The sequence below is a fragment of the Loxodonta africana genome, chromosome 19, assembly GCF_030014295.1.
Source record: "Loxodonta africana isolate mLoxAfr1 chromosome 19, mLoxAfr1.hap2, whole genome shotgun sequence".
In the NCBI taxonomy this organism is placed as follows: domain Eukaryota; kingdom Metazoa; phylum Chordata; class Mammalia; order Proboscidea; family Elephantidae; genus Loxodonta; species Loxodonta africana.
In genome coordinates, this window is record NC_087360.1 from 10,093,543 (window position 1) to 10,165,329 (window position 71,787).

At 41.0% G+C, this 71,787-nt stretch overlaps 2 protein-coding genes across 2 annotated transcripts; both read left to right on the forward strand.

The window, feature by feature from the left end:
* The first annotated feature begins 640 nt into the window (after positions 1–640).
* On the forward strand, positions 641–49,985 carry MAPKAPK5 (MAPK activated protein kinase 5). Its single transcript, XM_064272221.1, has 15 exons — positions 641–784; positions 10,519–10,592; positions 11,091–11,166; positions 11,864–11,961; positions 13,345–13,453; positions 14,910–14,999; positions 15,760–15,855; positions 21,974–22,054; positions 24,532–24,719; positions 28,486–28,606; positions 29,923–30,053; positions 30,325–30,440; positions 31,496–31,600; positions 33,569–47,689; positions 48,271–49,985. Exons 1-14 carry the CDS (start codon positions 749–751, stop codon positions 33,661–33,663), a joined length of 1,416 nt encoding a protein of 471 aa, XP_064128291.1. The 5' UTR covers positions 641–748; the 3' UTR covers positions 33,664–47,689; positions 48,271–49,985.
* Positions 49,986–50,110: 125 nt separating this feature from the next.
* Positions 50,111–58,285, forward strand: LOC100673325 (disintegrin and metalloproteinase domain-containing protein 1a-like). The gene has a single exon (XM_003420358.3). The coding sequence runs from the start codon at positions 52,544–52,546 to the stop codon at positions 55,091–55,093; it is 2,550 nt and encodes an 849-aa protein (XP_003420406.2). The 5' UTR covers positions 50,111–52,543; the 3' UTR covers positions 55,094–58,285.
* The last annotated feature ends 13,502 nt before the right edge of the window (positions 58,286–71,787 follow it).

A 71,787-nucleotide genomic window follows, 5' to 3' on the forward strand; every position in this document is an offset into this window, starting at 1 on the left:
CGCGACGCCCAAGCTGCGGAGGGCCCCGGGGCCTGTCCTGGGTGCGGCGCGCCGCGGGGAGACCCTGGCAGGCGCCTGCAAATCAGTTGCGTGGCCTGGGGGCGACTCGGAAACCCCAGCGGACGGCGGCGAGGGGCGGGTGGAGCCGTTGGGGCACCGAGCCCGGCGGCAGGAGGGGCGGCCCAGAGCTCAGGTGGGGCGCAACGCGGGCGGCCGGGCGGCCGGCGGGGCTGCCCGGCGCGGGTGTCCCGGCGATGTGTGGCGCTGAAGCGGCGGCGGGAGCAGCAGCGGCGGCGGCGGCGGGCTCGGCTTCGGCTTCGCGGCGGTGCCGGCGGCGGAGGCGGAGGCGCAGGCTCCTCCTGAGGACCTGGCGAACCCGGGCCTAAGAGGCGGCCCCGCCAGGCCCCTGCACACCGCCCCGGGCCGGGGCCCTCCCCGCCTCGCCCTGCCCCGGGAGCCTGCCTCCCCCGCCGGGGATGAGGCCGAGAGGCGGCCGCGCGGGACCCAGCACAAAGGCTTTTCCCCAGGGGCCGCCTCCTCCGCCACTGCTGCCGCCGCCAGCCTAGAGCCGCCCGCCGAGGCCGAGCCGGCGCCGGGGTCCTCGTCCCCGCCGGTCCCCGGGGGCGGCTACTGCCTGTCTTCCAGAAGCCCAGGGCCCCGAGCGCCAAGCCCATTGCTCCCTCGGCTGCGGTGGGAGCGGGGATCTGCGCAGCCTCCGCGGCTCCCGACTGTGGGGGGCCCGCGGAGTATGTCGGAGGAGAGCGAGATGGAGAAAGCCATCAAGGTAAGGGGGTAGTGCCCCCACCTCCCCGCTTTGTCCCTGTGGCATTCCAATCGCTTCAGCCTCAGAAAGCGGAGAGAACTTGGCGTGAGAGGTTCCAGCGACTTCCAGGTTTCGGCCTTCCCTGGATTACGTGAACCGCGTTTTACAGCCCAGGGGCCAAGGGCTTGAGTGTATGTGTGGGGGGGGCGGGGGCGGGGGGGTGGGATGTCCGATTCCTTCCAACCTGGTTAAAGTGGTGACGTGACTTGAGCTCAGGTAGAACATTGATATGGGTAGAACGCTGAGGACCCACTGAAGAGGCACTTTGCACGTTTTGGTCCCTAAACTCTCAATCCCTCCCAAAGCGCTACCAGCATTTGCTTGTGGATGGGTCTCTGCTGCGAAGCATTTAGAGAGTTTGACTTAACTCATTTCTCTGGATTTCTTTGAAACCAACCTCTTGGAAATCTGAAGTTTCAGAAGGAGGTGGTTCGCCTTCTCACAAAGCCTGTCGTGTGGCATGTTCTCACTCTGCCGTGTGTTCCCTCCCGCCTCTTTTCTTCTTCTATCAGTAGGGAGTATTGAGTTTTTTTTTTTTTTTTTTACGAATACCTAAGTTTCCTGTGACTTTTTTTAAGTTTCCTGTGATTTACTATTCTGTTAATCAAAAGAAAAACAAATGTGTTGTTCTAAAATGTTCAAATAAAATGACAAGTTTTCTAAAACCTGTCTACTTTTTTTTTTGAACAAGCAAATTTTGTTCACTGAGTCAGTTATCGATTGTCTTGAGGGTTAACTAGCTGGGAAATGAGAGTCTTAGGTAAATTGAACACTGAAGCTTAAAGTTTGATATGAATTATTTGCTTATTTTACTTGAACCTGACAGTGTTAAGTCAACTCAGTGCATTTAAGAACTTAATTTTCCCTTCAGGGACAAACATGCGTTGGCAATGTGGAATTATTATTCTCCTGAAGACACGGTCACTATTACCAGTAACCATTTAAGAACTTAACAATTGTAACGATATTTTGGGGTGATAAGTTTATAGAGGAGTCCCAGGTGGTGTAGGTGGTAAATGTGCTCGGGTGCTAACCACAACATTGGCAGTTCAAGTCCCCCCAGAGTTGCCTTGGAAGAAAGGCCTGGTGATCTCTGGAAAATAAGCCATTAAAAACCCTATGGAGCACAGTTCTACATGGGGTCACCATGAGTCAGAGTCAACTCAGTGGTAATTGGTATAAAGTTTATAGCAGTCATCAGTTTCCTGTCACCTGTTTAAAGGAAGCATCAAACTATAACTTACACATTAAAGAAGATCAAATTTTGAATAATAGAAATAAAAGTTCAAAAAGAGTGCTTTGATGTATTCATTTTTTCTTTTAGATGGGATTTATTGATACAGGGTCTTGACTTGCTGCCTGAAGTTATATGAATTAAAGCATATGTGGCAAACTTTTAAATTGAACAAGTATTTACTGTCTGCTTTGTGCCAGGTGCTCTCTTAGGCACTAGTGGTACAACCAGACTCCAGATGTCCCTGCTGTCATGGAGCTTATATTCTAGATAGGGGAGTTAGGTAATAAACATATGTCAGGTGGTTATAATTAAGTATAAAAAGCTGGGGAGTGCTATTTTAGGTAGGGTAGTCCGGGAAGGCCTCTCTGAGTAGATGACATTTGTGTAGAGCTCTGAAAGAAAAGAGGCAGCAAGCCCCCAATATCTGGGGGAAGAATATTTCAGGCACGGAGAACTGCAAGTACAAAGTCCCTGAACGAAGTAGGATTAGGGTTTGTGTGTTGCAGGAATAGTAAGGTAGCTGGAATGCAATGGGTCAGCAAAAAGGGATAGTAGGTGATGCTATAGAGTGGTAACAGGAAGCTAGGGCATGTAGGGCCTTGTAGGACATTGTAAGAACTTTTGGCTTTTACCCAGTGTAATAGGGGGACCATGGAAAGGTTTTGCACAAAAGAGGGACATATGCTGGTGAGCAAGTATACAAATGGGCAGACAATGTTACTTAGTGGTTACAAGGCTAGATTTCCCAGGTAGACATGGATAGAATATATCTGACACCCAGTACTTGCTAGGCTGTCCTCCTTTGGAAGCCACCCAAAAGCATAACCTCAAATAAGACTTTTGTTCTATGGCATCGTGCTTCATTGTTTTGCTTTATTGAGGCTATTCATCAAACGGGGAACATTGAGTCCTGTAGAGTTGAGCTGGAAAAACTGTTCTCCAGGACTCCAGCTACAGCACTTGAACAATTCAGCTACCTGACTACCTGAGGGAAACCCTGGTGGAGTAGTGGTTAAGTGCTGTGGCTGCTAACCAAAAGGTCAGCAATCCAGATCACCAGGCGCTCCTTGAAAACTCTATGGGGCAGTTCTACTCTGTCCCATAGGGTCTATAAGACTACCTGTAAGTGGACTGATTGGACTTTCAGATCTTGTCCTATTACTATTAAAAACAGAATGAAACCAAGAAGCACATGATCATCTCTGTGGATGCAGACAAAGCATTTGATAAAATCCAAAGCCCTTTCTTGATGAAAACCTGTAAGATTGGAAAAGATGGGAAATTACTCAATATGATTTAGAGCATATATGAAAAGTCAATATTATACTTAATGTAGAAAGACTGAGAGCTTTCCCCTTGAAATCAGGAACAAGACAATGGTGCCTGCTCTTACCACTTCTATTCAATATTATGTTAGAAGTTCTAGCCAGAGCAATAAGACAAGAAAAAGAAATAAAAGGTATCCAGATTGGAAAAGAAGAAGTAAAATTATTTACAGATGATATGATCCTATATATAGAAAATCTCAAAGAGTCCACAAGAAAAGTTTTAGAGCTAATACAGGAATTTGGCAAAATTGCAGGGTATAAGGTCAACAAACAAAAATCAGATGGGTTTCTATACACCAGCAATGAGAGATCTGAAAGGGAAATTAGGTAAACAATTCCATTTACTACAGCATCTAAGAGAACAAAATACCTAGAAATAAATCAAACCAGGGATGTGAATGGAAACTATAAAACACTGCTGAAAGAGATTAAATAAGCCTTAATTAAATGGAAAGGTGTTCCATGTTCATGGATTGGAAGGCAATATTGTTAAGATGTCAGTACTACCCAAAATGATATATAGATTCAATGCAATCCCTATGAAATCCCAATAGCCTTCTTTACAGAAATAGAACAAATTCTCAACTTTATATGGAATGGCTAAATAGCTAAAAAGTTGTGTGATATATTTACAACAATGACAGAAAAGAAAAAAAAAAAACCAGCTGCTGAAGCTTCTGATGTACAGCCAAACACCTGATAGGATTTGGTTCTTTGGAAGTTTAGGGTCATACTTTCTTGGGATATCCCAGTTAATTGGCCTAACAATGTGTTTAGAGCTTCTGTTCTGCCTCCTTTTTTGTTGCATAGTGTCTGGGGTCTTAAAAGCTTGGAAGTGGCCATCCAAGGCACAATAATTGGTATCTGTTTTTTTATTCACCTGGTGCAACAGAGGAAGGAGAGTTAGGAATAGGAGGAGGATATGGTATGTGGAGCTAATTGGCTCTACGAACAGCTGCCTCCTTTGTCATGAGACCAGAAGATTTGGATGGTGCCAGCTACCATTACTGAACATTTTGATCAAAGATTCCATAGCAGAATTCTGATCAAAAGCGGGGGTGGGGGGGGGAATGGAAAACAGGATTTCAAATTCTCATGGACTCCAGACTTCCTGGAGCCATGAAGGTTGGATGAACCCCTGAAACTACTGCCCTGAGATGATCTTTAAATCTTAAACCAAAAATATCCCCTGATGTCTTCTTAAAACCAAACAATAGCTTAGCTTAACTAGTAAAAAATGTCTGCCTTGAGCATTATGCTCCTTTAAGAACTATATGGGATCTAATTGGTAACAGCAACTCAAAAGATTAGATAGGAACCTAAGGGGGGAGTGACTTTATGTTAATGGGGGACGAACAACTCAGAAAAGGAGGATGAGAATGGTTGCACAGCTTGAAGAGTGTAATCAGTGTCCCTCAATTGTATATGTAGAAACTGTTGAGTTGGTGTACGTTTTGCTGTGTATATTCTCAATGACAACGACAAAGTAAAGTTATTCTAAAAATTAAAAGTAAAAAAAGTCAAGTGGCTACACCTTAAGGCTCTGTTCCCATCTCAGCATCGACTTCCATGAGCTCCATGATTTTACTACCTCCAAAGCACTTAGCTAAAACTGGGGAATGAGCACCTTGGAATTAGTGACTGTTTTTGCTTATTTGTCTTCTGTTCTTAATATTTGATGAACTTAGTGAAAATTGATTTTCTAGCCATATTTTTTGAAAAAAAATTTTTTTGAACTAATTTTACTGATTTCTCTAGGGTTTATAATATGTATCTTTAACACAATCTGCTTTGGGTTAATACTAACTTAAGTAAAATAGCACCTTTGCTCCAGTATAACTTTATTTCCTTCTTCCTCCTTCCTCCTCTGTTGGTCTCATTGTCATGTATATTACATCTGTGTATTCTATAAACCCAGCAGCACAGTGTTACAATTGTTGCTTTAAAACAATCTTATATAAATTAATGAAATTGAGAAGAACATTCTTTTATACGTACCCACATATTCACGTATTCCGGTTCTCTTTATTCCTTCCCGTGGTTCTATCTGGTGACATTGCTTTTCTCCCTGAAGAACTTTCTTTTAGTATTTCTTATAGGACAGGTCTACTAGCAATATATTATTTTGGTGTTTGCTTATCTGATAATGCCTTTATTTCACTTTAATTTTTGAAAGATAGTTTTGTTGACAAAATTTTTGAGTTTTTTCTTTCTATACTTTCACTATGTCATTCAGCAGTCTTCTGGCCTCCATTGTTTCTGATGAGAAGTGAGTTATTTATTGTGTTGCTGTTCTCTGTAGGTAATGTCATTTTTTTCCCTTGCTTCTTATAAGATTTCCTCTTGATGTTTGTCATTCAGTATTTTGACTATGATATGCTTAGGGGTGTTCCCTTTGAGTCTATCCTATTTAGGGTTTCTTGATTTCCTTGGGTCTGTAGATTACTGTTTCATTAAGTTTAGGAAGTTTTTAGACATTTCTGCAAATATTTTTTAGCCCCCTCTCCCTTTCTCTTTTTTTTCTGAGTCTCCTACTAGACATGTTTTGGAATGCTTGACATTGTTCCACAGGTCTCACTTTTTCTTCATTCTTATTTTCTTTTTCTTGTTTTTGATTATTTCTGTTGATCTTCAAGTTCACTAATTCTTCTGTCTCTTGAAATCTGCTACTGAGCCCCTCTAGTGAATTTTTCATGTCGATCATTGTACTTTTCAAGTCTAGAACTTCCATGGGTTCCTTTTAATTGTTTCTGTTTCTCTATTTAAAGTCCCTATTTTTTGACTCAATGTCACAATAGTGTCCTTTATTTTTTGAACATATTTAAAATAGTTGCTTTTAAGTCTTTGCTAAATGTAGCATCTCAACCAAGTCATAATCAGTTGCTCTTGCTTTTTTCTTGAGGTTAAGTCACACTTTCATGTTTCTTTGCATGTCTAGTAATTTTTGGTTGAAAAGTGGACATTTCAAATAATACATTTTAGCAACTCTGATTCTGATTTATCCCCTCTGTTGGTTGTTATATTTAGTAAATTGCTTAGAGTTAAGCTGGTATCTGTTTTTCCTGTGGTGTGCAGAGCTCAGTTCTAAAATTCATATTTTCATTTTTTCACCCTGGCTTCTGGTAGGTGGCCCCTATGTCTGCATAACTTAGTTGCCAGCCAGTGATTTGGGCAGAGCTTCTCAAATACTTAAAGCTCCTGAAGGTTTTACCTTCTGTTGATCAATTTCTGTGGGGTTTGGAGAAAGCCTTTTAAACTGTAGCCAGCTCTAAAGCCTCCTTTTGCATTCAATTTTCATTGCCTTTCTTAAGTCTCCCCGTGTGTGTAGTTTCCCAGTCAGATAGGAATGTCTGGGAGCTTATCTCAGCCCTTCTTTGATTCTCAGTTCCAGGATTTTCATATTAAATTGTGGGGATTCTACATGCTTTAACAAGAAACTGCAGCCCTGGGGCTAGCAGAAGTATTTATTCCCACCTGTACTCTTCACTTTTCCTTGTCACAGCTGTGAGTTATCTTTCTCACCCCAAAGTGAGCACACCCCCAGGGCAGCAAAATTGCTGATTTTCATAGCCAGCCTGTGCTGGTAAAACTAGCGTTGTCACCAACAGGGTGAGCCTTGGGTAGCATTACAGATTGAATTATGTCCTCCAAAAATATGAATTGTAAATCCCGGCCTCTATGCTTGTGGATTATAATCCCATTTGGGAATGGGTTGTCTTCGTTAATGATCAGGATTAGTACAGGGTGTATCTGGAGTCAGTCTCTTTTGAGATATAAAATAGATTAAACAAGCGAGCAGAGACAGTGGAAAACATGTGCCAAGCCACTTGAAGATCACCCAGGAGCTCAAAGAGACAAGGATCTTCCTCCAGAGCTGACAGAAAGCTTTTCCATGGAGCCAGCACCCTGAATTCGGACTTCTATTCTTCTAAACTGTGAGAAAATAAATTTCTGTTTGTTAAAGCCACCCATTTGCAGTATATCTGATATAGCAGCACTAGATAACAAAGACAGGTAGTGAGAGTAATGGGGAAGCCATGGGATGAGTCCATGCCAGACCACCCACTTTTCTTACCTGAACCTCCAGCAGGTTCTCAAGAATATCCTCTTCTCTATTTGCTTGATTTATAGTGTCCTGAAATAGATGTTTTTGACAATTTTGTCCAATTTTAAGCTCGTTTTTTGTGGTGAGGAATTGCTTACCTCTTCACACTGTGATTACCAGAATTTCCCTTTTTCCTTAGCTTTTGAGCTTTAGGGAATGACTCAGGTCCACCTCAGATAGAGATGAGAGTAGAAATCAGATATCAATGTCCAGACTCCACCAAAAGTCAGTTGCTTTAGGATCCCTAGGCAGGGGCCTTGTCATTGGGTGGTTTTTAACAAAACTTTTCAGGTATCTGTCATGGGCAGTTAGAGTTGAGAAACAGTGGTCTAGAACAAGGATCAGAAAACTTTTCTGTAAAGGGCCAGACAGTAAATATTTTAGGCTTTGCGGTCCATTGTGGTCTCTGTTACAACTATTCAACTTTGCTGTTGTAGTATGAAACCAGCAAAGACAATACATAAGTGGCTGTGTTCCGAGCAGTGGGCCAGCTTTAATATATGTGTAGTAACTTGTTCACCCGTGGTCTCATAGGATTGTCAAGAAGTACTTCATTGCAAGTATCTACGTCCTTAATAGTTTAAGATAAAACAAACAAAAAACCAAACCTGTTGCCATTGAGTCGATTCCGACATATAGCGACCCTATAGGACAGAGCAGAACTGCCCCATAGGGTTTCCAAAGAGCAGCTGGTGGATTTGAACTACTGACCTTTTGGTTAGCAGCCAAGCTCTTAACCACTGTGCCAGCAGGGCTCCTAGTTGAGAATAGCGGGCCTACTTCTTTAGCAGAACCCAGCCAATGTGTTTGTCACTGATGCCTTTGAAGAAATAGTTCTTCATTTCCTTCAGTAAAGTGCTTTAATTGACTCATGCCTTCCTACCTTCTCCTGTCATTGAAATATGTGAGAAGATATCCCATATACACACAGTCTCGTCAAAAGGTATAGGAGTGATACTTCTTTTGCCCAGCTGGGCACTGTTTTGGCACCATTAGCAAAGGTGCAAGAATAAAATCTGGGAAAGGATGAGAGTTGTAAGAAAAATGGGGTTGAGGAATCAGGGCTCTAGAGGCCTGGTAGTGCCACTCTTTCCCTTTGGCAAAGTCAGGTGTCAGAACCACAGTCAGTGAGCCTCTCTACAAGTTGAACTTAGGGAAAGTATCTAATAAGCACTGATACAGTGAAGAATTTATTTTTACATCTCAGGAGCTGGGCATATAAACAGTCCTTTGATCTGATTATAATAGTTAAGTAGAACAAATCTCTGTTTTTCATAGTCTCCTATGAGTGTATGATTCCATTGGAGTTGAGGAGAAGTGGGGTTTGGCAACTGATTTGATTCTACCATGAAGCTTTGATTATGCTCCAACTGCTGTCTTCCTCTCAGTCTTCTCAAATCAAACAAGCCAGGCAGCAGGAACGTGAAAGAGCAGACAGGTTAAACGGGCAGGTTTGAGTTCTGCTGAGGAGGGGGTAAGTGAAGACATAGCCTGGGACTGCCCTGGTTGGGGAGAACTTGTCCCGAAGCTGTTTGCTGGGGCCTAGGTAATTACCCCAGGTCCCTGGGTGGTGTAAGTGGTTAAGCACTGAACTGCTAGCTGAAAGGCTGGTGGTTCAACAAGAGGCAGTTGCCCTTGACAGTCAGAATGGTGCTGGGGAGAGGCCAGAGCGGTAACTACTAATCTTGATAGTGTCTGTAACTCCCTGTGTGACCTTGACAAGGTCCTTAACCCTGGTGCATAGTTGTACACAAGGGAGTTTGTGTAGTGATGTGTCTTGCTGGTCCTCCCATCTCAACATCCCTTCATCACCTGGTTTTAGCTCCCCTTTCTAGTCATTCATTCCATAGTTACTGAACATTCGCTTATGCTGACAGTGTTTATCAAGAACTTGGCAGCAGAAAGGTATGGAGATGAGGCTATTCTAAGCTAGTTTTATACACTTGGATGTTCCCTTCGGCAGGAGCTCTGTTTTCATCTCAGAGCTTACCTTGGTGTCTGGCACACACTACCTGCTCAGTGTGTTGAATGAACTAATATCCTGTTCCCATGTACTAGCGATGAAGATTCTAGTGCTACACATGATCTATCAAATTTTCAGGGCAGCAAAACAATTTATAAGTCTCCCAAGTTTTGGTCTGCAGTTGGTTTCAAATTCTACCTGTGGAACCCTGTGGAAATGAATTTTAGACTGTCACAGCTAAAATAATATGACCTGTCTAATACCGTGTGGCAACAGAAGCTCAGCATGCAGTGACTAGGCAAGAATTCTATAAAAAAACTTTCATTATAGAGGCTTTATCTTGAACTATTGAAAGCTATTTAAAAAAAATAGTTACACAATGAGTGTGATAGAATATCTTGGTACTTAAAATGATGTTGGAAATTAGATAAATTTACTATGATTTTTACCATTACTTTGTTTGAACTTTCTTTTTCTTTTAAAAAGATTTTTTTAAAGGTCTTAAGGGAATGACATCCAGACTCCAAATCCAGCTGCCAAGGAGACCCTGCCAAGGGGACAGGGAGATGGTGTGCAGCTCTGGCTTCCAGCTCTTCTGTTCTGAGATGGGGGTAGTGGGTAGCATTCTATATTTGGGTTCCATGATTATCTGTACTTTTATGTTAAATTTATTCAGTTATTCCAACAATTTGATCACCTTGTTCAAGAATTCAGGCCTCTGTAGCATAGCAGCCTATATAGGACCAGTCTTTCCTGAATCTCAGAAAATACACTTAACGATCATCTCGAAGGAATACCTCTCCCCCTCAAAAAAAAAAAAAAAAAAAGAATTTCTTTTTGTCATGAAGTCTTTGCTTTCTCTTGTTGGAAAACAAAACCTAACCTAGTTATTTAGACTAAATGTTTCATAATAATGCCCTGCAGGAACACAAAACTCTGCTTATTAGATTCTCTCAGAAGATGAGAAGTTGAGTGGTAAGCTCTTCTATTGGCCCAACTCTGCTTAATTATTCAGCTTTTTAATTGGGACTCATTCTCTGCCCCCTCCCTTTATTTTAATAGGAAACCTCCATTTTAGAGGAATACAGTATCAATTGGACTCAGAAGCTGGGAGCTGGAATTAGTGGTCCAGTTAGGTAAGAGACTATGGCAAAATTGCACTGAGAAGGGACATTTGAATTGCGTCTTAAATTAGAAGTGTCAGGTGTGCCAGATTTGAGAACTAGTCTTATAAGTGGAAGTATTTATGTTAAACTTTTACTCAGACATTTAAAATATAATTAAATGACTTAAGTCACATGGTTTGTAATGTGGAAATCCTTTAAAATATTGAGACTGTGGAGCCTCTGTCAGAATCACCCTTGGCCAGCAGAGGCCATTCTTTAGTGGCCAGCTGAGAGTTAGTTTCACCTGGGAAAGACCCTGGCTCAAGAACTGAGGTCTGAGCATTGGTTCTGTGAAGGATGGGCCAGAAATTTCTCTGCCTCTCCCTCCAGCTGTTAACCCTGGAGAAGTTCCTGATGCACTTGGACAGACTCTTGATCAGAAAGTACAGTTCTTCAAGGACAAACTGTTACGTTCACTTTTGCTGTAACATTACATGGTCTCTCATTGATTTTTTTCTCCAAATATAGAGTCTGTGTGAAGAAATCTACCCAAGAACGGTTTGCACTGAAAATTCTTCTTGATCGTCCAAAAGCTAGAAATGAGGTATGGTCCTTTATTGCCTTGACTTGCCTAAAAATTTGAAGTGCCTAAGAATTGTTCTTTTTACATTAAGGCAACTTCCTGGAGAGAATAAAGAGATGTATAAAGAATTATATATGTCTGTCCTTACCCCTCCTCCCCTTCTCCTGATACCCTTAGAAGTTCTGGATCTGTCACACTGAAGGCTGTCACCTAATAGAGCCGCATTTCCTTCCAGCCACCTTTTGTTGTTTTAATTAATGTGATCCTTGGGGCCCAATGTATTCAGGTTTACTTCAGCTTCTGCTTATTAGAAACGGTGCTTGAAGGGTAGAGAGAAAATAGCACGAGGAGGGGTCAGGTGAATGGTGGTGTGAAAGTGATGCTACGGGATGTCTTCGAGGATGCTTCTCGTGGTTTGAAATACGTGTTTGTTTTAAATTGGATGTGGTGATGACACATTAATAATGTGCATCAAAGGATTTATCCCTCTGCTTAGAGAGATGCAATTTTTAAAATGAGTTATTTGCCCAATTTTCCATTTGCTAATAGGACAGTAGAAAGTATGTACTGGTGAGGTTTTTTCATAGAAAAAGCATTCAGAGATAATCTTACCCCTTTGCACTAGCGTGGTTATATGGCAGTCAGTTTTCTGGGGAAAGTTGGATGAGACAATGTTGGTATCCCTGTGTACAGAAGCGTTCCCTCTGTTCTCTTTAAGGTACGCCTGCACATGATGTGTGCCACACACCCAAATATAGTTCAGATTATTGAAGTGTTTGCTAACAGTGTACAGTTTCCTTATGAGTCCAGCCCCAGGTAAGACCACACGGGATTGTCATCACATGCCTGCCTTTCTATATGTATGCTAAGGTGTAGTGGAGTCTTCCGCTCTTGTGTGTGCGCTTGCTTTCTCTCTTTCTTTATGTCGTACTTTTGAAAATTTCAAACGTATATAAAAGCAGATAGAATTGTCTAATGAATCCCCAAGTACTCATCACCCAACTTCAAGAGTTAGTAATTTTGGCCAATCTTTCATCTATACTTCTATCCACTCTTGGGCTCCCCCGATTATTTTGATCACTTCTTTTTTTAAAAAAAAAAAAAATTTAATTTGAAATTTAAACTGATTATATTTCAAGTTAGCCAGAGAGGCCCAAATGTTATTCTAGGCAAAGTCTTAGAGGTTAATATGGCAAAAAAGCCCTTACTGCTTAGTCTGACTTCCTTTTAAAAGGAGAAATCTACATTACTATTTTAGTTGCCAAATGTTAGCCAAACCCAGTGAGTGGCATTCGAAGTCTCTTCCAGGGGATTCAAAATTGAATAAGGTATGGTTTCTGCTGGGGAGACAGAGATGTAAACACACCATTGGAGCAGCATGATAGGCACCAAGGAGAGGCATGCATAAAAGCTGCGGAGCTTACAGAGGAGGGGAGCTGTTAGGATAACTGGAGCAGAATGGTGATGTGGATGAGGGGTAGAACTTTAAGTGGGGAGGGCTAAGAGTTTTCAAAGTCGCAAAAGAAGGTGGATTTATAAACACAAATGGGAAATCAACCGATTGTTTCTCACAACTGTGCTCTGTTGGTGAAAGCATTTGGATGGAAGCGGGAAGCATTTATTAAGGAATTATAACCACGATTCACAGATTTTTTTTTTTTTTTTTTTGAGAATCTTTGCTCTTATTTAGTAACCGTGTAACCCTGTCCAGCCATCGTGCTGGGCACACTGTGGGCCACATGGAAAACTAGCCCCGAGAGAGAATAGCCAGGAAAGCCCAAACACCAAACGAATGACTTAAAGTGCACGGGCTACACAAAGTGGTATTCTGTTTCCAATGTACTTTCAGTCTAGCTGCCCTAAAATACATTTACAAAATATGTCACTTAAAATATCCTTTCTTTAACATCTGGTAATAACAAGTTTAGTATCTTTGAAGGAGTCATTGTCTTCAAAACTAATTCTTTTACTTGCATTTTAGCTTCCTAGGAAATGGTGGAGGAAATGGTAGGTCGGGAATATTCCTTAAACACAGTGTCCAGCTGGTGGTTTCAGGAGTACAATCCATAGAGGCTTGGTAGGACTGGGCTTAGGCAGTACTTACACACTTTGTAGGTGAGCTGTCTTTAGGTTAGCTACTTAATGTTTCAGTTTTTTGTTTTTTTTTTTAACTTAACAAAATCAAATGCTTTCAAACAGGGCTCGACTCTTAATTGTAATGGAGATGATGGAAGGGGGAGAGCTATTTCACAGAATCAGCCAGCACCGGCACTTTACAGAGAAGCAAGCCAGCCAAGTAACAAAGCAGGCAAGTTAACCCCGGGTACCAATCAAACTGCCAACGATGTTGGTTAACAAGCGCAATTTCATTGGGGGGCAATAAAAGAAAGCTTACAGAAAAGCTCTATTTGATCTCTCATTGCCTGCTTTGTTATGTAATCAGAAAAGATGTCTTAACAGGAGAAACGTGACCCCGTTTATGCTTTGGGGGGGGGGTTGTGTTTTTAACTGATTGTTGACCATTTCCTAAGGCCTACTGTCAGATTTAAATAAACTCTGGAAGGAAGGTAATCTTACTCCTTTGTAGACTGTAGATGTCTTTAGTTGAGACATGTAGCTTCTACGCACTATTATTGGACTTTGAGATAAAATGCTGCTGATGCCACCTGAGAGATTGTACAGTGTGAAAATACACTCTAAGATAGCTGTGTATAAGATACTTCCTTTGTATGAGCCATCTTCTCTCATCTCTTCACATTTTAATAATATTCTAAGATCTTTATAATTCTGGGCTTTTCTCAGTGCTATTGTCCCTATTTTGACATTTAGTTGCTATAGGAATGATTTATATCACAAATAATACCAGGATTCCAGCTGGAAATAACCTCTTTAGGAAATGAAAAGCTAAACCCTCAAAGCCTATCATCAGGCCAAGCAAGCAAGGCAAAGAAAGAAAACCAGGAAGCACAGCCCTATTGGTTCCTAACAGAAAGTTCTTCCAAATTTTTCCATGAGCCTCAAGCATTTTTTGATGCCTCCTTTCTGGTAGGGAGGAATTGATTATTTCTAGTGCTAAGAAAACTCCATACTGAGAGTTGAAGCACAGGTAGAATCTTTTATTTCCATTTGATTTTTTAAATTACATTTTGGATTTTTCAAGTATTAGGAGTAAAGGATGAACTCTGATAATCTTCTGTAAAATGAAACCCTTCATATCCACACAAACAAGGCAACAAGCAGGATGAGCAAACTGAAAGATCAGTTGGAAAAATCCAGTCACTGATTTCGGGTTTTCCTGAAGGTGGAGCTTGAAGTTGAGCTCCCTGGAGAGTGCCCTTCTCTTCTGAACCAGGTGACAGTGCCCGGTGCCCTGCTGCAGGAAGGCAGTGCCTGCTCGGGGAGTGGTCTAGCATAGTCTTTCCTCTGCAGTGCCAGTCAGACTTCAGATGAATAAAAATGGAAGCATCTCATTTTTTCCATTTCGTACAGGATTTAACTATCAGCCTATTCTGACAAAGGATTCTGTTTTACTGTTGTATTTTTCTTTTTGTTTAACAAAATACAGGTTGCACTTAACTAGGCGTAATTCATGTCTTTGTTTTGGTACTCCAAGTCTTATTTCATTTCTGCTTTACAATTGAAAACCGACCACAGTTGTAATTGACTTTAAGAATTATCTGTTACCGTCCTGAGCTCTCTAAACCAGGGGGTGTTAAACATTTGTCTTTTTTAAGAAGTGGTTGCTCCTCTGTGTCCTTTTCCAGATAGCTCTGGCTCTGCAGCACTGTCACTTACTGAATATCGCACACAGAGATCTCAAGCCTGAAAATCTGCTCTTCAAGGATAACTCTTTGGTGAGAAGACTTGCTATTTGGCATTTTAGTGCTGCCTCTCTCAACACACTTCAGGAGTGGGTGTGCCTGTGTTTGGAGTGCTCTGAATCCGTGGTGAAGAGGCTTTTAGGCCAAAGTGCTTCAGACAGCTTGTTTCTCTTACAAGTTCTTATGTTAGGGGAATTCCCTTGCACAGAGAAACTGTATTATACCTCTCGCATTGATAATTTTGCATGGTACTGACCAGTATTTGTGGGACTTATGATTTTGGATATTGTTTGGAGGGGCTTTGGGAAGGGGCAGGAATATATGTGCTATTTTATATCACCTTGAAACTTAACAGTTGCATTTACTGTTACCCTGATAAGGTGTGTTTCCCTCCAGACCCACCTCCTGCCACATGTACCATGTCCCACCCAGTAAGTTGCTCTGGCTATCATGAAGCTTATTGCTAATGTTAGGAGCAGAATAACACCCTGGACTGATGAGGTGATGGGCCAATACAGTGAGGGGGCAGGAGGTGAAGACCCCAGGTTTACTGCTGGCTTTACCAGTTACAAAACAAGGCTAACTCAATGAGTCAGTAGAAGTTCCTTATTTCTGTATTACTAAGAACAATTCGTTAGTCTGAATCATTGTCTCCAGACCTGGGACATGTTATTCATAGTCTCACATCTCAGTCAGAGACTCATGAAAGCTCAGGGTAACATCTTGTACCCAGATTTTCCTTTAATGTTTGCCAAGAACTTCAGAGTAATGATTTCCATTTATTTTATTTCAGGATGCCCCAGTGAAGTTGTGTGACTTTGGATTTGCCAAAATTGACCAAGGTGACCTGATGACACCTCAGTTTACCCCGTATTATGTAGCTCCTCAGGTAAGCATGTGCTATTCCTGCCCTGGGATATATTACCAAGCTGCCTGTAGACTCATGTTCCTTCTATTCCACTGCACAAATAGTTGTGTTTTGCAAATGGGTGGAAGAACTCGGCTTCAGAAATCCAGATTGCTTCATTTGGTGTGGGCATTTAATTCTTTTAAAATCAGCTTTATTGTGGTATGATTTTAGAGTTATGGTTTACATATAATAAAACTCCTAAGTTAAGTGTGTAGTTTGCTGAGTTTTGACAAATGTATACACCTGTATAATCACCACAATCGAGAGAGAGAACGCTTCCATCACTTCAGTCAGTCCGCTCCCAACTTTACCCTGGCTCCAGGCAACTACCAGTCTGCTTTCTGTTATTATTGGTTAGTTTTGCCTGTTCTAGGATTTCATAAGAATGGAATCATGTACTTTTTATGTTTTAGTTCTTTTGTTCAGCATGTTTTTGATACTCATCCATGTTGCTGCAAGTATCAGTAGTTTTTCCCTTTTTATTGCTGTATAGTATTCCATCATGATGGCTATTCCATATTTGTTTATCTGTTTGCCAACTGGTAAACATTTTGGGTTTTCAGTTTGGGGCTTTTGTGAATAAAGCTGCTATGAACATTCATTTACAAGTTTTGGGGGACCTATTTTTCCCCCTTTAGGTAAGTACCTTTCCCCAAAATAATTGTTCCCTTTTACATTCTCACCAGCAATATATGAGCTCCATTTGCTTCATGTTCTTACCAATATCTCATGTTTATCAGTATAATTTTAGTCACTCTAATTAGCAGTTTATTGATGGCTGCTGTTGTTGAGCATTTTTTCATGCGCTTATTGGTTTTGTATCTGTTCTCTATTGTGAGGTATGTATACAAATCTTTTGCCCTTTTCTGTTTTTGTTGTTGCTTTGTCTTATAATTGAGGTGTAAGAATTAATATATTCTGTGTACAAATTCTTTGTTGTATATATATATATGCTATATTAATTTCTTATGCTGCTGTAATAAATTGCCCAAACTTAGTGGCTTAAAACAACACATAGTATTTTCTAGTGCTGGAGGTAGCAAATCTGAAATGATGCTCACTGGGCTAAAATCAAGGATATTGGCAGGGCTGGTTCCTTCTGGAGGTACTAGGGGAGAATCCGTTCCCTTGCCTTTTCCAGCTTCTACGGGTTGCCCACATTCTTTGGTTTGTGGCCCCTTCCTACATCTTCAAAGCTAGCAGCACAGATCTTCCAGTCTCTCTCTCTTGACTCCTGACCCTTCTGCCTTTTTCTTATAAGGACCCTTTGATTACATTGGGCCCACCTGTGTAATCCAGGCTACTCTCCCCACCGCCCCCCCCCCATCAAGGTACTTAATTTATAGAAAACAAAGACATAAAATCAGTGAGACCAAAACTTAGTTCTTTGCAAAAATCGACAAAATTGACAAAACTTTTGCTGGAATGAATTAATATTGGAAAGTTGGCAATACTTCCTAAACTGGTCTACAGATTCAACGCAATCCCTATGAAAATCCCAGCTGCCTTTTTTTGTAGAAATTGACAAACCGATCCTAAAATTCATATGAACATGTAAGGGACTCAAAATAACCAAAACGATTTTGAAAAATAGAGTTAAATTTGGAAGAATTACACTTCCAGATTTCAAAACTTACTACAAAGCTACAATATCAAGAAGGTCCGGTAATGGAATAAAAGTAGACATAAAAATCAATGGAATAAAACTGGTAATCAAAAAAAAAGATCCTTAATCACATCTGCAAATCCCTTCTGAGAAGGGAGGAAACACATTAACAGGTTCCAGGGACTAGTATATGGGCATCTTTAGGGGGCCATGGTTCTGCCTGTCACATATGGATTAGAAATATTTCTGCTAGTCTGTCGCTTGCCTTTTAGTTTTTTAATGGTATTTTTAGTATCAAGTTTTTAATTTTAAAGAGGTCCAATTCCCCAATTTCTTATTATTTTTAATGGTTAATGCTCTTTGTTTGTATCTAAGATATATTTGCCTACCCATGGACATGAAGATTTTCTCTTAGGGTTTCTCATAAAAGGTTTGTAGTTTCAGCTTTTACATTTCAGTCTGTGATCCATTTGGGTTTTGTGTGTGTGTGTGTGTGTGTGTGTTTGTACATGTGTATCTATATAAGAAATAAGGGTCAATGTTCTTTTTTTCCTGTTAGGGATATCAGATTGTTTCAGCATCATTTGTTGTAAAAACTATCCTGTCATTGAATTACCTTGCACTTTTGCTGAGAATCAGTTGACCATGTATGTTTGGCTCCGTTCTGGGCTCTGTATTCTGTTTATATGAAAATATATATGTCTATCTTCATAGCAATATCATCTAGATTACTATAGCTTTATATTGTCTTGACCTCAGGTAATGTAAGTCCTTCAAATTTGTTTTTCAAAATTGTTTTGACTTTTCTAGACTTTGCATTTCTCTGTAAATTTTAGAATTCACTTCTCTATAAATTTTAGAATTCACTTCTCTATAACAGAAAAGCCTCCTGGAATTTTAATTGGTATTGCATTTAATCTACAGATTAATCTTTAGGGAGTTGACATCTTAACAATATAGAATCTTCCAGTCAATGCACATGGTATATCTATTTAGCTCTATAATTTATCTCTGCAATGTTTATTGTTCTAATATATAGGTCTTGCACATATTTTCTTAAATTTATCCTTATAGTTTATGTTTTTGGATGTTATCATAAGTAATATTTTTTAAAATTTCATTTTCCAGTCATTTATTGCTAGTTTATAGAACTACAAGTGACTTTGGTATTTTGACCTTGTATTCTGAAATCTTGCTAAATTCACTTATTAATTCTAGTAACTTTTTAAAAAAATTGTGCTTTAGGTGAAAGTTCACAGCTCAAGTTAGTTTCCCGGACAAAAACTTATACACGCATTGTTATGTGACCGTAGTTGCTATCCCTATAATGTGACAGGATACTCCTCCTTTCCACCCTGGATTTCCCGTGTCCATTCAACCAGCCTCTGTCCGTTTCTGCCTTCTCGTCTCACCCCCGGACAGGAGCTGCCTATTGAGTCTCATGTATCTACTTGAACTAAGAAGCATACTCTTCCAGAGTATCATTTTATGTTTTATAGTTCAGTCTAATCTTTGTCTGAAGAGTTGGCTTCAGGAATGGCTTTAGTTCTGGGTTAACGCAGAGTCCAGGGGCCATGTCTTCTCAGATTCCTCTAGTCTCAGTCAGACCATTAAGTCTGGTCTTTTTTCTAGTAACTCTTTTGTAGATTTGTTAGAATTTCCACATACAAGGCCATGTCATCTGTGAATAACAACAACTTTACTTTGTTATTTGCGGTATATTTGCCTTTTCTTTCTTTTTTTTTTTTTGCCTTATTGCACTGGCTAGGACTACCAGTTGAATATAAGTGATGAGAGCAGGCATTCTGGCCCTGTTCCTGATCTTACAAAAAAAGTGGTCATTCATTCACCATTAATTATTGTATTAATTGTTATTTTTTTGTAGCTGCCCTTTATGGTCTTAAGGAAGTTTCATTCTTTTCTTAGTTTACTGAAAATTAGTATGTGTTGAATTCTGTCAGGTGCTTTTTCTGCAACTATTCAACTCATAAATTTTTTTCTCCTTTATTTTGATAATAGGATAAATTGTAATGATTTTGAACATTATACCAATCTTGCATTCTTGGGATAAACCCCGCTTGTCATGATGTATTTATCTTCTTGTTTGATTTGATTTGCTAATATTTTGTTAAGAATTTGAACAGGTGGAATATTGGTCCATACTGTTCTGTTCTTGTAATGTCTTTGCTTGGTTTCAGAATACCAGGGTAATTAATGTTGGCTTCATAAAATTAGTTTCTGAAAGTCTGTGTAAGGTTGGTATTTTTTCTTTTTTAAATGCTTGATAGAAAACAAGTGAAGACATCTGGGTCTGGAGTTTTTGTTGTGAAAAGGTTTTTAATTTATTTTAATAAACACATACAGATATATTCAGCTTTCGTATTTCTTCTTCAGCCAGTTGTAGTAATTTGTGTCTTTCAAAAAATTTGACTATTTCATCTAAATTGCTGAGTTTACTAACAAAGTTATTTTTAATAGTCTTGCATATATCTTTAGGATCTGTAGAGAGTGAGGTAAAGAGTATGCTTTGCTCAGAAGTTGAGCCGGGCTTAAGTTTGTCGTTGCTATGGTTATCTTCAGTGCACCACTGACTTCAAATTCCTCTCCTGTTACCTTGTGTTTGGGTGGAGGCTGGGGTGACATGGGGTTTTTTTGTTTGTTTGAATGTTCTTTCTGTACCCTCTGCTGTGTGACTGTGCCTTAGCGGGGATAGCATTTCACAATCTTGCCCCTCCTTTAGCAGTAGGCCACTGTTGCTTGTTACTTGGCGCTTACTAGCCTGGTGGTGATGTGGGGTTCCTGGGTGGTTTAGACAGTTCATCTGCTCAGCTGCTATCTGAAAGCTTGATGGTTTGAGTCCGCCTAGAGGTTCAAATCCACCCTAATTAACTTTCTGAAAATATGGGATGCAGTTTTAATGTCCTTTTCTATTAATTCTAACATCTGCTTGCTTATTGAATTGAATGATTATTCTCCTCATTATTGGTTGTTTTTTCCTGCCTGGTAATCTTTGATTTGAGTGCCAGATATTGTGAATGCTAACCTTCTTGGGTGCTGGATATTTTGGCATATTCTTGGGAACTGTTCTCAGATGCAGTTAAGTTACTGGAAAGCAGTTTGAATCCTTTGGGACTTGATCTTATGATTTGAGGCAAGTCCAGACAGAGCACTGGTTGTTTAACCACCATCATGATCAAGATAGATCGTATTTTTACACAGATAATGCATGTCTTCTACATTTGTTTGCCAACCATTCCCTCCCCCACAAGGTATTTTCATAAGCACTGCTATGCTAATTTTTTACGTTACTGTAAAAAAAAATTAGCGTGGGCACTTATGAAACTACCTGGGGGGCGGGGGAGAGGAAAGATTGGCAAACAAACGTAGAAGGCATGCGTTAAAAAAATGCGTTATCTGTGTAAAAATACAGTAGCCCAGTTCCATCACCTCAAAAACTTCCCTCATGCTACCCCTTTTAGTCAGTCCTTCTTCTCCCATCCCTCAAAAAACATTGCCATCAAACAGATTCTGACTTGTGGCGACCCTATGTGTGTCAGAGTAGAACTGTGCTCCATAGGGTTTCTGGTGGCTGATTTTTTGGAAGCAAATCAGGCCTTTCTTCAGAGGTATCTGTGGATGGTACCTTTTGGTTGGCAGCCAAATGCTTAACCGTTTGCACCACCCAGAGACTCCTCTTCCCACTTCCAGCCCCTGGCAGTCACAGGTCTCTTTTCTGTTCTTCTGTCAGCCTTTTCCAGAATGCTGTATAAATGGAATCATAAATATTGGAAGTCTTTCTTCCTGCACATAATATAATGCATTTAAAATTCATCCATGTTGTGTTGTGTCATTAATTTTTTTATTGCTGTGTAGTAGTCCATTGTATGGATATACTAGTTTATCCATTCTGTTGATTGCCTATTCTGTTTTGGGGCTGTTAAGAATAACACTTATATGAACATTTGTGTATGAGTTTTTGTGTGGACATATATTTTCATTTCTTTGGGTACACACCTAGGAGTGAGATTGGTGGATCACATGGTCAGTGTAAGTTAACTTTCTAAGAAGCTGCTAGACTTTTTTAGAGGCACTGTACCATTTTGTTCTCCCACCACGGAGTTCAAACTGCTCCACACCCTCAGTCACACCTGTCAGTTGTTTTGATTTTAGCCATTCAAGCAAATGGGTAGTTCTGTCGTGTTTTTAATTGCTATTTCCCTGATGACTAGTGACGATGGGCATCTTTTCATGTGTTAATGTGTTTTTAAGAGGCATTACATTTTTTACAAACAAATCCTGTCCTGCGCAATGATTGATAAATTGCTGTTTGTAACAAGGAAGAAAGTTTTTGAAATGTTTAGGTGGAGTTTTTCTTTCTGTTGTTAATTGCTAGTTGTCTAACCCCTTCTGCTTTTCCCAGCAGTCTGTCTCAAGTTGCAGGTCGGTTGTGCGATTTCTCAGTAAAGCCTCCTTTTTGGCCCACTCTGACAGGTACTAGAGGCACAGAGAAGGCATCAGAAGGAGAAGTCTGGCATCATACCTACCTCGCCAACACCCTACACTTATAACAAGGTAGGGGAAGAGATAATTGCCTGCACCCCTTGGGTATAGCCCCTTTCCTGCTATGAGATGTTTGTGGCCATCTGAGAATGTGGTCAATTCTGTTCTTAGCCTTTACAGTCCTGTCTAAAAGGCTGGAAGCAGCCACACCCACACCCACACACAGAAGAGTGTTTGGAATTCCAGTTTTTGTCTCGTAAAATATGAAATAAGGTTCTTACCAGTTTAGCTTTTGCAGCAAGAATGGAGGGCCATGGTCACTCATAGTTATTCAGTCTAGGGTGTGGACATGTTACCAGAAGGGACCGAGCAGTCCCTGGAGAAGCACAGCATACTCGGTAGAGGGCCAGTGACAGAGGAAGACCCTCAGTGAGATGGACTGACACAGTGGCTGCAACAATGGACTCAAGCATAACAAGGATTGTGAGGATGGTGCAGGACTGGGCAGTATTTTGTTCTGTTGTACATGGGGTCGCTATGAGTCGGAACTGACTCGACAGCACCTAACAACAGCAACAATACAATCTAGGGACCGCATTTAAATGACGTGATTGTCTTGCTTTGCTGAGGTAGAGGCCATTTCTGGGATACAAAAGCTAGAGCACACCCCACTGCAATTTATGGTAACATTCTCTCCTAACTCATAAACTCCTTTACAGTGTCCTGGATACACAGTAAGAGCTCAGAAATGTTACCTAGTTCTGTGTCCTTAGTCTGTAGCCTATATACCAAATGTCACTGTTTTAAAGCACAAGAGGCAGGGCTGTTGAAACAGGTCCTGGAGTTGCTGAGTAAATCAGAAAAATGACAGTGCTTGGAGACTTCGAGCCTAGATATAACTGATAGAGGGTTTGGGTGATCAAAAGGCAGTAGACCAGGAGAGCCATTGTGGCTCCACCACTATTCAGTGGGTGTGACCTTGGTTAAGTCATTTAGTTTAATTCTCAATAGATGACCTTGGAGATGAAACAACCTCTGCAATTACCAATTCCCTCATCTATAACGTGCGGGATTTGAACTAGGTAGTTTTAAGATCCCTTTTCACCTCTATAAATTCATAATTATGTTCGGTAGCATGGATCATGTGATCCACAAATGTCCATTTTATGACACCAGAACGTTGGAGAGAGTATCTGAAGCCTCCGGTTTCCCAGGCTTCTCTTGAGCAGCACTTTGACGCTGGCGTGATGGGGAGTGTGGTGTGGCTACAGTGCAGGTTCAATGGCCTGCTCTTCTCAGGCACGTGCTCCTTTAGTCCTACATTTCAAGAGAGGCTTGAATTGAAGCCTTTGAGAACCCAGTGTCTGAGGCAGGTGGAGCTTCATTTAACTAAAATAGGAGTCCTTTCTTTACCAGTAATCGTTCAGTGACCACGGACCATGCAGTCATTTCATCCTTACAGACATGTTAGTAGGGTGGCAGTCTTCATTCTTTCACAGTATCTTCCCCCAGAATGGTATAAGGCCTTAAACATGGACACAGTGAGTTACCTTCATGGCCAAAGGAATGTTTTTATACTTTCTTAATCCTCTCTTCAGTGCCTCTCACTGATCTGTGTCAAACTTCCTTGGGTTTTCGGCAGAAGTGGCTCGTGCTATATTATGGGGTCAGCATATCTGTCTTGGCCGCTTTGTTCCTACACCCTCAGTGCTGCCCAGGTTGACAGAGTGCATGCTTCACACAACCAGCTGACTTCTGTCTGTGCCCTCTCTGATGGGGGCAAAGTTTCTCACATCTGTACTCAAGGATCAGATCGGAGCTCAGGCTTAAGCAGGGAGAATACAAGTGACTGTTTCACCCAGTACTGCTCTTGTATACTGGTGTGTGTATATGTAGTTTTGGTAGCTGGTCAGGGTTCTCTAGAGAAAAAGAACCAGTAAAAGAGGGTGTGTGTGTGTGTGTGTGTGTAGACAGAGAGATTTATCTTCCAGGAATTGACTCATCTGTTTGTGAGAGGCTGGCAAGTCCAAAATCTGTAAGTCTGGTTCTGGTGAAAGGCTAGAAATTCTGTCAGTCTTGTGTCCCATAATCAGTAGCTCAGGTGGTAGGAGAGTGAGAGGAACTCTTGCAAGGTGTCTGTAGTCTAGCGGCAGACTACTCCCTCAGGAAACCTCCCTTATTAGTCAAGGCCTTTAACCGATTGGATGAGGCCCACCCACATTATGGAAGGTAATCTGCTTTACTTAAGGCCAACTGATTTAATCACATGTAGCTACTTCGTAACAGCATCTAGACTAGTGTTTGACCAAACAACTGGGCACCCTAGCCTAGCCAAGTTGACATATAAAATTAACTGTCACAGTGGCATATAGAAAATCTGGAGAGAAAAGTTAGTTCTCTTAAGAGTTCCTGAATCTTTTCCAGTCTCTGTGAAGTGATTCTTGGAGATACTACCCTGTGTGTCTCAGGGACTGTTTTTGGGCCTGTCATGGAGGGTTATTTTGGGGCTCTCCTTCTGCTCTGAGTGACCATTTCCTTTTTGCTTTCAGAGCTGTGACTTGTGGTCCCTAGGGGTGATTATATATGTGATGCTGTGCGGATACCCTCCTTTTTACTCCAAACACCACAGCCGGACGATCCCAAAGGATATGCGGAGAAAGATCATGACAGGCAGTTTCGAGTTCCCAGAGGAGGAGTGGAGCCAGATCTCAGAGATGGCCAAAGATGTTGTAAGAAAGTGAGTCCACAGGCTGCTGGGTGGGGAGGGCGATGAGGCCTCAAAGTGGTGGAGCACATGGTAGAGAACGGTCACTTGTTTCCCACGTAGGCTCCTTCCCATTTTAGCACCACAGTGATCTTACCCCTAGAACCTGAGATGAGAGTTGTCAGTAGGTGGATCTCAATGAAAATGGAGCTTTGCTGCCTCCTTTTGCATCTCTGGAATCTGTGCCCAGGGTTGTAAGCCCAGATCCCTCCTTAGCCAGTGTCTCAGTGTGCAGTAACCCAGGTTCCTAAATGGTAAACCTGTGCGTGCTCCTGTTTCTTACATGTAAGGTAGTCATTTGGGACTGATGTCATGCCTGGAACTGAACTGGTGTGCTGAGATGACGATAACCCTTTGACTTTTAATTCCTTGGCTGCTGTGAGTGTGTGGTTCTATGGGACCTAGGACCCATCCTCCAACTTTCCCAGTGCCTGTTGGCTGCTCTGACAGATACTTAGATGGGAAGAGTTAGGAAGGATTAAGGCCAGTAAGGGGATGAGAGTGGAGTTGACATTCAAAGTCCTTTGGTACGGGGAGGACTAGGTAAAAAGTCAGACCTAAATTTGAGGAACATTTGTTTTTTCACCCAACTGTGTGGGTGGTTGGGCTACCTATGGATTTGGGGGCTGTTCTGGTATTCCCCTTGCCCTTGGTCTTGACTGAGCTGGTACTTGTTTGTTGGTCTCAAATTCTTCATCAGTAATATGATGAAAATAAGCATTAGGGGCAGAAATTGAACTTGTCTCCTGACGGTACAGTCACTTTTCTATAGAGATTCCACCTGTTCAAAAGTGAGCCTGTCCTGTCAGTTAGGAGTTAGTATGTAAAGAAGGACTATTTTCTAAAATATACGAGTAAATATTTTTAGGAGGGTGGGAGCCATGTTTAAATCACCTTCCCAAGGACCATAGTCTTGGGGGGAATCTGTATCACTTGGCCCAACATAGTTCATAAAGACAAAGTTCTGCATCCTACTTTGGTAAGTAGCGTCTGGGGTCTTAAAAGCTTGCAAGTGGCCATCTAAAATACAACTGTTGGTCTCTTACCATCCGGAGCAAAGGAGAGTGAAGAAAACCAAAGACTCGAAGGAGCAATTAGACCAAAGAACTAACGGACCACAGCAGGAACCACAGTCTAACATGACTCCAAGACCGGAAGAACCAGATGGTGCTTGGCTACCACTATCGACCACTCTGACTGGGATCACAACAGAGGATCCTGGAGAGAGGAGGAGAAAAATCGTAGAACAAAAAATCAAATTCACAAAAAGACCAGACTTACTGGTCTGACAGAGACTGGAGGAACCCCTGAGACTGTGGCACTAAGACACCATTCTGAACTGAAACTGAAGCCATTCCCAGAGACCACCTTTTGACCAAACTGTAGACAGGTCCATAAAATAAACAATAACACCCAAGAGGATCGTGCTCCTTGGAACAATCAATTATATAAGATCAAAAAGGGAAACATTTGCCCAAAAGCAAAAATAAGAAGGCAAGAAGAGGTAGAAAACCAGAACAAAAGGAATTAGGGAACCTAGGGTGGAAATGGGAAGAATCTGACACATTGTGGGGCATGAAACCAGTGTCATGGAGCATTTTATGTACAGACTGTTGAATGGGAAATTAGTTTGCTCTGTAAACCTTCATCCAATGCACAATCAAAAATTTAAAAATAAGGTAAATCACTTTCCCATGCTGTTTTCATGCTGTATTACCAGCTGCTTAGCCAAAACATATCTAAGTGGTTCTTTGCCAGTTTTCTCTAGAATATATTATTCCCTGTACTTAGATCAACATTCATTGTCTTTCTGCTTAGGAATTCTTTTCTAAATAATACTTTCTTTAGAATCTGGAGCTGTTTGGCCAGAATGATCCAGAAGAAGGTTGCAGAGAACGTGAAAGAGCAGTTGGGCTTGTTGTCCTGACTCTGTTTGGGATGGGAGGGTAGGTAGTTTGAAGGAGGTGCCATAGAAAGCCCAGGGAACGTGCTGTAGTGAGCAAGGAGTCATGTCACCATGAGTGGACCAGATGGGAAGTACGACTGAAAACCAGATGATGCATAGCAGTGCAGCAGGCTTAGAAGGAAACATTGTCCCCTTCTCAGAGACTAGATTTTTTATTTTTTGTGTGCTTTAAGTGAAAGTTTACAAATCAAGTCGGACTCTCATATAAAAATTTATAAACACCTTGATATATACTCCTAATTGCTCCCCCCCTAATGAGACAGCACACTCCTTCCCTCCAACTCTCTCTTTTTGTGTCCATTCGGCCAGCTTCTGACCCCCTCTACCCTTTCATCTCCCCGTCAGACAGGAGCTGCCCACATAGTCTCATGTGTCTACTTGATCCAAGAAGCTCATTCTTCACCAGTATCATTTTCTATCCCATAGTTGAGTCCAATTCCTGTCTGAAGAGCTGGCTTTGGGAATGGTTCCTGTCTTGGCTAACACAAGGTCTGGGGCCCATGACCTCAGGGGTCCTTCTAGTCTCAGTCAGACCATTAAGTCTGGTCTTTTCACGAGAATTTGGGGTCTGCGTCCCACTGCTCTCCTGCTCCCTCAGGGGTTCTCTGTTGTGTTCCCTGTCAGGGCAGTCATCGGTTGTAGCTGGGCACCATCTAGTTCTTTTGGTCTCAGGCTGATGTAGTCTCTGGTTTATGTGGTCCTTTCTGTCTCTTGGGCTCATAATTACCTTGTATCTTTGGTGTTCTTCATTCTCCTTTGCATCAGGTGGGTTGAGACCCATTGATGCATCTTAGATGGCTGCTTGCTAGCATTTAAGACCCCAGACGCCTCTCTCTAAAGTGGGATGCAGAATGTTTTCTTAATAGATTTCATTATGCCAATTGACTTAGTTGTCCCCTGAAACCATGGTCCCCAAACCCCCACTGCTGCTACGCTGGCCTTCGAAGTGTTCAGTTTATTCAGGAAACTTCTTTGCTTTTGGCTTAGTCCAGTTGTGCTGACCTCTCCTGTATTGTGTGTTGTCTTTCCCTTCACCTAAAATAGTTCTTATCTACTGTCTAATTAGTGAAAACCCTTCTCCTTCCCTCCCTCCCACTCCCCATCAAAGAATATTCTCTTCTGTGTTTAAACTATGTCTTGAATTCTTATAATAGCAGTCTTATACAATATTTGTCCTTTTGCAATTGACTCATTTCACTCAGCATAATGCCTTCCAGATTCCTCCATGTTATGAAATGTTTCACTCAGAGACTAGATTTTTAGCTTCTGAATGTCTCTGGAATAAAGGGTACATGTCTTACTGTATGGTGACACTTAAGAGGCTTATTGTGGGCAATAACCTAGTTTTTCAGAACTGCATGATCCCTCAACTACTTTTGCAGCCACTGTGAGCTGAAAGAGCACTTTGAGGATGTTAGCGCCCAGTGTCCTTCAAACATCAGTATGGAGAGTCAAGGTCTCAGGAAGCTATAAATCATATGTCTAAGCCTTACTGAACCCCAGAAGTCAGTCTAAAGTACCACTAGATGAAGCCTTTTCCTACTCTTTTATCTCACTTTGTCTGGAGGCCCCCTGTTTGCCTGAGGTCGCAGTCCCTCCGTGCCTAGTGTTTGGGAGCTGATAGTCCACCCCTGCCCTCTTGGTCGAAGGTCTCGTGTTTGCAAGAGTTGGTGGAAATTCGGGAGAAGCTGTAGATGGAGAGCCAGACCCAGGCGCATCGACTGCCTGTGGAAGCAAGCGTGCACGTCAGCCCTGTTGGCTTTTTCTCCACAGGCTTCTGAAGGTCAAACCAGAAGAGAGACTCACCATTGAGGGAGTGCTGGACCACCCCTGGCTCAACTCGACTGAGGCCCTGGATAACGTGCTGCCCTCTGCTCAGCTGATGATGGATAAGGTTTTAAATGATGTTTATTTTGCTGACTGAAAAAGGCCATGTTGAGGAGGAATGCTGGGGTTAGCCTTGGTGAGGGGTTAAAGACAGAGCAGGGCAGAGCACACAGTCTTTCCCAGAGAAACCTCTAGTTTTCCTGAAAAGCAGGATCAGAAATAAAGAGCTTCTTTTCATAAAAGACCAGGTAAGATCCAGCCCTGGTAAATACACACAAAGGGAACTCTCAAAGGCGTATCCTTCATGTTTGTGCTACAGGGTTAGGGGCACAGAGCAGTATAAGACACTGTCCCTTCCCTCAAGGGGCATAAACAAGACTGATTGGGGCTGCAAGACCCATAAACATGAAGCAAAGAGGGAACAATTCAGACATCCAATTTTGGGGTACTAAATTGTCTATAAATACTACAGGAATTCAGAGAAAGAAAACACAGAAGGGGCATAATCAAGGAAGGTTTTCTGAAGAAAAGGCAAAAAGGCCTCACATTTATTATCTATCTACTGTGGCAGCTTCTGATGGAGCCCTGGTGGTGCAGCAGTTAAGAGCTTGGCGGTTAACCAAAAAAGGTTGGCAGTTCTAATCCACCAGCTGCTCCTTGGAAACCCTATGGGGCAGTTCTACTCTGTTGTACAGGGATGCTATGAGTTGAAATTAACTCGACGACAATGAGTTTTTTGAGTTTTTGGTGGCAACTTCTGAGCTCTCAATGTTCAGTCATGAGCTGGCCTTGCAGAATTTGAGTAGACAGCATAAGTGCCCAGTGTGACAAGTAACTTGAGAAAAAAACTATAGACCAAAGTAGTTCAGTGGGAAAAACAATCTGGCTTCACCAATGGGAGGTCGGTGAGATAGTGTGGCAGCACTAGGATTAGTCTGCCCGTGAGGTGTGGCCATGATCACCGTGTGAAGTAGTCAGGGCTGAGGTGACTCTGTCTACACTATAGTGAAAATTCACTGGGGCAGTGAATAAATGCCAGTCGATGGGGGTTCTCAGGCAGCTGCCTGCCAGCCTTTCCCATGACATACATATGGGCATCTCCTTACATTTGTCCTTGCAAGTGGCTGTGAGCATAAACCTTGTTAGTATTTCTTACTCGAATTTCTATCCCAAGGGAGGCTAGCTATTGTGTGGTGCTTGCTTGGCCTGGGCCCTACTGATTCATGGGGAAGAGCCCTCTCCCTTATCAAAACTTGTAAACCATCAGCATAAGAATGAAATTGCCTTCTTAGTTCTTTGAGCCTCTCCTTCCCGTTTTCTTAGATTGGCTTTTCAGGTGCCCCAAAATGAATGTGAAAAACTGACGACAGTGTTTGCATTCAGGCGGTGGTTGCAGGAATCCAGCAGGCTCATGCAGAGCAGTTGGCCAACATGAGAATCCAGGATCTGAAAGTCAGCCTCAAACCTTTGCATTCTGTGAACAACCCCATTCTGAGAAAAAGGAAGTTACTCGGGTAACTGAGCATATATCTCTGTTCTCTTCTTCATTGCTACTATGGCTGAGTGGTGGGTTCTGAAAGCCCAGCCAGGGGTCGTTGCCCTTTCTGCCTCTTAAGAGAGTGGAGAGACTAAGCTCTTTAAATGGCCTCAGAAGTTGGCAACTGCCTGCCTGTAGTTAATTGTTTATCTGAAAGAATCTGTTGCCTTATGCTTAGAGTAAACATCAGGCCAGAGTTGGGTTTTGGGGTCTCACCTTGTTATTACCTTTTCCCCAAACTTTTAAAGCACCAAGCCAAAGGACGTTGTTTATATCCATGACCGTGAGAATGGAGCCGAGGATTCAAATGTTGCCTTGGAAAAGCTCCGAGATGTGATTGCTCAGTGTATTCTCCCCCAGGCTGGTAAAGGTCACGCCATTTATGAATGTTCTGTGTGTGTGTGTGTGTGTGTGTGTGCACGTGCGTATGCATCTGACAAAATGAGTGGTTTAATTTGGGTTTGTCTGTTTCATCTTTGTGTTATAAGAAAATGAATACATGATGTAAATTAGTATGTGCCCACTAAAAAGAGTAGACAGTGGGAACTGAGAGAAATGTGGTATGCTCTGCCTCTCTTGGTTTTCTATGAAATTTCTAGTTTAGGTTTAATTGCCAGTGTCTAGCACACCACGTAATTGTTTTCTTGGTTTGGCAAAAAGGGGACAGGATAGAGGATGGAGAATGGAAAAATGTGCCCTGGGTCAGGATTAGGTTGCAGCCTGTGAAAACACCATTTCCAGGCTGCCATTAACTTGTGATTATAAAAAGAATGCCTCTCTAGTTAAGAAGTGGCCCCTGCTGCTACTTATATGATGGGCACCTTTGGGGTGAGAGCTTTCTTTGAGTATTTTCTTTTTCCACTCAACGGGGTGGTAATGGGCTTTGCTCATCAGACTGAGGGAATGAAGGAGATGGATTTAAGTACCAGGCCAGAAAACTGTTGATTTGGCCTGTTTTCCTAGACTCCTTGGGTTTGAGAGAACCCACAGGATATGCCTCAGATAGCCTTCTGCACTATGTATATGTGTTTGTCTTTGATAAACCAACTGATTTTAAGGTAAGAAATGAGCTGAAAAGAAAGAATGTAGCCCACTCAGCCTTGTCCTCTTCTCTCTTGGTCTTAGGTTAACCAGGTGTTTTTACTCATTGATAGGGTCAGATACTGCCTGGTTCCCATCCCACATGCCAAGACTCTGGAGCCATCAGAGGGTTTGTGTGAGGCTGTCAAAGTAGGAGAGTTCTAAAGACAAGAAGTGATGACATGTAATATAGGGACAAGTAGTAAAGCCAGTGTCTGGTGAAGGTTTACACATTTAATCGCTTCTCAACCAGTTGGACATCGTGTCCTTCCATTTCTGACACTAAAACTCCATGATGCTGTAGGAAAAATGCAACTTCTTTTTTCTTTTTATCAATAGGAGAAAATGAAGATGAGAAGCTAAATGAAGTAATGCAGGAGGCTTGGAAGTATAACCGGGAATGCAAACTCCTAAGAGAAACTCTGCAAAGCTTCAGCTGGAATGGTAGGAACCTTAATACCTCCTTTACCCAGGAATGCAGAGAAGTGATTATTTTTAGAACATGTAGGCTCTCTTTGGGGGCGGAGGAGGAGTTCTCTCCAGACGAAGGAATGGGGGTTAGTTCCAGCCTATTCTAACTGCCCAGGTACATTGCCATGCGGTCTTTCAGTTGTTTTCCAGAGTTCAAGTGAATTGTGTGATACAGATTTAACACTGGAGAGCCCCTGTCATGTACCACTTTGGCAAAAAAGAAAACAAAAAGAGATCTCAGAACTCCTCCCATATCCCATGGCTGTTGACCAGTGTACTCTGAAGGGGAGAAAGAGGACAAAGTACCAAGGGACTCCACCCTGCTGATCTGCTTAACTTAGAGAAGATCTGCTTTACTTAAGGGGTAGAGGGTTTGCCGTATCTGCTGCTGGCTGAGTTTTTTCCCCCAGGGTCAGGCAAACAAGGCAGAGATGTATTTCTTGAATTGCTTTTTGTATCATCTTTCCAGTTGAGCAGACTAAACTGGACTTGAGTTCCAGGATGCTCAGGAAGGTAGCAAACTCTTTGAGTTCACTGGCTGGCTGGGCTCTCAGACATCCCATGAGAAATCTAAAGTGCTAGCCTGGCTATTCCCATACTTGGTAGAGATTAGCTTCCCTGGGATTTTGTTTGTTTTTTAAAATATAACATCAATACAGAAAAGTGATGACATACAACGTTTCTTTTTTAAAGAAATTTCACACAGTGAATGCATCTGTGTAATCAGTAGTAGAACATGTACCCTCTTCCATTCACTACCTCCCTCCTCCGAAGGGCAAATCACTGCCCTGATTTCTGGCACTATAGATGCATTTTGCCTGTTTTCGTATTTTATGTAAAAGCAATCGAACAGTCTGTGTTCTGTTGTGTCTGGTTTCTTTTAGTCAACATCACGTTTGAGAGATTCGTCCATGTTGTTGCTTACAGCGGCGGATCACTCTCAGTCCTGTATACCCAAAAACCAACCCAACCCAGTGCCGTCGAGTCAGTTCCCACTCATAGTGGCCCTAGAGGACAGAGCAGAACTGGCCCAGAGAGTTTCGAAGGAGTGCTTGGTGGATTCGAACTACCGACCCTTTGGTTAGCAGCCGTAGCTCTTAACCGCTACGCCACCGGGGTTTCCCAATCCTGTATAGGAGTTCATTATATGAATATACTATAATATAGTTATCCATTCTAATGTTGATTGGATATTTGGATTGTTTCCAGGTTTTGACAGTTAAGAAAAGGGCTGCTGTGAGCACTCTTATATATATTTTTTGATGAACATATTTACTTATTTATGTATCTAGGATTGGAATTTCTGGGTCATGGTGGTATATATACATCAGTTTGGCATTAGTAGGTATGCCGTTTTCCAAAGTGGTTGTACCGAAATGTATAATTCCACTAGCAATGTATGAAAGTTCCAGTTAACTCCACATCCACACAAACACTTGGCGGTTGTCTTTTTTAGTCATTGAGGTTGGTATGTAATGGTACTGTAGTACCATTTTAATTTGTATTTCCCTACTGACTGATGAGATTGAGCATTTTTCTTGTTTATTGGCCATTTAGTTTTACTCTTTCATGAATTGTGTTTGTGTCTTTTGTCCATTTTTCTATGGCATTGTCTTTCTTATAGATGTGTAGGAGTTCTTTATAATCTGGGTACAAATTCTTCATCAGATACACAAATTATAAAGACCTTCTCCCTCTTTATGGTTGGTGTTGTTGTAATGAATTTGGGGTTTTTACTGCCAGATTAATGGAACTGCCCAATTGCTACCTGAAATATGGGGGAATCTAGATTCAGTGCTTTTGTCAGTATTGGGGATGGTTCCTACGTTAGTAAGGATAATTTGATACTGTTAAGGTATATCTTATTGGGTCCCTGTCAAGAGTCTGTCATCTCCATAGAGAGAGTTTGGCGACTGACCTTGCTGCTTTCTTGGGTTTCAGGTCGCGGATTCACAGATAAAGTGGATCGACTAAAACTGGCAGAAATTGTGAAGCAAGTGATTGAAGAGCAAACCATGTCCCATGAATCCCAATAACAACAGCTTCAAACTTTTTTTTTTACAATTTGAAATTGTATTCTTTAATGTATAAAGTAATTTTTATGTAAATTAATAAATCATAGTTTCCTTTCCACACCGCTCAAAGATGCTGTGTAGGTTTAGATACAGGGTTCACTAGTGGTATAGTTTTATTTTTAAGAAAAGCTCAGTTCCTAGAGATATCCTGTTACTTCAGGACTATTTAGTCTTATGTTTGTAAGATGACAGATGGTATTGTCAAGGAAGATTGTTTGCTTTGTAATAAAGTATACAAAAACCACCTGCCAGCGGTAGCCAGAGGACCAACTATAGGGACCGTTCTTTTCAGTAAACACTTGAATCAGGTACTGCCTACTCTGTCTCAATTGCCCTGTGTGTTTTACCTTCTGCACCTTCGGGAGGTTAACCCTAGTGCCGAGAAACTGTTGTGGGTGAAACACTGCAGGCTGCCTGCTGGAACTCACAGGATGCAACTTGGGCCTGAAGACCTAGCGTCCACAGTGGAAGAGGCAGGAAGCTAAGCCCTCATTTTTTTGTCCCTAATTCCTTGAAGTGGTAATGTTTCCTTTTTGTCACATTGGTTAAAGGGGTATTGGTTTGCTTCTTCAACCCAGTGGAATTTTCTCTTACGTTTATTCTTTTCATGATTACCAGAGCTTTGATTTCTTTTCCCCTCTTGGCCCACTTTGTCCTCTCTTCTGTCCCCCACAGCACCCACCAGCCCCACCACTTATTTCCTTGTTCCTCTGGCCCCCTTTTTTGGGATGATTTTTCTGAGAAAATTACATATCATAGAAACTGGTGCCTATTGGATTAATATCTAAGATGATCCAGTGCTTTTTTTTACCTTGTAAAAGTTGCCCTTTTTCTCTGTAATGTTTCTGCCCGAGTTTCATGCTGGCGTCCCCTAGGCTGTTTTTATCTTTTATCTTGTCCACTACTCTTAATCTTCAAGTAGTGTGCTTCTGGCCCAAGGAGCAGCTGGGTGCTTTTCTAGTTTTCTGTTGTGCATGTGGGCTTCCATAACAATTGTGTGTGTGTGTGTGCGCGCGCGCGCGCGCACGTGTGCTTTAGGTGAAGGTTTACAGAGCAAATCAGTTTCCCATTCAATAGTTTATACACACGTTGCTCCAGGACATAGGTTGCATTCCCTGCAATATGTCAGTACTCTCCCCATTACCACCCTGAGTTTCCATTTCCATTCGTTGGTTTTCCTAACCCCTTACTGCCTTCTCATATTTGCTTTTGGGCATATGTTGTCCTTTTGGTCTCATGGAGGTGACTGTTCAAAAGGAGCACTTTTCTTCATGTGTGTTATTGTTTATTTATAGGTTTGTCTATTATTTGGCCTGGTGGTACAGTGGTTAAATGCTGTGGCTGCTAACCAAAAGGTCAGCAGTTCGAATTCACCAGCTGCTCCTTGGATACCCTATGGGGCATTTCTACTTTGTCCTATAGGGTCGCTATGAGTCAGAATTGACTCGACAACAATGGGTTTGGTTTTTTGGTTTATTTTATTTCGCTGAAAGGTGATCTCCAGGAATGGCTTCAGTTCTAAGTTAGAAGGGTGTCTAAGGGCTGTAGTCTTGGGGGTTACTTCAGTCTCTCTCAGACCAGTAAATCTGGTCTTTTTTATGAATTTGTATTTTGTTCTACATTTTTCCCCCACTCTAACTGGGACCTTCTATTGTGATCCTGGCCACCGCGGTCGGTAGTGGTAGCCAGGCACCATCTAGGTTTTCTGGTTTCAGGCTGGTGGGGGCTGTGGTTCATGTGGTTCGTTAGTCCTTTGGACTAATTGTTTCCTTGAGTCTTTGGTCTTCTTCACTCTCTTTTGCTCCGGACGTATCTTAGATGGCTACTTGTAAGCTTTTAAGACCCCCAGATGCTACTCACCAAAGTAGGATATAGGCTTTCTTTATGAATTACATTATGCCAATTGAGCTAGATGTCCCTTGAGACTATGGTCCTTAGCCTTCAAGCACAGTAACTTAGTCCTGTGAGGTATTTGGTTATGTCTAGGTTGTTTCCATGACTGCCCCGTGTGCTCTACTATATGTATGAATATACATGGAGCGCATACAGATACATATGTAGAAATATCCACAGCCAAATCTACATATGCACATGGCTATGCTCCCGTATGCCCTCCCACACCTGTTCGGCGTACTTACCTACATAGATAGGTAAGTTATTGTTATTCCTGTTGTTGCAGGGTTGTATATGTTATAATATTTACCTTCCTTGCCTTTTATTCTTGTGTACCTCCCAGTGTCTTCCCTTGCCTTGTTTATGTTTTGCTGACTTCCCCCACATTGTGTACTGCCTTTTCCTTCACCAAAGTTAACACGTCTACTCTTTATTGATTTTCCCTTCTTCCCCCTTCCATTCCTGGTAACCAAAAAATGTTTCTTTTTGTGTGTAAACCTTTTCTTGCCTATTTATAATAGCGATGTCATACAATATTTGTCTTTTTGTAAGTGACTTATTTCACTCAGCATAATGTCCTCCAAATTCATTCATTTTGTGAGATGTCTCATGAATTCACCATTATTCTTTATTGTTGTGTAGTATTCCATTGTGTATTTTAAAAAAACCAAACCCATTGCCATCGAGTCAGTTCCAACTCATAGTGACCCTATAGGACAGAACAGAAATTGCCCCATAGGGTCTGCAGTTTGAATCCACCAGGCGCTCCTTGGAAACTCTATGGAGCAGTTCTGCTCTGCCTTATAGGGTTGCTATGAGTCGGAATCGAATCGATGGCACTGGGTTGTTGGGTTTTTAATGGCTAATGATGGAAGCATCTCTTCAGGTGTTTGTTAGCTGCCTGAATGTCTTCTTTGGTGAATTGTCTGTTCATGTCCTTTGACCATTTTTTACTTGAGTTGTCTTTTTGTTATTGAGGTGTTTTAAGTTTTCTATAAATTTTAGAGATTAGACCCTTGTCGGCTATGTCATAGCTAAGGTTTTTTCTGAGTCTATAGGTTCTCTTTTTACTCTCTTGGTGAAATCTTTTGGTGAGTATAAGTGTTTAATTTTTAGGACATCCCAGTTACCAAGTGTATTTTCTGCTGCTTATACATTTTTCGTTGTATTTGGTATTCTATTTATGCCATATATTAGGGCCCCTAGCATTGACCCTATTTTTTCTTCCATGATCTTTATGGTTTTAGGTTTTACATTTAGGTCTTTGATCTATTGAGTTAGTTTTTGTGTATGGTTTCAGGTATGGATCTTGTTTCATTTTTCTGCAAATGGATATCCAGTTTTGCCAGCATCATTTGTTAAAGAGTCTATATCTTCCCCATTTAATGAACTTTGACCTTTTGTCAAAGATCAGCTGTCCAGAGTTGGATGGATTTACTTTGGGGTTCTTGATTCTGTTCCATTGGTCTATGTGTCTGTCGTTATACCAGTACCAGGCTGCTACCTACTACCATGGTACGTACTACCATGGCTGTATAGTAGGTTCTGAGATTGAGAAATATGAGGCCCCCTATTTTGTTCTTCTTCCTCAGTAATGCTTTGCTTATCCGGGATTGCTTTCTTTTCCATATCAAGTTGGTGATCAGTTTTTCCTGTTAAAGAATGCCGTTAGAATTTCGATTTCACTGTACCTGTAGATTGCTTTGGGTAGTACTGACATTTTCACAATGTTAAGTTTTCCTATCCTTGTGCATGGTATGTTTTCCATTTATGTAGGTCCCTTAGTTTCTTGCAGTAGTGTTGTATAGTTTTCTTTGTATAAGTCTTCTATGTCTCTAGATTTATTCCTAAGTATTTATGTTTTTGAGGGCTATTGTAAACGGTATTTTTTGCCTGATTTCCTTTTCAGAGTTCTCTTTGTTGATGTATAGGAATTCAACTGAGTTTTGTGTGTTGATATTGTCTGCTGCCAATTTGCTGAATTATTCTGTTTTTTCCAGTAGCTTTCTTGTGGAGTCGCTGGGATTTTCTATGTATATGATCACATTATCTGTGATTAGGGATAGTTTTACCTCTTCCTTACCAATTTGTGTTGTTGTTAGGTGCTGTCAAGTCGGTTCCAACTCATACGGACCCTATGCACAACAGAAGGAAACACTGCCCGGTCCTGTGCCATCCTCAAAATCATTGTTATGCTTGAGCTCATTGTTGCAGCCACTGTGTCAATCTACCTTATTGAGGGTTTCCTCTTTTCTGCTGACCCTGTACTCTGCCCAGCATGATGTCCTTCTCCAGGGACTGATCCCTCCTGACAACATGCCCAAAGTATGTAAGACGCAGTCTCGCCATCCTTGCTTCTAAGGAGCATTCTGGCCGTACTTCTTCCAAGACAGACCTGTTCGTTCTTTTGGCAGTCCATGGTATATTCAATATTCTTTGCCAACACCAAAATTCAAAGGCTTCAATTCTTCTTCAGTCTTCCTTATTCATTGTCCAGCTTTCACATGCCTGTGATGCGACTGAACATACCACGGCTTGGGTCAGGCACACCTTAGTCTTCAGGGTGATATCTTTGTTCTTCAACACTTTGAAGAGGTCCTTTGCAGCAGATTTACCCAATGCAATGCGTCTTTTGATTTCTTGACTGCTGCTTCCATGGCTGTTGATTGTGGATCCAAGTAAAATGAAATCCTTGACAACTTCAATCTGTTCTCCGTTTATCATAATGTTGCTCATTGGTCCAGTTGTGAGGATTTTTGTCTTCTTTATGTTGAGGTACAATCCATACTGAAGGCTGAGGTCTCTGATCTTCATTAGTAAGTGCTTCAAGTCCTCTTCACTTTCAGCAAGCAAGGTTGTGTCATCTGCATAACACAGGTTGTTAATGAGTCTTCCTCCAATCCTGATGCCCCGTTCTTCTTCATAAAGGCCAGCTTCTCGTGTTATTTGTTCAGTATACAGATTAAATAGGTTTGGTGAAAGAATACAACCCTGACGCACACCTTTCCTGACTTCAAACCAATCAATATCCCCTTGTTCTGTCTGAACAACTGCCTCTTAGTCTATGTAAAGGTTCCTCATCAGCACAATGAAGTGTTCTGGAATTCCCATTCTTTGCAGTGTTACCCATGGTTTGTTATGATCCACACAGTCAAATGCCTTTGCATAGTCAATAAAACACAAGTAAACATCCTTCTGGTATTCTCTGCTTTCAGCCAGGATCCATCTGACATCAGCAATGGTATCCCTGGTTCCACGTCCTATTCTGAACTGGCCTGAATTTCTGGCAGTTCCCTGTTGATATACTGCTGCAGCTGTACTTGAATGATCTTCAGCAAAATTTTGCTTGCGTGTGATATTAATGATATTGTTCTATAATTTCCACGTTTGGTTGGATCACCTTTCTTGGGAATAGGCATAAATATGGATCTCTTCCAGTCAGTTGGCCAGGAAGCTGCCTTCCGTATTTCTTGGCATAGACGAGTGAGCACCTGCAGCACTGCTTCTGTTTGTTGAAACATCTCAATTGATATTCCATCAATTCCTGGAGCCTTGTTTTTTGCCAATGCCTTCAGAGCAGCTTGGCCTTCTTCCTTCAGTACCATTGGTTCCTGATCATATGCCACCTCTTGAAATGGTTGAATATCGACTAATTTTTTTTTTGGTGTAATGACTCTGTGTATTCCTTCCATCTTCTTTTGATGCTTCCTGCATCATTTAATATTTTCCCCATGGAATCCTTCACTATTGCAACTCGAGGCTTGAATTTTTTCATCAGTTCTTTTGGCTTGAGAGACACGGAGCATGTTCATCCCTTTTGGTTTTCCAACTCCAGCTCTTTGCACATGTCATTATGATACTTTACTTTGTCTTCTTGAGAGGCCCTTTGAAATCTTCTGTTCAGTTCTTTTACTTCATGAATTCTTCCTTTTGCTTTAGCTGCTCAACGCTCAAGAGCAAGTTTCAGAGTCTCCTCTGGCATCAATCTTGGGTCTTCTCTTTCTTTCCTGTCTTTCAGTGACCTCTTGCTTTCTTCATGGATGATGTCCTTGATGTCATTCCACAGCTCGTCTGGTCTTCGATCACTGGTGTTCAATGCATCAAATCTATTACGATGGTCTCCAGATTCATGTGGGATAGACTCAAGGTCATATTTTGGCTCTCGTGGATATGCTCTGATCTTCTTCAGTTTCAGCTTCAACTCGCATATGAGCAATTGATGATCTGCCACAGTTGGCCCCTGGCCTTGTTCTGACTGATGATATTGAGCTTTTCCATCGTCTCTTTCCACAGATGTAGTCAGTTTGATATCTGTGTGTTCCATCTGGCGAGGTCCATGTGTATAGTCACCGTTTATGTTGGTGAAAGAAGGTATTTGCAATGAAGAAGTCGTTGGTCTTGCAAAATTCTATCATTTGATCTCCAGCATTGTTTCTATCACCAAGGCCACACTTTCCAACTACTGATCTTCTTGTTTCCAACTTTCAGATTCCAATCACCAGTAATTATCAATGCATCTTGATTGCATGTTCAATTAATTTCAGACTGCAGCAGCTGATAAAAATCTTCCATTTCTTCATCTTTGGCCCTAGTGGTTGGTACCTATATTTGAATAATAGTTGTATTAACTGGTCTTCCTTGAAGCCGTATGAATATTATCGTATCACTTACAGCATTGTACTTCAGGATACATCTTGAAACATTGTTTTTGACGATGAATGGAACACCATTCCTCTTTGAGTTGTCATTCCCAGCATAGTAGACTATATGATTGTCCAATTCAAAATGGCCAATACCAGTCTATTTCAGCTCACTAATGCCTAGGATATTGATGTTTATGCATTCCATTTCATTTTTGACGATTTCTAATTTTCCATGATTCATACTTTGTACATTCCAGGTTCTGATTATTAATGGATGTTTGCAGCTGTTTCTTCTCATTTTGAGTCATGCCACATCAGCAAATGAAGGTCCCAAAAGCTTTACTCCATCCACATCATTAAGGTCCACTCTACTTTGAGGAGGCAGCTCTTCCCCAGTCATGTTTTGAGTGCCTTCCAACCGGGGGGGCTCATCTTCCAGCACTATATCAGACATCGTTCTGCTGCTATTTATAAGGTTTTCAATGGCTAATGCTTTGGTTTAATGCTTTTCAGAAGTAGACTCCCGGGTCCTTCTTCCTAGTCTGTCTTAGTCTGGAAGGTCAGCTGAAACCTGTCCTCCACGGGTGACCCTGCTGGTATCTGAATACCAGTTGCATAGCTTCCAGCATCACAGCAACACCCAAGCCCCCACAGTATGAAAACCTGACAGACACGTGGGGGTTACCAATTTATATGCCCTTTATTTCCTTTTCTTGCCTTACTGTCACGCTAGGACTTCTAATACAATATTGAATAAGAGTTGGGATAAAGGGCTTCCTTGTCTGAGTCCCGTTCTCAAGGGCAATGCTTTCAGTTTCTCTCTGTTGAGAATAATGTTAGCTGTTGCTTTTGTATATATGCCCTTAATTATGTTGAGGAATTTCTCTCTTCTCCTACTTTGCTGAGAGGTTTTATCAAGAATGGGTGTTAGAGTTTATCAGATGCCTTTTCTCCATCAATTGAGATGATTATGTGATTCTTGTTTTTTATGTGCTGGATTACGTTCACTGACTTTCTAACGTCGAACCATCCTTGCATACCTGGTATGAATCCCACTTGGTAATGATGCTTTATTTTTCTAACATGCTGTTGTATTCTATTGACTAGAATTTTGTTGAGAATTTTTACATCTGTATTCTTGACGGATATTGGTTTATAATTTTCTTTTTTACCAGTGTCTTTCAGGGTTATGCTGGCTTCATAGAATCAATTTGGGAGTATTCCTTCCTTTCCTATGTTCTGAAATAGTTTAAGCAGTGTTGGTGTCTACTTTTCTCTGAATGTTTGGTAGAATTCTCCAGTGAAGCTGTCTGGGCCAGGGCTTTTTTTTCTGTTGTTGTTGAGAGTTTTTTAATGACCTCTTCAATTTCTTCTTTGTTATGGGTCTGTTCAGGTTTTCTTTTTTTTTAATTTGTTTTTAAATTGTACTTTAGATGGTTTACAGAGCAAACAAGCTTCTCATTAAACATTAATACACATATTATTTTGTGACATTGGTTGCCAACCCCATGACATGTCAACACTCTGCTCTTCTCGACCTTGGGTTTCCCATTACCAGCTTTCCTGTCCCCTGCTGCTTTCTTATCCTTATCCCTGGGCTGCTGTGCCCATTTAGTCTCATTTTGTTTTATGGGCCTGTCTCATCTTTGGCTGAAGGGTGAACCTCAGGAATGACTTCCTTACTGAGTAAAAGGGTGTTTGGGGGCCATACTCTTAGAGTTTCTCTAGTCTCTGTCAGACCAGTAAGTCTGGTCTTTTTTTTTTTGTTAGAATTTTGTTCTACATTTTTCTCCAGCCTTGTCTGGGACCCTCTACTGTGATCCCTGTCAGAACAGCTGGTGGTGGTAGCCAGGCACCACCTAGTTATGCTGACTCAGTCTGGTGGAAGCTGTGGTACTTGTGGTCCTTTAGTTCTTTGGACTAATCTTTCTCTTTTGTCTTTGGTTTTCTTCATTCTTCCTTGCTCCAGATGGGGTGAGACCAGTGGATTATGTTAGATGGCTACTCAAGCTTTTAAGACCCCAGACGCTACTCACCGAAGTAGAAGATAGAACATTTTCTTTGTAAACTATGTTATGCCATTTGAGCTAGATGTTCCCAGAGACCATGGTCCCCACAGCCCTCACCCCAGTAATTTGGTCCCTCAGGGAGTTCGGATATGTCTGTGGAGCTTTCATAACCTTGCCGTGGACAAGTTGTGCTGGCTTCCCCAGTATTGTATACTATCTTACCCTTCACCAAAGTTACCACTTACCTATTGTCTAGTTAGCGTTTTTCCCTCCCCATCCCACTCTACCCTCGTAACCGTCAAAGATGGTGTGTAAACCAGTCTCATACAATATTTGTCCTTTTGTGACTGACTTATTTCACTCAGCATAATGCCTTCCAGATTCATTCATGTTGTGAGATGCTTCACACATTCACCATTGTTCTTTATTGTTGGGTAGTATTCCATTATGTGTCTGTACCATAGTTTGTTTATCCATCATCTGTTGATGGGCACCTAGGTTGTTTGCATCTTTTTGTTACTGTGAACAATGCTACAGTGAACATGGGTGTGCATATGTCTATTCGTGTGATAGCTCTTAGTTCTCTAGGATATATTCCTAGGAGTAGGATTGCTGGATTATATGGCATTTCTATTTCTAGCTTTTTAAGGAAGTGCCATATCGTTTTCCAAAATGGTTGTACCATTTTGGATTCCCATCAGCAGTACATAAGAATTCCAATCTCCCCTCAGCCTATCCAACATTTGTTATTTTCTCTGTGTGTGTGTTTTTTTTTTTATTTGTGACAGTAATGTTGGGGTGAGATGGTATCTCATTGTGGTTTTGATTTGCATTTCTCTAATGGCTAGTAATCACAAGCATTTCCTTATGTGTCTGTTAGCCACTTGAATGTCTTCTTTGGTGAAGTGTCTGTTCATATCCTTTGCCCATTTTTTAATTGGATTGTCTTTTTGTTGTAGAGGTGTTGGAGTTTCCTATAGATTTTAGAGATTAGGCCTTTGTTGAATTTGTCACAGCCAAAAATTTTTCCCCAGTCCATAGGTTCTCTTTTTACTCTTTTGGTGAAGTCTTTTGATGAGCATAAGTGTTTAATTTTTAGAAGATGCCAGTTAATCTAGCTTATCTTCTGGCATTTGGCTATTTAGTTATAGTTTGTATCCTGTTAATGCTGTGTATTAGGGTCTCTGGTGCTGACCCTATTTTTTCTTCTATGAACTTATAGTTTTTGGTTTTATATTTAGGTCTTTGATCCATTTTGAATTAGTTTTTGTGTATGGTGTGAGGTATGAGCCCTGTTTCATTTTTTTTTTTTTCAGATGGACATCCAGTTTTGCCAGTACTATTTGTTAAAAAGACTGTCTTTTCCCCACTGGTGGACTCTGGGTCTTTATCAAAGATCAGGTGACCACAGGTGGCTGCATTACATCTGGTTCTCAGTTCTGTTCCTTTGGTCAATGTATCTGTCATACCAGTACCAGGCTGTTTTGACTACCATAGCTGTGTACAGTAGGTTTTGTGGTCAGGTAGTGCGAGCCCTCCTACTTTATTATTCCTCTTCAGTAGTGCTTTACTTATCCGGGGCCTCTTCCCTTTCCATATAAAGTTAATGATTAGTTTTTCCATTGCTTTAAAGAATGCTTTGGTATTTGGATCAGGATTGCATTGAATTTTTAGATTACTTTGGGTAGAATTGACGTTTTCACAATGTTAAATCTACCTATCCATGAGCATGGTATAGCTTTTCCATTTATGTAGGTTCTGTTCAGATTTTCTACCTCAGTTTGTGTTAGTTTGGGTAGGTAGTGTATTTCTAGAAAGTTTTCCATTTCTTTTAGGTTTTCTAATTTGTTGGAGTATAATTTTTCGTAATATTCTGTTATGATCCTTTTTATTTCACTTGGTTCTGTTGTAATGTCACCAATTTGATTTCTTATTTAGGTTATTTGTATCTTTCTGAATTTGGTCTGTTCATCAATTTTATTAATCTTTTCAAAGAACCAGCTTCTAGTCTTGATTCTTTTGATTGTTTTTCTGTTTTCTGATTCATTTATTTCTGCTCTAATCTTTTTTCTTCTAGTGGCTGGCAGCTTCCTTTGCTGTCTTTTTTTTTTTTTTCCTATTTGTTCAAATTGTAGGGTTAAGGTATTGATTTTGGCCCTGTCTTCTTTTTTTATGTGTGTGTTTATTGCTATAAATTGATCTCTGAACATTGCTTTTGTCCCAGAGGTTTTGGTATGTTGTGTTTTCATTCTCATTTCATTCTAAGAATTTTTTTTTTTTTTTTTACTGTGCTTTAAGTGAAAGTTTACAGCTCTAGTTTCTCATACAAAAACTTATACACATTGTTATGTGACCATAGTTGCTCTCCCTATAATGTGACAGCACACTCCTCCCTTCCACCCCAGATTTCCCGTGTCTGTTCAACCAGCTCCTGTCCTCTTCTGCCTGTTCACCTCACCTCTGGACAGAAGCTACCCATTTAGTCTCATGTTATCTACTTTTACTAAGAAGCATGCTCTTCACAAGGATCATTTTATATCTTATAGTCCAGTCTAATCTTTGAGGAGTTGGCTTTGGAATGGTATTAGTTCTGGGTTAACAGAGAGTCTGAGGGCCATGTCTTCTGGGGTTCCTATAGTCTCAGTCAGACCAGTAAATATACATTTTTGGCTAGAATTTGAGTCCTGCACTCCACTTTTCTTCTGCTCCATCAGGGACGCTCTGTTCCCTGTCAGGGCGGTCATTGGTGGTAGCCAGGCACTGTCCAGTTCTTCTGGTCTCAGGTTGATGGAGTCTCTGGTTTATGTGGCCCTTTCTGTCTCTGGGCTAATAATTTCCTTGTGTTTTTGGTATTCTTCATTCTTCTTTGCTCCAGGTGGGTTGGGACCAATTGATGCATCTTGGGTGGCTGCTCACTAGCTTTTAAGACCTTAGATGCCACTCACCAAAGTGGGATGCAGAACACTTTCTTAATAAACTTGGCTATGCCAGTTGACCGAGATGTCCCCTGAAGCCATGGTCCCCAGACTCCTGCCCCTGCTCTGTCCCTGAAGTGTTTGGTTGTATTCAGGAAACTTCTTAGTTTTTGGTTTAGTCCAGTTATGCTGACTTCCCCTGTATTGTATATTGCCCTTCCCTTCACCTAAGATAATTTAATTCCAAGAGTTTATTTCATTTTTAATTTCTTATATTACTCAGTGCTTTTTAAGCAAGGTGTTACTCAGCTTCCATGTATTTGGATTTTTTTCCTTGTTCTTCCTGTTATTGATTTCTGGTTTTTATTGCATTGTGATCTGAGAAGATGCTTTGCATTATTTGGATTTTTTAAAAATGTATTGAGGCTTGCTTTGTGGCCTACAGTATGGTGTATTCTGGAGAATGATCCATGTGTGCTGGAGAAGAACGTGTACAGTGTTGCTGTTGGGTGGAACATTTTGTGTGTGTGAGGTCCAGTTGCTTGATTGTGATGTTTAGATCTTCTGTATGATTGTTGAGTTTCTCACTGGTTGTTCTGTCCTTCCTCGAAAGTGGCATGTTAAAGTCTCATACTATTATTGTGGAACTATTTCTCATTTCAATTTTTTTAGAGTTTATGTCTTTGGGAGCTCTGTTTTCAGGTATGTAAATATTTATTATGGTTATGTCTTCTTGGTGGATTGACCTTTAATCATTATATAGTGCCCTTCCTTGTCTCTTATGTTGGATTTTGCTTTAAAGTCTATTTTATCAGAAATTAATATTGCCACTCTTGCTCTTTTTTCATTACTGCTAGCTTGATAATACTTTTTTCCATCATTTGATTTTTAGCTTATTTTTACCTTTGTGTCTAAGATCTGTCTCATATAGGCAATGTATTGATGGGTCATTTTTTAAATACATTTCGTTACTCTCAGTCTCTTGACTGGTTCGTTTAACCTATTTACATTCAGTATGATTACTGATAGGTAGGAATTTACCACTCTCATTTTGTGTGCTTTTTTCGTGGTGTTGACGGTTTCTTTGTTCTGCTTACTTTTCCATACTGAGTTCTTCTTGTTTATGGATTTCATTTCCTTCGTTGTTGATTCGGTGTAGTCTACTGAGTCTTTCTGGTTTTCTTCTTTTTTATTTTGATGAGTAGGTTTATTAATTTTCTTTGTCATTACCCTGAAATTTTCCTTTGTCTTCCTAAGTTTAGAACAGTCTGTTATATCTTGATATCACTTTGAATTCCTCTCCATATACAAGTTTGTAGCTGCACCATTTATTCTTCCTTTTTACTTTGAAGTTATCACTTACAGATTGACTTCTCTGGTTTCCCTGTTTTCAGTCTTGTAGCTTTATTTTTGAGAATTCTTTGTCTTGGTTGGTGTCTGGGTGATGCTGTCATGTGCCTTAAACTCAGACTGTTGTCTGATGTCGTTTCTCTGTCTGAAGACTCCTCTTTAATATTTCTTCTAAGGTTGATTTGGTTTTTTACAAATTCCCTTACTTTCTGTTTACCTGGAAATGTTTTAAAGTTTCGCCATTGTAGTTGAGAGACAGTTTTTCTGGATATATAATTCTTGGTTGGCAATTTTTTTCTTTCTGTGTTTTATATGTCATCCTACTGCCTTCTTACCAACATAGTTTCTGCCGAGAAAAGAAAGCTTGCTCTTATTGGTTCCCCTTTGCAGGTGACAATTTATGTTTCCTGAGCTGCTCTCAGGATTCTTTGGTTTTGGAAAATTTGATTGTGCTATGTCTTGGTGACTTTCTTTTGGGGTCTATCCTGTATGAGGTTTACTGAGCTTCTTGGGTGGGCTCTTCTTTCATGATAATATTAGTGAAGTTTTCTGCCAGCAAATCTTCAAAATTTTTCTTTTTGTCTTCTCCTGGAGTTCCTATCACACAAAAATTATTCTTCCTGACAGGATTTCTTTTTCTTTTTTCTTAATGTTCCTCAAACAAATTAGTATCAAAGGATTTGTCCTCTATTTTGCTGATTCTGTCTTCCATTGATTCAGTTCTACTCGTATGTCCTTCCATTGAGTCATCTGAGATTTTATTGTTGATCTTCTGGATTGCTGTTTTTGTATGGTTTCTAATTGTCTATTTTGCCATTTTGTTCTTGTATTGTTTTCCTGAATTTTTAGAATTTTGCCTGTGTTTTCCTTGATCTCTTTCTTGATCTATTGGAGGATCCTATATATAAGTCTTTTGAATTCCTTATCTGGTAATTCCATTACCATTTCTTCCTAGGAAGATTTTCTGGCCCTTTATTTTGGTCACTTGGTTGAGCCATCTTTTCCTGCTTTTTTATGTGATTTGATGTTGTCCGTTGTCTCCAAGGCATTAAGGTGTTATATTTATTGTATGTTTGTTTGCTTAGCCCTGGTTTCTTGTTTTGTTTTTATGTTTCCAGGCAGACGGGGCAGACATGCTAATTTGGTCGGCACTGGGGTGCTCATCACCTGTTTCTGGGTGAGTGGGGCAGCGGCTGAGAGTACGAGTGCAAGTCTCTACTCGCTGGTCATGTGGGGCAGCTTAGGGCAGGCTGTGTGGGCAGTGGCTGTCGTTTTATCATTGATCCAATGGCAGAAGTGGGTGGTGGTACTCACCAAGTGGATGGTGGGGCAGGTGTGGTAGGTGTGGCAGGCGAGTGGGGAGTGCAGTTGTCACTGCTTTCCGGGTGAGGAAGAAGTGTATGGCAGACAAGTGTGCATGCATTTACGTGGTTGCCGCTGCTCACATGGTCTGAGGGGTGGGTGGCATGTGGGTACAGTCACTTGGTCGCCACTGTTCTCCAGTTTGGGGGTGGAGGGTAGGGGAGTGGGTGGTGGGCAGGCGCGTGCTTGGCTGCTGTCACTCGCCCGTTGGGTGGGGTGGGGTGGGTGGGTGCAGTTGCACAGTCACCACCACGTGCTGACTCGGGAGGAGTGGGTGGAAGATGTACACAGTGGCACAGTTGTTGCCACTCGCTGACTCGTGGGGAAAGAGTGGGTGGCAGGCAGGTGAATACGTGGGAGTGCACTTACTACTGCCTGTGTGTGCTGCCCCTTCAGCTAGCACACATGGGTGCCTGGGCACTTCTTGTCTGCTGCAGCCAGCATTTGGGACCTGCCCCCAACCAACTGCAAAGAGAAGTGGGGCACCTGGGGTCCAGCCGAGTGGGAGACCTCCTGCTGATACTCCACTGTTCCACTGCCTCATGCATGTCACCCACCCTGGAGGTCAGAGACTGCCACTTGTGGGTATACCTGACTCTGGATCCTGGCTCCCTCTCTGCTCTGTGGACAGCAGGATCCCTGGAATTCTCACCCTCCTGTGTTTTCCTTCCTTGGATTTGAATCATGATCTGCTCAGCTTGTTTCTCTCCAGGTGTGTTTATATAGTCTCTGTCTCTTATGAGCATGCTGTGAAGTTGCCTTCCTATACTCCTCACCCGAGGTTGCTGCAGGCTTTGTCTCAAGATGGCCACGTTGAGCCGGGATGGCTGGCAGCACTGCTCTGCTCCATTCCAGTCCTCTTTTGCAGCTGCATTCAGTTTTTTCTTCCAGTCACTGTTGCATTTTTTATCCTTCCTTTTTAATGTTCAGGGTTCCAAGATTATTACCTGGGTCTGTTTCACTTGGCTTCTCGGGTCATTGCTGTAGAGGGACAGAATGGTGCATCTGACTAATCTGCCATCTTGGCTCTTCCCCTCCATAGGAATTTTTTTTTAAGTGATTTTTGGTGGGTTATCTGTGTTGGTAAAGAGAAGAGTTAACAGGCAGATTCCAGTTCACAGAGAAGGATCACAGGTTCAGCTCTTCAATTTCATCAGATCACAATATCTTCAATCCAAATTTTTTAACTCTTCCACTTTGCTAAGTATGTCTTCAGGGTGACATTTGGTTAGTATGTTTATATCTTGTGGCTGACTACAGGAATTTATGATAAAAACATAAATTCTCTTTTAAGAATTACCTTACTATGTTGGTTCCCTTTTATCTTGGAGAATTTATAATACAAGGTATTTTTTGAGGTAAAGCTCACTGATTAATGTCCTTTCCAGCATTTCCTCAATGATGGGAAGAATCTTAGGTGACTGATAACTGTTACAAATGGATACCCTCTAAGGAGAATTTAATGCTTTTCAACATGGCAAAATAGAAGAGTTAGGTAGCAGAGAAAAAATGTTGCCTTTTATCTACTGACCAGAAAACTGAGCTGAGCATTGAACTAAGCTTGTGCTGTTTTTCAGTGAAATGTACTCCTAGAAATCATGACTTGCAGTCATGAAAAGCTCTAATTTTTCCCAGAAAAACTGAACACCTGTAGTTTCTATCTTAGGGAAATGGCTCAGTATTCCATAGGGAGAGGAGGGCAATAATTTGTTACTCTTTTTCTTCAGAGGAACTTTCTAGCACATCTGGTTCACCACTGACTTCTCAAATATGTTGTCTGGGTGTCTTCTAAAGGCTCAGGATGAATTTTTTGCTTCTCTGTGGCGAATTCTAGGCATGATATGAAAGGGTGTCCAAAGTGATGCTTCCTTTTACTCTGAGCAGTAGTTGCCCATATTTTAGTCACTTCAGGCTGAATTCATCTGGCCCCCAACTGAGTGCTATATCCAGATGTGTCCAGATGAGCACCATGCTGGAAGTTTCTACATATCCTGGAGGCCACCCCAACTGTTACAACTCAAAAGTCACTCCTATCCTGGACAGACCTCCTTGGGAAAAAAAAAAAAAAAAACATTGACTCCCAAAGGACTCAACACTATTTGGTCTTCAAAGTGAAGTTTTGTATATTCCTAGGCTGGTAGTAAATTTTGCCATAATATTCTAGTCAGGCTTGCTAATAAAGCAAAAGTGGAATATGACTGGAAATGAAACAAAATCTTCCTGTGTATTATTACTTGTGTCCTAAAACCTTTATACCTGGGGAAACTTAACATTGTAAAAACTGTTCTTGTAATGCAGCAACTTATTGTTTCCAGTTTTCCTACACGATTTGCTAACCCTCTGTTTATTAAAGCCATTATCACTCAAATCCCTATAGACTTTAGTTTTAAGTCTTTTTGTAGAACAATTATATCTCTTTCTGGCTAATATACATAAGAGGGTAGCTGTCAGAAATCTATTGTTGGAAACATGGATAGGAAGAATTGATTTTGAAAGAGAGTTTGTGTTATTTGTATTCATCTGAGAAGGAACAAATTGAAGGACTAGTAGGTAACTGTTGGTTTTTAAAAAAAACCCAGCCGCTGTCCAGCTGACTCCAACTCATGGGAACCCCACGCATGTGACAGTAGAACTCTTCGTAGGGTTTTCAATGGCTGATTTTTTCAGAAGTAGATCACCAGGCCTTTCTTCTGAGGTGCCTGTGGGTGAGCTTGAACCTCTAGTCTTCCGGCTCGCCGCCAGGCCAGTTAACCGTTTGTACCACTCAGGGACTCCTTTGTTAGTCAAAGTAGTAGTCAAATGATTTAAATGTAAGCATGTGTGCCTGTGTATATGCACGTGTGTTTACTGGAGAAAATGTGTTTCAATTTGAGGACTGGAAAATTGGATGTTTAATTTTAATTATATTTTTATTTCAAAAATAGAACAGTTATTTCATTCTTGTTTCTTTTATCCCACAAAATCACTTAACCTAATTTGCCGTGCCTCTTTTTGTTTGTTAAGGCACAGGGAAACACTCTAAAATCTAGTGAAAATTTCCAAATTATGTCATTTTAAGAGGTTTTGCTTTTTACAAAAAATACAAGTAGGAATCATTTGACCTTTACTATATAAAAAAAACAAAACCCACCGCTGCCCAGTTAATTCTGACTACAGTGACCCTATGGAACAGAGTAGAACTGCCCCATAGGGTTTCCAAGGCTGTAAATCTTTACAGAAGCAGGCTGCCACATCTTTCTCCTGTGGAGCAGCTGGTGGGTTCCAATTGCTGACCTTTCAGTTAGTAACCGAGTGTTTAACCACTATGCCACCAGGTCTCCTACTTTATTGCTACAGATTTTTTTAAAGTGTTTGTGATGTGACAGTGGGCATTTGTAACTAGATACTAATGATTAATTTCATCACCTGTATTAGGAATTAAATATTGAGAATAGTTCATGATTTGATCTCCTCTAATACTGTTATCTGAGATCTTGTACTTTACCATTTCTGAATTACATAGCATGTCTCCATTTTTTTGAGTTTTACCTGTAGTCATAACTCTTTAAAGGTTTTATATTGTAAATATTTGACTTTACTAAATATAAAATTATTTTTTGTGTAAGATAAAAGATATAGAATCCTATTTTCTTCCATTTTAGAATGCACAGGAGAATAATTAGGCAAGGAATGGGTAAATAGGGCTTCTTTTTCCTTTTTTCCATTTTATTTTGTTACTGTTAAATACTCCAAGGAAATTGACATCAAAACCTAATCCAAGGTCTGCCATCTGCTACAGACGTATCAGTTTATTTTAGTTACTGTTAAGAAATCTTTAAAAGTTATAGTCAGAACCCATTTTGCTTCTCTTGCTGAAATAGTTACTCGATACCTAGGTAATCAGAGTTTGTTTTTACTCCCAGAACTTGATTTTATGTTGGGAGAGTTGGGAGGAACTGAAATTTTGATCCTAGTCCCTTGTTTTCTTCTATGGTGAAATAGAGCTTATTTAACACCTAATAAGCATAGGAAAAGTATAAGAAGTTAGGAAAACTTCTTGTCAGAGAAGAATTATGTTTAAATGTAGATACAAAATGTCAAAATTCTTCCATTATGAACAAAGGCTAATGAGGGAGATTGTGTATCCAACCGGAATTAAAAACATTCAGACACTGACAAGGAGGGTTGGACTCATGAACAGTTCCCTGAATACTGCATAAGTGAGGAAAAGAGGTAGTGGGCAAAAGAGAACTCTGTCCTGCACAGAGATCCCCAAAGAATCCTTGTCCCCTCCCCCCAGCTCCCTACAGAATGTATGATTAACGGATATCAGGAGCAGGGGTTTGGTACTGAGGATAAAGGGTAATTGATTAGAGTTACACCACTGACTGAACCACTACAGGCCGTCTACTTGGTATATCCCTCTGTGAGGTAAAAGCAACTTAGCTAAGGAGCAGTGAAGCAGGTGATTTAGAAGGAAGTCACATACCAGGGAAACTACCAGAAGTCTGGAAGAGAGAGGAAGACGAGTAGAAAGAGACACAGCCCTACAATTCACAGTTGGACAGCAGCTACCCGTAAAGCTGCCAGCATATATCTGGGGCTACCACCTGAGTCTCCAAGGGTTGGCGTGCCAGGGAGAGCTGCTGATGGACACAGGCCCTGCATCACCAACTGATTCATTTGGACCATGTCAGTGGCAGCCGCAGTGAGAGACTCTGCCTCCATCCTGCCTTCTCTACAGAAAAACAGAGTGGTCTTGGAAGAGGGTAAGATAAAGTTTCAGATTTGGGCTCCTCATAAGGGGGACTTGAGACTGGGGCTAGTACCAGGATCTTCATGTGTCAGGCTGGGCATCGTGTTGCTGTTGGTGATTTTTCTGCCCACCATGTACTGTAACCAGGGGTCAGTATATTACTCTTTCTATGAAATAATTATGCCCAAGAAGCTGACATTCCTGGGAAGGGAAGACTCCATGGAAAGGGCATCCTACATGCTGTATATCCAGGGCCAGAAACAGGTGATTCACTTGAAGGTGAAGAAAGACTATTTTGTAAGCGACTTTCGGGTCTTCAGCTACCACAATGGGATCCTGGAGCAAGATATGCCTTTCATCTCACAGGACTGCTACTATGAAGGCTACATAGAAGGAGTCCCAGGCTCTCTTGTTTCTGTCAACACATGTTCAGGCCTCAAGGGCATCCTGATTAAGGAGGAACAATCCTATGGCATTGAGCCCGTGGAGTCTTCTAAACGGTTTGAACATGTGCTGTACACCTTGGCACACCAAGCTCCAGTCTCCTGTAGTGTCACCTCCAATAAGAATCAACAAGGGGTGTCCATCAGCCGGCAACAAGGGAGCAGAAAGCTTCATAATCTAGGGGTGCCTTCCTACTTGTGGTCACACACCAAGTACGTGGAAATGTTTGTCGTGGTGAACCACCAGCGGTTCCAAATGTGGGGCAGTAACGTTAATAAGACAATCCAGGGAGTGATGGACATCATTGCTCTGGCCAACAGCTTCACTAGGGGAATAAACACAGAGGTAGTGCTGGCCGGAATGGAGATCTGGACCGAGGGGGACCTAATAGAGGTCCCCGTGGACTTGAGAGTTACACTCAGGAATTTCAACAGCTGGAGGCAACAGAAGCTCTTCAGTCGTGCGAAGCATGATGTTGCTCACATGATTGTTGGGCATCATCCCGGACAGACCATGGGACAGGCATTTCTCAGTGGTGCCTGTTCAAGGGGTTTTGCAGCAGCTGTTGAATCCTTCCCTCATGAAGATGTCCTCCTGTTTGCCGCGCTCATGGTCCATGAGCTGGGGCACAACTTGGGTATTGAGCACGACCATTCGGCCTGCATTTGTAAAGATAAGTACTTTTGCCTCATGCATGAAAACATCACCAAAGTAAGTGGCTTCAGCAACTGTAGCTCTGACTCCTTCTACCAGTTTCTCCATGAACACAAAGGGGCGTGTCTGTTTAACAAGCCAGGGCACAAAGGTCGCACACGTAGGGATGCCACCTGTGGAAATGGTGTGGTGGAGGTCACAGAGGAGTGTGACTGTGGTCCTAACTGTGCCACTCACCCATGCTGTGACCCAACATGTAGACTGAAGAAATATGCACAGTGCAGTAAAGGACTCTGCTGCTTTGAGTGCCAACTGAGACGGAAAGGATACATGTGCCGTCCTGCTGGGGATGAGTGTGACCTCCCAGAGTATTGTGAGGGTAGCTCTGAAAAATGCCCTGTAGACACCTATAAGCAAGATGGCACACCTTGTGAGAGAATTAACTACTGCTACAGGGGCCAGTGTAGGAACCCTGATAAGCAGTGCACAAGAATTTATGGGGCCCAAGCAAGGTCTGCCTCAGAAGACTGTTACCGATCAATGAACAACAAAGGAGACCGGTTTGGAAACTGTGGCCGTCCCTCTGAGGACGACCCAGTTTATATTAGGTGTATAGATGATGATATATTCTGTGGGAAACTTGTATGCACAGATGTTGCATACTTACCAACAATCAAAGCCAAACATACACACATCCAGGTCCCTCACGAAGACGACTGGTGCTGGAGCATGGACGCCTATAATGATACTGATATCCCTGATGACGGAGATGTGCAGACTGGTACTTACTGTGCCCCAGACAAAGTCTGTATGAATTACTCCTGTGTTGATCACACCGTGTTCGAGTATGACTGCAAACCAGCTGAGATGTGTAATGGGAAGGGAGTGTGCAACAATTTTAGGCACTGCCATTGTGAGCCTGGCTTTGCCCCTCCTGATTGCAAAGCACCAGGAGATGGAGGTAGTGTGGACAGCGGTCCCGTTTTCATTCCCTATGAAGCATATCCAAGTGAAGGTGGCATTCGTCTTAAAAGCAATGAGGACAATGTTGGCAAAGTAGTGTTCATACTCCCTGTATTTCTCATAGGATTGTTGTTTGGACTAATTATTTTCACAAGCTTCAGTGCTAGAAAGAAACCACCAGCGGCTCCACCAGAGGTACCCTCAGAGGAATCACTGGAGGAACCACCAGAGGCCCCACTGGAGGAACCACCAGAGGCCCCACTGGAGGAACCACCAGAGGCCCCACTGGAGGAACCACCAGAACCTCCACCGGAAGAACCACCAGAGGAGCCACTGGAGGAACCACCAGAGATGCCGGAAGAACCTGCGCCTGAAGATGAAGCAGGTGAACAGCTGGAAGAACCAGAAACAGAATACCAGTAATGAGAGGAAGAAGCCCATATATCAAACACCTGATGCAGTGAATGGAATTGAGGGGCCCGGTAAAGCAAAGATTAAGTAGTAGTTGATGGCTCCACTGGCTCTGATGGGGACTATATAAAAAAAAAATAAAAAAATATAGTCTGTACTATATACTAATACGTGAGGAGGGATTCTCCCCACTTTACATATTCATTTTAGTAATTTGGTTTTACATTCATATGTAAAATCATATATAAAAGGATACTCTATTTTTTTTCCTTTTTCCCATTTCATAAAACAATTTTATTTATGCTCTATCAATGTCTCATTTCAGTAGGGCCAATTTTTGAGTCACCTGTTTTTCAAAAAATGCCATCTCCAATGTACGTTGTTTCCCTTACAGTACTATCTGCGACTGCATTTATTCCTACAACAGGATTATTCATCCCAGTCACAACTACGCATTATGTTAGGAACATTTATAATGTGATTGATTATTTTAATTTGCCCTGTCAATTTGTATTCATGAAATAGAGGTGTTTCTCAATAAATTAAAGTCCATTTTCATATGAAGTCTCCTTTATTTTGGGGATCTGGAAGAGGTTAGATCTGATCACTCCTGGGTTGGGAGCATGAGATGTGGAGACAACCTAGACATTCTCAAAAGGCCCCTTCCACAGTGCTGAGTTGATGTTTCAAGTATTCGTTTTTTTTCTTTCTCTTTTTTAGATTGGTTCTTAATTTCTCTGTTGAAGGTGATATTTTCTCTACTGACAATGGAAAGAAACATCTCAAAATATAGATAACAGCTTGGAGGTGTCAGTTATTTCTCTGAAGAGGGTAAGGAGGAAGTATAATATTAACATCACTCATTCTGTGGCAGGCACCGTGCTAAACTCTTTACACTCATTGTCTTAATTTATTCCTCCAAACCACCCTCTCAGGCCTCCATCTAGTACATAAGGAAACAGAAGCCAACGAGATGATAAAAGTAGTCTAGTGCTAATAAAGGTGGAGCCTGGGTGCCCCCCTGGTATGACTGCATCTACATTCCCCGCTGCCTCCATGAGCCTTTCACCTGAGTAAAAGAAATGAGGGGTAAGACACTCAATATGTCTGCAGTTGCCCACAACTGGGCTTTTCCTCAGTGACTAAGGAAGGAAAGCTTTACAAATGGTGCTGATCTCTATCGTGAACCTATCACATTGTCAATGTCCATTCAAGTGTCTTTTCTGCTCTTAGATCCTGACATCATGGAGAGGCAGGTTTGCATTTTATTAAGCTCTTGTGGGCCCAGCACATTGTAGGTGCTTAATAAATGTTTACCAAGTGAATGATTTAACCACCAAAAAAATGAAACCCTCTGACATCACATCAACTCTGACACATGGCAACCCCATGTTACAGAGTAGAACTGAGTGCCACAGGGTTTCTTGGCCGCAATCTTTACAGAAGAAGTAGATCACTAGGTGTTTCTTCTGTGGCACTGCTGGGTGGGTTCTAACTGCCAACCATTTGATTAGTAGCCAATCACAAACTATTTGCACCACCAAGGGACTTTAACCACAGCCAGCCTTAAAACATGGGACCAGATTTCTCCCCTGGGCAGGCTGCCACTTGTCAGTCCCTAGCCATGCAACAATCAAACTCTTGCTCATGCATAGTATTGCTACAGGCTGAGTGAACGTTCTGAGTGATTGTTCCTGAGCATCCATCTCTGAAGACACATTTGCTGAGCACCTCTTCTATTGCCCACCCTATGCCAGCAGAAAGGTACAAACGCAAAAGGATAAGACCTGGTTTCTGCTTTCATGAAGTTTATATTAATTACTCCTGATGGAACAAAACTAAAACCTCAGAACAAAATCCAAAATCAAGTGTTCCGTTCCCAAGGCATGATTCTAAGTATAAGTAGGAAAACCAGGTCACAAGGTTTGCTAGTCCTTTTCTAGTAATCAAATTCCAGAATGTTTTATGTCAAAAGATCAAAATTTATAGGGAGAAATGATGCTACCAGTTGGGAGCCACCTGAGAGTTTTGAGAACAAAGGTGAAACTAGGGAACTGAAGGCCTACAAATGTGAACTTGTCATTAGAGACTTTTGATAAAGAAGTGGAGGATTTCTGCTGAAAAGGACCCCGGGGAAGAACTGGAATTTAAAGAAATGTTCACCTTCCTTACTGGGCATGCTGATGGCGACTATAATAAATGCTAGTGGGCATCACATATTTAAATAACTTATCAAAGATAAAGCAATCATGATTTATGTACAAGGTAATTATGTTATGAGTCGGAATCGACGGCAGCGGGTTTGGTTTTTGGTTTTAATTTGATGGAGGAGTCCTAAAACTTAGCCTGCTCAGCTGCTAATCAATAGGTTGGAAGTTCGAGACTACCCAGAGGCACCTTGGGAGAAAGGACTGGTGATATACTTGAGAAAACTCAGTCACTGAGAATCTATGGACCACAGTTCTACTCTGACACAAATGGGAGGGTCAGCTTGACAGTAACCGATTAACTGTTCATTTAGGAGAAATCTTTAAAGACAAAAAGGCAGGTAGATGATTGGAAATCAGTCAGTAGAATCTCGTTGTTAGTTCCATCTGAGTCGATGACGACTCTTGGTGACCCCATGTGTGCAGAGTAGAACTGCTCCACAGGGTCTTCAAGGCTGTGACCTTTCAAAAGGTCACCAAGCCTGTCTTCCGAGGTACCTTTCTGGGTGTGTTTGAACTGCCAACGTTTTGGCTAGTAGTTGAGCACTTAACTGTCTGCACCACGAGGGATCCTGGGACCTACTAGGATTTCATAATATTTAATAACAGAAATTACAAAAATAAGGAAGTTGTTGAGACTTTTCTTTTTCCTATCCTTAAAACTGACTTGATTCTTAGGGTTAGACAACTAGGTTTAGACCAGAAACAAAGACTAGAATGGCTATTTGAATGGACTTCTGCAAAACTGGTGATAGAAAACTGTACCTATTCAAAAATTGTCAATTGAATTTTAAAATGTGTAGAAACCAGGAGTGAAGGGTTAAGTTAAGCCCATTAGGACAGACTATGGCAGGGGAATGACCAGTTTTGTTGTGGGCAGGAGTGAGCAGTAGATGTAACTGGGTCTGAAATCTCCAGGGTTCAAGGGTCAGCATTCCTTGTAAAAGCACAGGTTGTCAATAATCTGTTCTGCATTATGTGTGACTGCCTCTAGGAAGACTACCCTTTTGCCTGGTTCCTCTCCCCCAGTATATTCGGGGGATTCTGAGCATGCTTACAAGACCCACTAGTCTGTGTTGGCAGCCACTCTTGACCCAGTCAGCTACCACCCCAGGAGATTCTGACCATGACTTCATGCCATCCTTTACATGCCTTCTCTGGGTTGCTCTGTTCTTTCTGGGCTGTGTGAAGCCAATAGACAATATAACCCTTCCCTTAGTTCCGCAAATCACAGCCAAGTTCAGCCTCTAGAGTCTTTATCCAGACTTGGGAGAAACAAAGGGAAATTACAATGGGGAGAAGAAAAAACATTTGGATATTGCAGTATTAATGTTTCTGGAGTTCATGGGTCTTGCCCCTCCACTGGGGAACTGGAAGGGCCATCTCTCTCCTTGGCCCCAACCTGACATCCTTTCTTGTCCCCATAGGAGTCTCTTTTGAAATGTTCTTTTAACCTGGAGTTAGGCTCCTCTCACTTCTCTGAGGCCCAGTGGAAGGAAGAGGAAAAAAAAATTTACTGAAAAGTCACATTCTGCCAACAACGAAGACAAAGGGATACACTAGAGTTAAAAAAAAAAAAGAAAATTAGTTTCTTTTATCTCCAAACTTCTTTCCTAAAGAGAATGTTGGCTTGTTTTTGAGGCCAAAAGTCCTACTAAAACCATTTCAAAAGGGAGGGGGGAGGGCAGTTTTTCTCCACCATTGAATTTGCAAAATGCTGAACAACTGTGAAAGAAAGTTTCCACCCTGCTTCTAGACATTAACCTTTCAGAAGTTTTGAGGTCCTTCTTCAGACTCTGTCATAGATATATATCATGGCTCCTGATGGTTACTCTCCAGTGAGGAGACGAATCTTCCGTAACTACTTCCCCATAACTATGCACGACCCATCACCTTATGCCATGTGTAAGGGAAAAGCCAAAGACTTCTTGGAAGAGTAGAAGCCTAAACCTATGAGCTAGATCATGGGTCTCTGAAACCTGTAACATGATTACAGAAATTTCAAAACCGCAGCTGATTCTGTTTAATTAAAGATGGAAGTGGAATTTGCTTTTATTTATGGGAGAAGCTTTTAGTGAGCCTTTGTCATGCAAAGGTAAACCCAAGTCCTTGTCTGCACTGGAGCAGCTGAGAAAGCATTTACACAGCTCAACTAATGTACACCAGTTGTCTTCAATGTAGGCAAAATAACATCTCTGTTGAGGTCACTGTGATGCTGACCCCTGAGAAGGATTTTGGTGAGAGAAAAGTTGGGGAGCTGGGCTTTGTGAAAGGAGATCCAGGAAAAGGACTAAGATACAACAGTGCTTGAAGGGTAACCTCTCTGGAGGGCCATGGCCTAAAGAGTCTTGAAGTCTTGATGTCAAGCGTCTCTTATCTCCTGTTTTCTTAGTTATGATCCCTACCATTTTCAGAAAGCCTTCAGTAACGCGTTGCTGAATACCAGGGCCAGGTCTTAACTCCACTTTGTGAGTGGCATCAGAGAAAAATAAAATGGTTGAGACAATATAATAAAGGTACATTAAGTTTCCCTAACAATCAAAGCCTACACTAGAGTCTGCACAATTAACAATATTCCTAAAAGAAGGCATTTGCTGTTTTATTTATGAATTTGAAATTGTAAAATATCATTTTATATGATCTTTATTAATATATTGGTCATTTATTTCCATAACTATTGTAAATATCATCAGTTGTTTCTGAAAACAACTCAAATATAAGAGAAAAGATAAAAACAGCTTTCTTTAGTGCTAAAAGAGCTCTTTTCTTGTCCTTGAATACTAAGACTATGGGCACTGTACAAAAACCTTGGTCTTGTGCTTTCCTAGCCTAATAAATCCAAACAGGTAGAAAAATTCTGAGAGCAAAAAATATAATCCCTTTTTAAAAGAAGAAAGTTATCTTCTGAGGAGGGGGACTTAGCATTCCACGTCCCTAAGTTCCAGATGTTACTGGTCTTAGACATGAAACTTAACTTCCGTGGACCAGGGGCTCCTCCTCAGTAAAATGGCCAAAGGATGCATGTCACAGGGTGGCTGGGAGGTTAAATTAGATAATGTGTGTGAAGGTAATTAGTGTGGTACCTGGCACGCAGTGAGAACTCAAAAAGATGCTGGGAAAATCTAAAATCAAATGTGATCATGGATACAAGGTTGTACTATTAATTGCAGTACATTCTTCAGAAACAATAAAATGTATCCCACTCCAAAGAAGGTAATCCAAAAGAATGTGGAAATTATCGAACAATATCCTTATTATCACATGCAGGTAAAATTTTGCTGAAGATAATTCATGAACAGTTGCAGCAGTATATCAACAGGGATCTGCCAGAAATTCAAGCCAGATTCAGAAGAGGACATGGAATGAGGGATATCATTGCTGATGTCAGATGCATCTTGGCTTAAAACAGAGAATACCAGAAAGATGTTTACCTGTATTTTATTGACTCTGCAAAGGCATTTGATTGCGCGGATCACAACAAATTATGGATAACATTATGAAAAATGGGAATTCCAGAACACTTAATTGTACTTCTGCAGAACCTGTACACAGACCAAGAGGCAGTCATGTGAATAGAACAAGGGGATACTACATGGTTTAAAGTCAAGAAAGATGTGTGTGAGGCTTGTATCCTTTCACCATACTAATCCAATCTGTATGCTGAGCAAATAATCTGAGAAACCAGAGTATAAGAAGAACAATGCAGCATCAGCGTTGGAGGAAGAGTAACAACCTGTGATATGCAGATGATGCCACCTTGCTGGCTGAAAGTGAGGAGGACTTAAAGCATATACTGATAAAGATCAAAGACTACAGTCTTCAGCGTGAATTACACCTCAACATAAAGAAAACAACAATCCTCACAATTGGACCAATAAATAAGATCATGATAAATGGAGAAAAGACTGAAGTTGTCAAAGATTTCATTTTACAGAGCAAGGCAGGGCCAAGATGGCAGAATAGCCAGATGCTTCTGGTGATCCCTCTTACAACAACGACCAAAAAAATCAAGTGAAATGATTATATTTATGACCAGGTAGGATCCCTGAACATCAAAAGCAAAATTATAAAACGGACTGAGCAGCAAGGGGAGAGAGGGGCCGTTCAGAAATGGAGGGGAGTTGCCAGACCTTAATTGCTGGGATCCCTCAGGCACCATTCCCGGCAGAGGCTGCAGTGGGCTACTGGTAGTGTTCGGCCACAGTTTCTGCATGGAGAAGCAGCCAGCTGCACAGCCTACTCACATCTCTGGAACCAGAGAAGAACGGCACTCTTGGCAAAATTAAGTGCTTGCGTATCTTTTACTGCGCCCCCTGCCCCCAAGCAGGCTTCGGTGGCTATTGATTTCCCTGGGCCTGAGATGGGCCCATTTCGGTGCCCTGAGCCATGTTCCCGGACTTGGAGAAGGAATAAATTCACAGCAGGGGAAAATGATAATTTGCCAGCTCCACTAGCTGGGGAGCTCAGGACAGAAACAGCTCCTGTCCAGCCATAAACGGTCTGTGGACTTTGAATAACTTTCCCCCCTGCATGGACCCATGTGGGCCTATTTCAGTAGAATAGGCCGTTGCTGGCAGACTGCAACTGTTTAAGCTGTCCAGTGGAGAGGTGGGTGTTTGATATTTGACATGGCTTTGCCTATTAAGGAGTGTCCTTGCCTACCCATATCATGGGCCTCAGGACTGGTGGCTCCACTCAGGTCATCCAGCTACCCACAACAGAGGTCCAAGGATAACTGGTACTTCCCAGTACTTACAACAAAAAGCACTGGGTGCCCATGGTCCATCTGCAGAACTCACTCACCTGTATGCTGTAGGGAACAGGGATGTGCTTTCCTCAGAGACACTTGGGGGATGGTTCTCAGCCCCCTGCCTTATTCAGAGTGTGGTCCCCTGCTGCAACCAGATACCACTACCTACACCAAATACCCGTGCCCCTCTAAGACTGTAGGACAGAGACTGTACCACACACTTGATGACCAGCTACCTGGACACCTGAGCTGAATCCACACAAGAAAAGTGAATGCACTCATATGGCCATATACCTGATAACAGCTCTAGCCATCCGGTGACAGGACGTCAGAGCGCCAAAGGCGAAAATAAGCTAGCTCACTCAAGCAACCCATTTGGGTTATCAAAACAAAACAAAGCAAGAAACTAGGATACGGTAAGCAAACATAAACTGATACAATAATTTATAGATGGCTGGGAGACAACAGTCAATATTAAACCACATAAAGAAACAGACCATGATCACTTCAACATGCTCTCAAAACAGAGAATCAAAGAATCTTCTGGATGAAGGTGCCTTCCTGGAATTACCGGATGCAGAATTCAAAAGATTAATATACAGAACTCTTCAAGACCTAAGAAAGGAGAAATTAAAAAGGTTCTTCAAGAACATAATGAAAAATTTAATAAGCTGCAAGCATCCATACAGAGACAGCAATCAGAAATTCAGAAGATTAACAATAAAATTACAGAATTAGACAACTCAAAAGAATGTCAGAGGAGCAGAATCGAGCAAGTGGAAGGCAGAATTGGGGACCCTGAAGATAAAAGCACTTGGCACCAATACATTTGAAGAAAAATCGACAACAGTGAAGAAACCCTAAGAACCATGTGGGACTCTATCAAGAGAAATAACCTACAGGTGATTGGAGTACCAGAACAGGGAGGGATAAAAGAAAATACAGAGAGAACTGTTAAAGATTTATTGGCAAAAAACTGCCCTGATATCGTAAAAGATGAGAAGATATCTATCCAAGATGCTCATCGAACTCCACGTAGGGTAGATGTTAAAAGAAAGTCATCAAGACATATTATAATCACACTTGCCAAAACCGAAGATAAAGAATTTTTTTTTTATGGTTGTATTTTACAAAAATAATTTTTATTGTGCTTTAAGTGAAAGTTTACAAATCAAGTCAGTCTGTCACATATAAGCTTATATACACCTTACTCCATACTCCCACTTACTCTCCCCCAATGAGTCAGCCCGCTCCCTCCTTCCAGTCTCTCCTTTCATGACAGTTTTGCCAGTTTCTAACCCTCTCTACCCTCCCATCTCCCCTCCACACAGGAGATGCCAACACAGTCTCAAGTGTCCACCTGATACAAGTAGCTCACTCTTCATCAGCATCTCTCTCCAAGCCATTGTCCAGTTCCTTCCATGTCTGATGAGTTGTCTTCGGGAATGGTTCCTGTCCTGGGCCAACAGAAGGTTTGGGGACCATGACCGCCAGGATTCTTCTACTCTCAGTCAGTCCATTAAGTCTGGTCTTTTTATAAGAATTTGGGGTCTGCATCCCACTGTTCTGCTCCCTCAGGGGTTCTCTGTTGTGCTCCCTGTCAGGGCAGTCATCAGTTGTGGCCGGGCACCATCTAGTTCTTCTGGTCTCAGGATGATTTAAGTCTCTGGTTCATGTGGCCCTTTCTGTCTCTTGGGCTCATAGTTATCCTGTGACCTTGGTGTTCTTCATTCTCCTTTGATCCAGGTGGGTTGAGACTGATGCATCTTAGATGGCCGCTTGTTAGCATTTAAGACCCCAGACGCCACATTTCAAAGTGGGATGCAGAATGATTTCATAATAGAATTATTTTGCCAATTGACTTAGAAGTCCCCTTAAGCCATAGTCCCCAAACCCCCGCCCTTGCTCCGCTGACCTTCGAAGCATTCAGTTTATCCCGGAAACTTCTTTGCTTTTGCTCCAGTCCAGTGACCTTCCGTGTATTGAGTATTGTCCTTCCCTTCATCTAAAGTAGTTCTTATCTACTAACTAATCAGTACATAACCCTCTCCCACCCTCCCTCCCTCCCCACCTCGTAACCACAAAAGTGTGTGTTCTTCTCAGTTTATACTATTACTCAAGATCTTACGATAGTGATCTTATACAATGTTTGTCCTTTTGCCTCTAACTTCACTCAGCATAATGCCTTCCAGCTTCCTCCATGTTATGAAATGTGTCACAGATTCGTCACTGTTCTTTATCGATGCGTAGTATTCCATTGTGTGAATATACCATAATTTATTTAACCATTCATCCATTGATGGACACCTTGGTTGCTTCTAGCTTTTTGCTATTGTAAACAGAGCTGCAATAAACATGGGTGTGCACATATCTGTTCATGTAAAGGCTCTTATTTCTCTAGGGTATATTCTGAGGAGTGGGATTTCTGGGTTGTATAGTAGTTCTATTTCTAACTTTTTAAGAAAATGCCAGATAGATTTCCAAAGTGGATGTACCATTTTACATTCCCACCAGCAGTGTATAAGAGTTCCAATCTCTCTGCAGCCTCTCCAACATTTATTATTTTGTGTTTTTTGGATTAATGCCAGCCTTGCTGGAGTGAGATGGAATCTCATTGTAGTTTTAATTTGCATTTCTCTAATGGCTAATGATCGAGAGCATTTTCTCATGTGTCTGTTAGCCGCCTGAATATCTTCTTTAGTGAAGTGCATGTTCATATCCTTTGCCCACTTTTTGATTGGGTTGTTTGTCTTTTTGTGGTTGAGTTTTAACAGAATCATATAGATTTTAGAGATCAGGCGCTGGTCAGAGATGTCATAGCTGAAAATTTTGTCCCAATCTGTAGGTGGTCTTTTTACTCTTTTGGTGAAGTCTTTAGATGAGCACAGGTGTTTGATTTTTAGGAGCTCCCAGTTATCTGGTTCCTCTTCGTCATTTTTAGTAATGTTTTGTATTCTGTTTATGCCTTGTATTAGGGCTCCTAACATTGTCCCTATTTTTTCTTCCATGATCTTTATCGTTTTAGTCTTTATGTTTAGGTCTCTGATCCACTTGGAGTTAGTTTTTGTGCATGGTGTGAGGTATGGGTCCTGTTTCATTTTTTTGCAAATGGATATCCAGTTATGCCAGCACCATTTGTTAAAAAGACTATCTTTTCCCCAATTAACTGACACTGGGCCTTTGTCAAATATCAGCTGCTCATATGTGGATGGATTTATATCTGAGTTTTCAATTCTGTTCCATTGGTCTATGTGCCTGTTGTTTTACCACTACCAGGCTGTTTTGACTACTGTGGCTGTATAATATGTTCTGAAATCAGGTAGTGAGGCCTCCCACTTTCTTCTTCTTTTTCAGTAATGCTTTACTTATCCGAGGCTTCTTTCCCTTCCATATGAAGTTGGTGATTTGTTTCTCCATCACATTAAAAAATGTCATTGGAATTTGGATCGGAAGTGCATTGTATGGATAGATGGCTTTTGGTAGAATAGACATTTTTACTATGTTAAGTCTTCCTATCCATGAGCAAGGTATGTTTTTCCACTTATGTAGGCCCCTTTTAGTTTCTTGCACTAGTACTTCGTAGTTTTCTTTGTATAGGTCTTTTACATCTTTGGTAAGATTTATTCCTAAGTATTTTATCTTTCTGGGGGCTACTGTGCATGATATTGATTTGGTGATTTCCTCTTCGATGTTCTTTTTGTTGATGTAGAGGAATCCCAGTGATTTTTGTATGTTTATCTTGTAACCTGAGACTCTGCCAAACTCTATTAGTTTCAGGAGTTTTCTGGAGGATTCCTTAGGGTTTTCTGTGTATAAGATCATGTCATCTGCAAATAGAGATCATTTTACTTCTTCCATGCCAATCCGGATGTGCTTTATTTCTTTGTCTAGCTCAATTGCTCTGGCTAGGACCTCTAACACAATGTTGAATAAGAGCGGTGATAAAGGGCATCCTTGTCTGGTTCCCGTTCTCAAGGGAAATGCCTTCAGGCTCTCTCCAGTTAGGGTGATGTTGGCTGTTGGCTTTGTACAGATGCCCTTTATTACGTTGAGGAATTTTCAATTCCTATTTTGCTGAGAGTTTTTATCATGAATGGGTGTTGGACTTTGTCAGATGCCTTTTCTGCATCAATTGATAAGATCATGTGGTTTTTGTCTTTTGTTTTATTTACATGGTGGATTACATTAATGGTTTTTCTAATATTAAACCAGCCTTGCATACCTGGTATACATTCCACTAGGTCGTGGTGGATTATTTTTTTGATATGTTGTTGAATTCTATTGGCTAGAATTTTGTTGAGGATTTTTGCATCTAAGTTCATGAGGGATATAGGTCTGTAATTTTCTTTTTTTTGTGGTGTCTTTACCTGGTTTTGGTATCAGGGATATGGTGGCTTCATAGAATGAGTTAGGTAGTATTCCATCATTTTCTATGCTTTGAAATACCTTTAGTAGTAGTGGTGTTAACTCTTCTCTGAAAGACTGGTAGAACTCTGCAGTGAAGCCATCCGGGCCAGGCCTTTTTTTTGTTGGGAGTTTTTTGATTACCTTTTCTACCTCTTTTTTTGTTATGGGTCTATTTAGTTGTTCTACTTCTGATTGTGTTAGTTTGGGTAGGTAGTGTTTTTCTAGGAATTCATCCATTTCTTCTAGGTTTGCAAATTTGTTAGAGTACAATTTTTTGTAATAATCTGATATGATTCTTTTAATTTCAGTTGGGTCTGTTGTGATATGGTCCATCTCGTTTCTTATTCGGGTTATTTGTTCCCTTTCCTGTATTTCTACAGTCAGTCTGGCCAATGGTTTACCAATTTTGTTAATTTTTTCAAAGAACCAGCTTTTGGCTTTGTCAATTCTTTCAATTGTTTTTCTGTTCTAATTCATTTAGTTCAGCTCTAATTTTTATTATTTGTTTTCTTCTGGTGCCTGATGGATTCTTTTGTTGCTCGCTTTCTATTTGTTCAAGTTGTAGGGACAGTTCTCTGATTTCGGCTCTTTCTTCTTTATGTATGTGTGCATTTATCGATATAAATTGACCTCTGAGCACTGCTTTTGCTGTGTTCCACAGGTTTTGACAGGAAGTGTTTTCATTCTCATTGCATTCTATGAATTTCTTTATTCCCTCCTTAATGTCTTCTATAACCCAGTCTTTTTTCAGCAGGGTATTGTTCAGTTTCCAAGTATTTGATTTCTTTTCCCTGATTTTTCTGTTACTGATTTCCACTTTTATGGCCTTGTGGTCTGAGAAGATGCTTTGTAATATTTCGATGTTTTGGATTCTGCAAAGGTTTGTTTTATGACCTAACATGTGGTCTATTCTAGAGAATGTTCCATGTGTGCTAGAAAAAAAAAGTATACTTTGCAGCTAATGGGTGGAGTGTTCTGTATAAGTCTATGAGGTCAAGTTGGTTGACTGGAGCAATTACGTCTTCCGTGTCTCTATTGAGCTTCTTACTGGAAGTCCTGTCCTCTCCGAAAGTGGTGTGTTGAAGGCTCCTACTATAATTGTGGAGGTGTCTATCTCACTTTTCAGTTCTGTTAAAGTTTCTTTTATGTATCTTGCAGCCCTGTCATTGGGTACATAAATATTTAATATGGTTATATTTTCCTGATCTATTGTCCCTTTAATCATTATGTAGTGTCCTTCTTTATCCTTTGTGGTGGATTTAACTTTAAAGTCTATTTTGTCAGAAATTAATATTGCTACTCCTGCTCTTTTTTGCTTGTTGTTTGCTTGATATATATTTTTTCTATCCTTTGAGTTTTAGTTTGTTTGTGTCTCTAAGTCTAAGGTGTGTCTCTTGTAGGCAGCGTATAGATGGATCATGTTTCTTTATCCAGTCTGAGACTCTCTGTCTCTTTATTGGTCCATTTAGTCCATTTACATTCAGCGTAATTATAGATAAGTATGTGTTTAGTGCTGTCATTTTCATGCTTTTGTGTGTGTTGCTGACAATTTCATTTTTTACACTTACTTTCTTGTGCTGAGACGTTTTTCTTTGTAAATTGTGTGTTCCTCATTTTCATAGTAGTTGAATTTATGTTTGCTGAGTCGTTATGTTTTTCTTGGTTTTTATTTTGAGTTGTGGAGTTGTTATACCTCTTTGTGGTTACCTTAATATTTACCCCTATTTTTCTAAGTAAAAACCTAACTTGTATTGTCCTATATCGCCTTGTTTCCCTCTCCATATGGCAGTTTTATGCCTCCTGTATTTAGTCCCTCTTTTTGATTATTGTGATCTTTTACATGTTGACTTTAATGATTCCTTGTTTTGAGCATTTTTTTCTTTTTAAAATTAATCTTAATTTGTTTTTGTGATTTCCCTATTTGAATTGGTATCAGGATGTTCTGTTCTGTGACTTTGTGTTGTGCTGGTATCTGATATTATTGATTTTCTGACCAAACAATTTCCTTTAGTATTTCTTGTAGCTTTGGTTTTGTGTTTGCAAATTCTCTAAGCTTGCATTTATCTGTAAATGTTTTAATTTCACCTTCATATTTGAGAGAGAGTTTTGCTGGATATATGATCCTTGGCTGGCAGTTTTTCTCCTTCAGTGCTCTCCATATGTCATCCCATTGCCTTCTTGACTACATGGTTTCTGCTGAGTAGTCTGAACTTATTGATTCTCTTTTGTAGGAGACCTTTCTTTTATCCCTGGCTGCTTTTAAAATTTTCTCTTTATCTTTGGTTTTGGCAAGTTTGATGATAATATGTCTTGGTGATTTTCTTTTTGGGTCAATCTTATATGGGGTTCGATGAGCATCTTGGATAGATATCCTTTCGTCTTTCATGATATCAGGGAAGTTTTCTGCCAACAGATCTTCAACTAGTCAACAGATCTTCAACTAGCCAACAGATCTTCAACTATTCTCTCTGTATTTTCTGTTATCCCTCCCTGTTCTGGAACTCCAATCACACGCAAATTATTCTTCTTGATAGAGTCCCACATGATTCTTAGGGTTTCTTCATTTTTTTTTAATTCTTTTATGTGTTTTTTTTTTCAGCTATATTGGTGTCAATTCCCTTATCCTCCAGCTCCCCCACTCTGCATTCCAATTGCTCGATTCTGCTCCTCTGACTTCCTACTGAGTTGTCTAATTCTGTAATTTTACTGTTAATCTTTTGGATTTCTGAATGCTCTCTATGGATTCTTGCAGCTTATTAATTTTTCCACTATGTTCTTGAATAATCTTTTTGATTTCTTCAACTGCTTTATCAATGTGTTCCTTGGCATTTTCTGTAGATTGCCTTATTTCATTTATGAGGTCATCCCTGATGTCTTGAAGCATTCTGTAAATTAGTTTTTTATATTCTGCATCTGGCAATTCCAGGATTGTATCTTCATTTGGGAAAGATTTTGATTCTTTAATTTGGGGAGTTGTAGAAGCAATAATGGTCTGCTTCTTTATGTGGTTTGATATCGACTGCTGTCTCCGAGCCATCTATGAGATATTGTAGTGATTTATTTTATATTTGCTCACTGAGTCTTATCTTGTTTTGTTTTCTTTCAATATACGTAGATGGGCTACTAGATTGTGCTGTCTTGATTGTTGTAGCCTTTGAATCACTTATGTCCTATTACCAGCTGGTTTGGGCTGTTACCAGATATATAAGCCTAAGAGTCCATTCACTATTCTTGAGTAGAATCTGATTTTGGGTCACCAAGTGTGTGGTGCAGACTGTCACCTATCCACCTAGAGTAGTAGTGGTGATAGTTGCGTGTACCAGATTTTAGTAGCAGCAGGGGGTCACACTCCAGGGGGCGCAGGACAGACTTCCCCCAAGTGCCAGTGAGGTAGGTGTGTCTCTATTCCTAAAGCACTTTGGTGGGTGGGCTCTGCAGCTGTACCTTAGGCACCCAATGCAAGTACCTCTACAGATTTGTAGGTGTCACCATCCTCAGACCCTTAAGGCAGGAGGCTAGGTGGTCTGGGGGGAGCTTCAGCCCTCAGTTCCCCGTTATGGGTCAGTAAGGGCTCTGTTGAATACGTAGAGATATCAGACCTGGGAAACTTGTCTTTCCAGTAATCCACTAAGACAATTACAGTCAGATCCCTATCGGATTGCCTTTGCATTATAATAGCCACCTCGTTCCCTATAGGGATGAAAGCCCAAGACTGTGGATCTCATATGCTTGGCTGGAGCTGGTTCTGTATTTTTAGTCCAATTTCGGGAAGTCAGGGAAGGATTTTTAGTCCTTGGGTTTTTTGTAGCTGCTTCAAGAGAGAATTTTAAGAGCAGCTAGGGATAAACGAAAAGTCACCTACAAAGGAGAGTCAATAAGAATAAGCTCAGACTACTCAGCAGAAACCATGCAGGCAAGAAGGCAATGGGATGACATATATAAAGCACTGAAGGAAAAAAATTGCCAGCCAAGAATCATATATCCAGCAAAACTATCTCTCAAATATGAAGGTGAAATTAGGACATTTCCAGATAAACAGAAGTTTAGGGAATTCGTAAAAACCAAACCAAAACTACAAGATATACTAAAGGGAATTCTTTGGTTAGAAAATCAATAATATCTGGTATCAACCCAAGACTAGAACACTGGACAGAGCAATCAGATCTTAATCCAGACAGGGAATTCACAAAAATAAATCAAGATAAAAAAACACTCAAAACAGGGAAACAGCAATGGCATTATGTAAAACAAGACTACATTAAAATAATAAAGAGGGACTAGAAAAAAAAAATAAGAAATGTAGTCATAGATCTTTCATATGGAGAGGAAGACAAGGCAATATAAACAGATGAAAATTAGGTTTAAACTTAGAAAAATAGGGGTAAATATTAAGGTAACCAGAAAGGAGACTAACTGTTGTACTCATCAAAATAAAATACATGAAAAAATACAGACTCATCAGAAGCAAAATCAACAGCAATGAATAAGATGAAAAGATAATACATAAAGATAAACTACTCAGCACAAAAAATTAAGTGGGAAAAAGAAACTGTCAACAACACACAAAAAAAGACATCAAAATGACAGCACTAACTCATACCTACCCAGAATGACACTGAATGTTATGGACTAAATGCACAGATAAAGAGACAGAGAGTGGCAGAATGGATTAAAAAAAAACATGATCCGTCTGTATGCTGCCTACAAGAGACACACCTTAGACTCAGAGACACAAACTAAAACTCAAAGGATGGAAAAAATGTATCAAGCAAACAACAATCAAAAAAGAGGAGAGGCAATATCAATTTCTGACAAAATAGACTTTAAAGTTAAATCCACCACAAAGGATAAGGAAGGACATTATAAAATGATTAAAGGGACGATATACCAAGAGGATATAGCCGTATTAAATATTTATGCAACCAAGGACAGAGCTTTAAGATACAGAAACTCTAACAGCATTGAAAAGTGAGACAGACAGCTCCACAATTTCAGCAGGAGACTTCAACACACCACTTTGAGTGAAGGACAGGACATCCAGAAAAAAGCTCAATAAAGACATGGAAGATCTAAAAAATGCCACAATCAACCAACTTGACCTTACAGATATATACAGAACACTCCACCCAACAGCAGTCAAGTATCTATTCTTTTCTAGTACACATCGAACATTCTCTAGAATAGACCACATATTAAGTCAAAAAGCAAGCCTTAGCAGAATCCAAAACATCGTAATATTACAAAGCATCTTTTTCTGACCACAAAGCCATAAAAGTAGAAATCAATAACAGAACAAGCAGGGAAAAGAAATCAAATACTTGGATACTGAACAATACCCTGCT

Coding starts and splice junctions, on each gene's coding strand:
- LOC100673325 (XM_003420358.3), top strand. CDS start 52,544: ATGTCAGTGGCAGCCGCAGTGAGAGACTCTGCCTCCATCCTGCCTTCT.
- MAPKAPK5 (XM_064272221.1), top strand. CDS start 749: ATGTCGGAGGAGAGCGAGATGGAGAAAGCCATCAAG. Junction 15,000..15,759: donor TCTTCAAGGATAACTCTTTG/GTGAGAAGACTT, acceptor ATTTTATTTCAG/GATGCCCCAGTGAAGTTGTG. Junction 15,856..21,973: donor CGTATTATGTAGCTCCTCAG/GTAAGCATGTGC, acceptor CCACTCTGACAG/GTACTAGAGGCACAGAGAAG.